At 43.9% G+C, this 70,974-nt stretch overlaps 6 protein-coding genes across 6 annotated transcripts in view; 2 read left to right on the top strand and 4 right to left on the bottom strand.

Annotated features, from left to right (window-relative positions):
• Nucleotides 1-436, bottom strand: part of LOC115818315 (G-protein coupled receptor family C group 6 member A-like) — an 11,155-nt gene extending 10,719 nt beyond the window's left edge. Inside the window, exon 1 of the mRNA XM_030781667.1 lies at nt 140-436. Within this exon, the coding sequence (XP_030637527.1) occupies nt 140-409 (270 nt within the window). The 5' untranslated portion in view covers nt 410-436. The remainder of the gene's footprint in view (nt 1-139) is intronic.
• An 8,792-nt stretch (nt 437-9,228) lies between these two features.
• Nucleotides 9,229-10,453, top strand: pou3f2a (POU class 3 homeobox 2a). The gene has a single exon (XM_030781668.1). It carries the CDS (start codon nt 9,320-9,322, stop codon nt 10,451-10,453), a length of 1,134 nt encoding a protein of 377 aa, XP_030637528.1. The 5' UTR covers nt 9,229-9,319.
• Nucleotides 10,454-17,803: 7,350 nt separating this feature from the next.
• On the bottom strand, nt 17,804-28,161 carry faxca (failed axon connections homolog, metaxin like GST domain containing a). The gene is made up of 6 exons (XM_030781672.1): nt 27,902-28,161; nt 23,609-23,744; nt 23,106-23,302; nt 21,091-21,308; nt 20,201-20,317; nt 17,804-18,099 (listed from the first exon to the last, which is right to left on the bottom strand). Exons 1-6 carry the CDS (start codon nt 28,159-28,161, stop codon nt 17,804-17,806), a joined length of 1,224 nt encoding a protein of 407 aa, XP_030637532.1.
• A 3,704-nt stretch (nt 28,162-31,865) lies between these two features.
• ccnc (cyclin C) lies at nt 31,866-53,258 on the bottom strand. The gene is made up of 12 exons (XM_030781816.1): nt 53,169-53,258; nt 52,121-52,227; nt 51,652-51,736; nt 51,265-51,334; nt 49,515-49,566; nt 49,310-49,365; nt 45,559-45,594; nt 45,340-45,431; nt 45,171-45,238; nt 41,031-41,110; nt 40,541-40,659; nt 31,866-32,165 (listed from the first exon to the last, which is right to left on the bottom strand). Exons 1-12 carry the CDS (start codon nt 53,198-53,200, stop codon nt 32,111-32,113), a joined length of 852 nt encoding a protein of 283 aa, XP_030637676.1. The 5' UTR covers nt 53,201-53,258; the 3' UTR covers nt 31,866-32,110.
• A 1,740-nt stretch (nt 53,259-54,998) lies between these two features.
• On the top strand, nt 54,999-58,957 carry ngs (notochord granular surface). The gene is made up of 11 exons (XM_030783322.1): nt 54,999-55,198; nt 55,473-55,635; nt 55,838-55,987; nt 56,279-56,398; nt 56,569-56,664; nt 56,796-56,930; nt 57,074-57,184; nt 57,277-57,387; nt 57,537-57,661; nt 58,007-58,294; nt 58,870-58,957. The coding sequence occupies exons 1-11, from the start codon at nt 54,999-55,001 to the stop codon at nt 58,955-58,957; spliced, it is 1,587 nt and encodes a 528-aa protein (XP_030639182.1).
• Nucleotides 58,958-59,582: 625 nt separating this feature from the next.
• pgm3 (phosphoglucomutase 3) overlaps nt 59,583-70,974 on the bottom strand; it is an 18,348-nt gene continuing 6,956 nt past the window's right edge. The window contains exons 11-13 of the mRNA XM_030781694.1: nt 70,254-70,376; nt 60,261-60,434; nt 59,583-60,057 (exon numbers count right to left, since the gene is read on the bottom strand). Coding sequence (XP_030637554.1) covers nt 59,965-60,057; nt 60,261-60,434; nt 70,254-70,376 — 390 coding nt within the window. The 3' untranslated portion in view covers nt 59,583-59,964. The remainder of the gene's footprint in view (nt 60,058-60,260; nt 60,435-70,253; nt 70,377-70,974) is intronic.

The raw sequence follows: 70,974 nt of genomic DNA on the forward strand, positions 1-70,974 counted from the left end.
TGTATTTGTCTATGTTACTATTGTTTTAAAGTAACATTTTGTAAAAGACGCTACAGAGTACATATTGGATTATCTAAATGAAGGACAACACAGTACATGACTAAGACTATAAATGAGATCAATGTGTTCAAAGCTCTACCTGTGGTATATACTCAGTCGTCAGCTGTCGAGCGACAGCGACAGAGATTTCTGAGTGGTAAGCTCCCACAACAGCCTTGACACCACTGTTATGGATCAGCGTGTTGGTACTGTCGTTCCCACACTCATAGGTACGGCAGCGCCCGCACAGATAGGTCTCCGACAACTGAACAGCATGGGTGACATCAGAGCAGGAATCCACAATCACATAGCCTAGAGTGAGGTTACCCAGCATGGACGAGTTGTTGATTTCTTCCACTGCTTCAGCCATCACTAAGGACTGTGTCAACCGGGCAACATTAAACCTGAAGACCAGAGGGAACGAGAGCCCTGTTATAGCCCCTTCACTGTATGACTAAAGTCTCCACATCTTAACATACACAACACTGTCAACTGCGAGATTAAACCTGAAGACCAGAGGGAACGAGAGCCCTGTTATAGCCCCTTCACCGTATGACTAAAGTCTCCACATCTTAACATACACAACACTGTCAACTGGGAGATTAAACCTGAAGACCAGAGGGAACGAGAGCCCTGTTATAGCCCCTTCACCGTATGACTAAAGTCACCATATCTTAACATACACAACACTGTCAACTGGGAGATTAAACCTGAAGACCAGAGGGAACGAGAGCCCTGTTATAGCCCCTTCACCGTATGACTAAAGTCTCCACATCTTAACATACACAACACTGTCGACTGGGAGATTAAACCTGAAGACCAGAGGGAACGAGAGCCCTGTTATAGCCCCTTCACCGTATGACTAAAGTCTCCACATCTTAACATACACAACACTGTCGACTGGGAGATTAAACCTGAAGACCAGAGGGAACGAGAGCCCTGTTATAGCCCCTTCACCGTATGACTAAAGTCACCATATCTTAACATACACAACACTGTCAACTGGGAGATTAAACCTGAAGACCAGAGGGAACGAGAGCCCTGTTATAGCCCCTTCACCGTATGACTAAAGTCTCCATATCTTAACATACACAACACTGTCGACTGGGAGAGGTGTCCTCACAGACAACTTAACTTACATTCATGACATGAACAAAATAACAGACATACCAATTCAACATTTTTAGTTTAGAACCTACATTTCAAACAGAGGACACTATAAAATATCCATGAAGCACTTTGAAAACCAGCAGCTCCTTCTAAGCTTATGCTAAAACAATATTTGCAATCAGTTGATACAGGGGCATTTTACATTCAAGATGTTCATTAAAGAAAATAAATTGAAATTAAAATGAAATCACTTCTTTAGGGCATTTGATTTTTTTTAGACACTCTCAGATTACTCTGTTTTTTATACTCACTTAATACACCGACGCTCTTCGGGTCCCACTGGATTGGGCAGCGTCTTGGTGCCCTCGTGGACAGGGAAAATTCCACCCACCATGATGTCTCCAGGTGCTGATGCACTCAGCCAGTTCCTCACACAGATACAGTTAATACCCCCTGCACACACCACCAGGAAAATCAGTACACCAAACCCTCTCATCTCTCTGTGTGTCTCTAATACACTCCTACCAGCTCTCTCTCTCTCTCTCTCTCTTTTACTTCTTCTCTCTCAGGTCCTCTCTAACTTTCGTTCACTGATTCTCTGCTCTCACTCTCTTTCTTTCACCGTTTCCATCCCTCCGCTGCCTTCACCGCGTGTTATCTGAGGCTGACTGCTAACATAATGGAGTAGAGTGTCGGTATAAGTATTCGTTTACTGACTTCCTGCTCTTTTGTGTACATCTGACTGAAATGTATGTTTCCACTGGAGGGGAATCCCATGGCTGTTTTCCTTTGTCAGGAAGCATTTTTGACGCCCCACTGCAATGTGTGGAATGCAGAGTGAAATAGAGAGAAGCCATCCCAGCATATCAAAACATGTCAAACGAGATCCACAGGGGGGAAAACACAGCCTGGATAACGCTGAAGGATGACACAAAGGATGAAAGAAGGAAAACTCCATTAAGAAAATATGTCCCTGTCTAGACACACTGATGTTTCACAACCTGTTAAACTACTTCATGTCATTTAGAATGGCAGTTTACCCACTCATTAATGAATAATCCATAAGATGATACAGTGATAAAGTTTGATTTTGGTTGTGGGGACAGATTTATCTGCTGTTTGCAGATGTAAAGGAAGCACTGCCCTCCCCCTGATCAGAACACAACCTGGTACATCTTGTCACTGTGTGTAAGTAACAGCTACACGTTGGACTGTCAGCAGAGGGTCACAAGCGGAGGAACTGCTTTGAAACTACACATGGGGCTTGTTCTGTGAGATGTCTGGGGATGACCTGAATGGACAGGCACAGTGCATCACCGACACTGCCTCTGTGTAGTTAACACGGTATCAGTGAAACCAGCGAAGAGTAATCCAGACAGCCAACAAACCCCAGCTGACCGAGGACCAGAGAACCTAACACCAGAAAGAGCCTTACAGTGATGGTGCCATGGGGAGTTTAAGACAGTACAAACTATGAAAGAAAATGAAAAAAAGACCAGACAGGTGAAGGAGAGGATGGCTCCCATGGCAGAAAATGAAAAAAAGACCAGCTGCAACGACAGACCTCTGACGGGTGAAGGTGAGGATGGGGGCCGTGGCATGAGGGAGGATATGGGGGGACAGGATGAGATCTGAGTGTGGAGTGGAGTGGGGCGGTTTGGAGTGGGGTGGAGTGGGGCGGTTTGGAGTGGGGTGGAGTGGAGTGGAGTGGGGTGGAGCGGGGCGGTTTGGAGTGGAGTGGAGTGGAGTGGAGTGGGGCGGTTTGGAGTGGGTGGAGTGGAGTGGAATGGAGTGGAGTGGGGCGGTTTGGAGTGGGGTGGAGCGGGGCGGTTTGGAGTGGAGTGGGGTGGAGTGGGCAGTTTGGAGTGGAGTGGAGTGGGGTGGAGTGGAGCGGGGCGGTTTGGAGTGGAGTGGAGTGGAGTGGGGCGGTTTGGAGTGGGTGGAGTGGAGTGGAATGGAGTGGAGTGGGGCGGTTTGGAGTGGGGTGGAGTGGGGTGGAGCGGGGCGGTTTGGAGTGGAGTGGAGTGGGGTGGAGTGTGCGGTTTGGAGTGGGTGGAGTGGAGTGGAATGGAGTGGAGTGGGTGGAGTGGAATGGAGTGGAGTGGGGCGGTTTGGAGTGGAGTGGAGTGGGGCGGTTTGGAGTGGAGTGGAGTGGAGTGGGGTGGAGTGGGGTGGAGTGTGCGGTTTGGAGTGGGTGGAGTGGAGTGGAATGGAGTGGAGTGGGTGGAGTGGAATGGAGTGGAGTGGGGCGGTTTGGAGTGGAGTGGGGCGGTTTGGAGTGGGGCGGTTTGGAGTGGAGTGGAGTGGAGTGGGGTGGAGTGGGGCGGTTTGGAGTGGAGTGGGGCGGTTTGGAGTGGAGTGGAGTGGGGTGGAGCGGGGCGGTTTGGAGTGGAGTGGAGTGGAGTGGGGCGGTTTGGAGTGGGGTGGAGTGGAGTGGGGCGGTTTGGAGTGGAGTGGAGTGGAGTGGAGTGGGGCGGTTTGGAATGGAGTGGAGTGGGGCGGTTTGGAGTGGGTGGAGTGGAGTGGAATGGAGTGGAGTGGGGCGGTTTGGAGTGGGGTGGAGCGGGGCGGTTTGGAGTGGAGTGGAGTGGGGTGGAGTGGGCAGTTTGGAGTGGAGTGGAGTGGGGTGGAGTGGGGTGGAGTGGAGCGGGGCGGTTTGGAGTGGAGTGGAGTGGAGTGGGGCGGTTTGGAGTGGGTGGAGTGGAGTGGAATGGAGTGGAGTGGGGCGGTTTGGAGTGGGGTGGAGTGGGGTGGAGCGGGGCGGTTTGGAGTGGAGTGGAGTGGGGTGGAGTGGGCGGTTTGGAGTGGGTGGAGTGGAGTGGAATGGAGTGGGTGGAGTGGAATGGAGTGGAGTGGGGCGGTTTGGAGTGGAGTGGAACGGAGTGGAGTGGGGCAGTTTGGAGTGGGGTGGAGTGGGGCGGTTTGGAGTGGAGTGGAGTGGGGTGGAGTGGGCGGTTTGGAGTGGAGTGGAGTGGGGTGGAGTGGAGTGGGGCGGTTTGGAGTGGAGTGGAGTGGAGTGGGGTGGAGTGGAGTGGGGCGGTTTGGAGTGGGGTGGAGTGGGGTGGTTTGGAGTGGAGTGGAGTGGAGTGGAGTGGGGTGGAGTGGGGCGGTTTGGAGTGGAGTGGAGTGGGGCGGTTTGGAGTGGAGTGGAGTGGAGTGGGGTGGAGCGGGGCGGTTTGGAGTGGAGTGGAGTGGGGCGGTTTGGAGTGGAGTGGAGTGGGGCGGTTTGGAGTGGAGTGGAGTGGAGTGGGGCGGTTTGGAGTGGAGTAGAGTGGAGTGGAGTGGGGCGGTTTGGAGTGGGTGGAGTGGAGTGGAATGGAGTGGAGTGGGGCGGTTTGGAGTGGGGTGGAGCGGAGCGGTTTGGAGTGGAGTGGAGTGGGGTGGAGTGGGCAGTTTGGAGTGGAGTGGAGTGGGGTGGAGTGGAGCGGGGCGGTTTGGAGTGGAGTGGAGTGGAGTGGGGCGGTTTGGAGTGGGTGGAGTGGAGTGGAATGGAGTGGAGTGGGGCAGTTTGGAGTGGGGTGGAGTGGGGTGGAGCGGGGCGGTTTGGAGTGGAGTGGAGTGGGGTGGAGTGGGCGGTTTGGAGTGGGTGGAGTGGAGTGGAATGGAGTGGAGTGGGTGGAGTGGAATGGAGTGGAGTGGGGCGGTTTGGAGTGGAGTGGAATGGAGTGGAGTGGGGCGGTTTGGAGTGGGGTGGAGTGGGGCGGTTTGGAGTGGGGTGGAGTGGGGTGGAGCGGGGTGGTTTGGAGTGGAGTGGAGTGGGGCGGTTTGGAGTGGAGTGGAGTGGGGTGGTTTGGAGTGGGGTGGAGTGGCGCGGTTTGGACTGGAGTGGGGCGGTTTGGAGTGGAGTGGGGTGGAGCGGGCGGTTTGGAGTGGAGTGGAGCGGGGCGGTTTGGAGTGGAGTGGGGTGGGGCGGTTTGGAGTGGAGTGGGGTGGAGTGGGCGGTTTGGAGTGGAGTGGAGTGGGGCGGTTTGGAGTGGAGTGGGGTGGAGTGGGCGGTTTGGAGTGGAGCGGGTGGTTTGGACTGGGGTGGAGTGGGGCGGTTTGGAGTGGAGTGGGGTGGAGCGGGGCGGTTTGGAGTGGAGTGGAGTGGGGCGGTTTGGAGTGGAGTGGGGTGGAGTGGGCGGTTTGGACTGGAGTGGAGCGGGCGGTTTGGAGTGGAGTGGAGCGGGTGGTTTGGACTGGGGTGGAGTGGGGTGGTTTGGAGTGGAGTGGAGTGGGGCGGTTTGGAGTGGAGTGGAGTGGAGTGGGGCGGTTTGGAGTGGGGCGGAGTGGGGCGGTTTGGAGTGGAGTGGGGTGGAGTGGGCGGTTTGGACTGGAGTGGAGCGGGCGGTTTGGAATGGAGTGGAGCGGGTGGTTTGGACTGGGGTGGAGTGGGGTGGTTTGGAGTGGAGTGGAGTGGGGCGGTTTGGAGTGGAGTGGAGTGGAGTGGGGCGGTTTGGAGTGGGGCGGAGTGGGGCGGTTTGGAGTGGGGTGGTTTGGAGTGGAGTGGAGTGGGGCGGTTTGGAGTGGGGTGGAGCGGGCCGGTTTGGACTGGGGTGGAGTTTGACTTGGCTAACTAGCGGTTAGTGTTTCTTTCTCTTCACTGTCTGTTATAAAGGCCTTTACCCCCATACATTAATGGTATGACCCATTTATCGTTTGGTACGAGTCATTTGCATACCCCTAATAGGTCATGGTGACGTCAGACGGTAATAGACTTGTTGTGTTAGGATGAGTTTGCAGTTTTCTAGTTGTCCCGTTGATGCCAGTGTTTCCCTATGGTGTGCGTACATTTGAAGCAAGTCATCCAACAGTGTAATAAGGTTACATATTATGTATGCTGTTCCAATGTACCCTTTGTATTGTTTGTTCGCTATGCAAACGTTTGAAGTTAAGTCTGTCGTTCTCTTGTGGTTGTTCTCACTAAGCACCCCATGCCCGAGCCGTATCGGCTAAATGATAAGAACGGCGATGTAAGCCGCTAGTGCATTTATTATGAATGTTGTAACACGCTGGCGAACCTCATTCTCTTCCATACTACGAATAATCTACTGTTAGTTCTCGGGCATGTGAGGTGGTTGGTCTGGACGACTAGATACTCATTTATACGTTTACCCACTGAGCATATCGAGTCATGTAAATAATAGTTTGAGCGTGTATTTGATGTGGTATTTACTTGCATTACTCGTTATTTGATTGCACTAGTAGAAATGTTCCGTGTATTACTTATTTATACGTAATGTTGGGATGCCACCTTGTGGTCACCTTGAGTATTACCCCATGTCAGTTCACTAATGTTTAGTCTGTTTGTGTGTTTGTGCCCTTCTATAGGAAACCACACCCTTTATCACTGTTTTTTACGTTGGAGTAGATACTCCATTATTTGAGAACTGTGTGGTGGTGAAACCCTCACAATAAAGGAATCAGCCCTGACTCGGATGCAGTGATTCTGACCGATCACCTGTAGTGGGCTAGTTCTTGCGAACCCGGCACACGAGTTTAATTGGAGTAGCTCCCGACAGCCATTCCTTCAGTTCACTGTCTTTTTTATCAGTTGCGAGAGGGGGCAAGAGGGATCTCCAAAAACCGTCGGAGAATCAGGGCTAAAATCTTGTAGTGTGAATTTAGCCTTAGTCTGAAAAAAACCCTACCGATCTCTAAATTAGCATACAGCAGAATGTCTGCGTCCACGGAAAAAAGCGAAAGCTCTCGCAAACCAAATGATCATTTTAGAAAAGGAAAGAATCAAAGGCGACTCTAGCGGGGGATGTGAATAACAGGCAGCAGAAGCTGAGTGAAGTGGAATGACCAAGTGAAATTACTTGATTGTAAAGCACAATTTCTTTGTAATAACATCTAAAGTGACCAACCCCTGCCGCTGAAAAGACGTTCCTGTCCCGCTGGTGCTTTGAAGGCTCTAGCGCCGGTGTCTGTGTAGCATGCACTATGTCCTGATAGCGCCACCTCAGACTCCCCGTCTCTGTCTCAGACCCCCCCCCCCCCCCCCCCCCACACCACACACACACACACACACACACACACACACACACACACACACACACACACACACCCCGCCCCGCCCCGCCCCCAACTGGTTCCGGCGTCGCTGTTTTTCCCTAATTGCCAGAAACTTTGAACTGATTCATTTACTGGAAGAAAGGAAACATTATAGGCTATTAGGCTGCGCATTAAAAAGAAATCCTGTTATTCACTGCGTTTCTCCATCATGCAGGTGTCTACCACTGGAGCCTCAACTGAATGAACTGTCGCTGGATTAGATGCGATAATATGGGTGGTGTCATAAAATGTTCTCTCGTTGGTTATTCTCAACACAGGCTATATTGTGATTACGGTTGTTCCCTTTTTTGTACTAAACTCGTTTCCACGTGGAGGTAGCCTGTGTTTTGAGAAGACGAGAAGAATCTCTCAACTCTCCCTAGCCCTTTGTCCCGCCTGTGCGTCTTGCTTTAAACGGCTCACAGACTAAAACTCCAGCGCAAATGAAATGTGTGGGTGACGGTGTTTCATTATCTCCTCTCCGTGGCAACGAACAAGCCCTGAGAAATATGCCCCTTCCAGGAACAATATCGCTGCAAACAGACCGATAACAGAAAGAAGCTATGTTTATCACACGAAATGCAATTTAAAGAGTTGACAAACTGAAATACCGAAAAAACTGAGGGCACGTAGTTGTCTATGTTAACGGTAAAGCACCGGCCTGCTTTTCAAACAGACAAAACATAAACAAAACGATTTCAAATTAAGCCCTTATTGAATAGTCTACTGAATATGAATTACTACTACCATTAGTTCTACTAGCCTACTATCAGGTCTACTACTACTACTACTAACAGTGTGATGACAGGAAGGTGTCATATTATAATGTATGTATTATACTCATACTGCATCATGTTTACATTACATTTCTTATTTATATTACCGCATTCACATCTACATGTACTTACTACCTCTCCAGACACCTTCTAAAAACTTTCTGTCATTTTCTAAAAAAAAAAAAAAAAGAGCCCTATTTCATGTCGGAAAACATTCCACTGCCATTTTCTCGACATCGTGTATGTGACGAATAAACACTTGAACTTTATTATTATTATTATTATTATTATTATTATTATTATTATTATATTGCCGTTGAAATTATATTGTGATATTACCTTTACTAATATCGTATAGTACTCGTCCAATACAGTGTTCACTGTTATATGATACTTCTTTTTTCTTTCCTGTTTAGTTTTTACTGGACAAAGCGTTTGTTACTTTACTGTGAGATTTGGAGTAGGTCAGGTCTATGGTGTTACTCAGAAATAACTTGGTTTTGTTGGTGCTGTAAAATAGCGTACTGTTTCTGAACTGCAACGTCTATCCTGGACAAAAAAAAGCTTAACTGTGGCAATGGATTGTCCACAGGAGCCTGGATGATAATGACAATGGTCCATCACTCACGACTACTACTACTACTACTACTACTAGGCTAACAACAACAACAACAGCGATAGTGAGAAGAAGAAGTATAGGACAGATGACGTGCAAAATAAATGTCAAATGTCTTGGCTGTAAATATTTGCCACTGGCAGCCAACAGTGTTCTCAGTGACTCACAATGATTTTACCAGCCCTACGTTTCCCTCTTATTTCATCCTGATACTACCGTAGAACTCATTGTGTTTCTATGGCACAGTCGCCTGTAATATTACAGAATTCAGATGAATCCAACAAATCTCGACATCGACCAAAAATAAATAAACAGATGTTCGGGGTTGCTTTAAACCAACCTTCTCTTCCAGTTTGCAAAAACGGGGCAGTATCAATGGCTACACGTTAAAAAAATTCGAAAGCAGTAATTGATGTCGTTACATCTCTTAAAGGTTGACAGACATAAGATGCAAATGGTCGTCTCATACATCTGGACTTTTCAGTGTGTGTTTTCAGCATCATCCAGAATTCTCCGCATTAAGAGTGATAGGTTTCGCATGGACATCAATCTGACCAATGAACGCTGTGATATCATGGGTTACCACATCTGTCAACAATTCCTGTCCAATGGAAAGCAGAGCAAGGCGGATCTTAATTACAGGGCTCTGCGTCCTCGCTGCTTTGCGCTGGGGAACCGCCTGTGGCACAAAAGTTAACGATCAGATGTGTGGCGCCTTCACGTGAACGACCACTTTCGAATTATGGCGACTACAGCGTCAAACCGCTACAATGCTCTCACGTCCACCACATCCGTTGTGCATTCAGAACCAGCAAACATACACCAGGCGACGGCCTTCAGGGAAGCCCAGAGTCTGCGGCAGAGTGAATACACTCCTCTAGAGGGTACTGGACACTCGCTTGGCCATGTGCATCAGTGGTTATCGGCGCACGGAGAGAGGACATCGTGGCCGCCCAGCCCCTCCGAGGAACAGGATGTTAAGCCCGCACTACAAGGTAGCACGGAGGAATTACAACAACACTCTCCTGGTCTGCAGCAGCAACAGCAGGACCAGTCGCAACCTCAACACCCTGTCCACCAGCCGCTTTCCCCAAACGAGGGAACACAACACGACGCAGAGGCTTGGGAGGTGACTGCCACATCTCATGTGCAGCGCATATACAATGTAGACGACCAGAGTCTGGTTTGTTCCCAGTCGGCACACGACAGCCTGAATGAGGAGGGAATACACCCTCACAATTTGATTGACGCAGATGAGGACCACCACAGTCCACATCTGAGCGATCTGAGTCCGCCGCCGAGCTTTCGGCATCACCGAGGACACCACGAGAATTCCAACGAGAATGTCCCGACTTCGGATGACTTGGAATACTTTGCCAAGCAATTCAAACAGCGCAGGATCAAGCTGGGATTTACACAGGCGGATGTTGGACTGGCACTGGGCACGCTTTACGGTAACGTGTTCTCCCAGACAACAATCTGCAGGTTTGAAGCACTTCAACTCAGCTTCAAAAACATGTGCAAACTCAAACCTCTTTTGAACAAGTGGCTGGAAGAGGCTGATTCCTCCTCCGAAAGTCCAACCAGCCTCGATAAGATTGCTGCCCAGGGGAGGAAGAGGAAAAAACGGACGTCCATCGAGGTGAGTGTCAAAGGGGCACTGGAGAGTCATTTTCTCAAGTGTCCGAAACCCTGTGCGTCTGAGATAACTTCACTGGCAGACAGCCTTCAACTGGAAAAAGAGGTTGTCCGTGTTTGGTTCTGTAACAGACGACAGAAGGAGAAACGAATCTCACCTCAGTGCGGACCGGTCCCTGATAAAAACGGCAGGTTCGGGGACCTTCCGACGCACAGCGATACTCAGACAGCTCAGTAGTGAATTAAGTGGCTGTGTCATGGCTAGTAGCCGGATTGCGCTCACCTGCCCCCTTGTCTCTATCCTGGGTCGGATAACGTTGGACCATCCGCTAGGAGGCCACTGCTGTGCTAATGCGAGGCTTTTGGGAAGATGCACAGCGGAAGGCATGGTTGGCAAACGATACAGACATGGAGATGAAATCAGAGTTGCCCGTATGGAGCGACAAGACCTCTGAATTTTTCAGGATCCTTTTGGGTGAATGTTGTTTTCTGCCTAAACATGATCTACTCTACAATGACAGAAGAGGTCAATGAAAGTCATTGAAAACTATAAACAGGCTGCGACGTCATATGGTATACGTGATATACAACGTCCCTGTCTCGTGCATCAAGATTTCATACTGTCTGAAAAATATCTAGTTAGGTGCAATGAATACTTCTTCTTATTGTTATTATGTTGTTGTTGTTGTTGTTGTTGTTATTACTACTACTACTACTACTACTATTATCAGTAGTAGTAATAGTAGTAGTATTGCACTGCTCTTAAAATATGTCATTATATGAAACTGTGATAGGCATTATGAATACATTATAGAGTAATGTATAGAATAATACCTTACACATGTCACAGACATGCTCTGAGGTAAATACATGAATGTAAACAGTGAAGTGACCATTTTCACCATGGTTTAGTCGCCGAAATAATGTATGGTTCAGAGACAAACCAAACAGCCTATATTCCACGACTATAAGGAGAAAGTCCAAATGTCTTAGTCACATTAGTGCAGGGATATGCTTCCGTTTAGGACATATTCAGGACAGGACCACAGGATCGTGTCTGCTCTCAAAGCACCTGAGCAAAACACCCACACTTCCACTCCCCAAGTCTCTCTCTCTCTCTCTCTCTCTCTCTCTCTCTCTGTGTGTGTGTGTTGGTGTGTGATTGGCATAGGTGTTGCAAATAAGTCATTCTAGCTGGTGTATGATGACAACTAAAACTAATAATAATAATAACAATAGTAATAATAATAATAATAATAATAATAATAATAATACTAAAGATGGTACTAAATTGATGTCTGCAACTTTCTATGGTCCAGAGGGTATCTAAAGCCTACCTCATTACAACACAGATGTCTGCATGTGCGTGTTTAGATTTATTTGTACCTTTTCATTTCTCTTTCAGGATACAACCCAGGGACTCATTAAGTTATGATTTATGTTCTTTTCATTCAAGTTTCAGTCTACCCATCATGCCTTCTCTCCTTTAAAATGAAAAAAAAAAAAACATACTTGCACCAGCTCCTGGATGTGAAGTGACTACAGCAGTGAATAGCCTGGACTTCTTTATGAATCACACACCTATTTGATACACCAAAAACAAGTCAGATATTCATGTAATGTATTTTCTTAATGTACAGTTGTGTCCGTTTAGAAAGCTATTTCTGTCCTGGATCAGACAAAAACACACTGTGAATATGGGTAGACTTGAGGTTTCATAAAATGTTGAAATTCGTAAATCGCACAAATTAAAAATGCTTTTGACATTAAAATTCATGTACATTAACGTAATCACTTGTGTTTTTCTCATTTGTGGACCAAAAGCGCTCCCAATGTTGTAATCTTGGTATTATTGGACAGGTCTGATTTAAAACACATGAATCTAATCTTCATCCGAACTTCACTGTTCTCCTTTTATGTCCAGCGTGGATACTGAAAGGTGGTCAAGGTGAATGCATAATCAAGGTGAATACAATTACTGTGTTATGTACTTTTTAAGTGATCCCACAGTGGAACTCATGTGTTTCGCTACTGTATTTTACAGAATATTCAAAACTGAACCCCATATCTCATGATAAACTGTCATCCTCCAGCTAAACATGCAGTACATTTAGATTAAGTGGAAACTCATTTTGACTGCTGTTTTCAGAACAGCCTCCATGAGGCAAAGATAAAAGCTTTTCTGTTGTCATTCTGACCGTCTGAAGGCCTGGGTAATTCTCTGCTGCATTGCATATTTTTGTATATTTATTGCATAAAGTACATTCAGTTTGAGTTCACTGAGGAGACCTTCACAATGAAATGTTTATTTGGTACTTAGTTCCTTATGTGGAGCCATTTGGTACTTAGTTCCTTATGTGGAGCCACTTCTGTCTGTTTAAGTCTGAGTGCTCTTAACATGTGCTGCTGTCTGTTTAAGTCTGAGTGCTCTTAGCAGAAACAGAAACTTTAGCTGCTGAGGTCAGATGCCACACAGATGAGAATGTGATGATTGTGCCTGACAAACAGGTCGATATCTTAACCCTCGCTCAAGATTATAAACCAAACTGTTCAATTACGAAGAACAGCTCAAAGGCCATCACAGGTCTCATTAATGAGACACACATCCTCATACAGTTCTGTTTTTATACCCCAGTCATAGAGCAGTTTGTGTGGCACATGGTCTTCCACACAGTGTTTGACTCGTCTGGTGCTGGTTTAGACGTATAACTCTGTGAGCTAACAGACATAGGCTATGCAGTAACACAATGGCATTGATATAGAAGCTTCACACTCTGATCTCTGCTCATTTGGGCTACCACAGTTTTTAAAAAAAGGCTGTTTTAATATAACGTTTAGATCCACAGGTCTGTGATGCGTGTTGTCTCTCTGTGATATTCTGTGATTTCTGTGAAATGTGTTGTCTCTCTGTGATATGTTCACAGTTTGAACACACATGGGCCTCTCGTTATGACCCAGCTGCCACTGGAAAAGAGAAACATTTGCTTTTGCTTCTGATTTCATTTTAAGCTTTAATGTGTATTTATCAGTCATGATTTACATGTGTATATATGCACATAACCCAACCCCAACCCATATCCACACACCAAACCCATAAAACCAAAAAGTCTCAAAAACTACAAACAATCCAACTATAAAATCATAGTATGAGTGAGATATTCCAGTATGAAATTAAAAAACAAACAAACAAAAAAACGATAATAGTCAATACATAAAATATAAGTTATTGTAATTACTCAAAGGCAAAGATGAATTATTCTGACAAATACTGGCCCTGGCGTCAGACAGAATCTGCAGGCTGCATTGTCCTGCCCTGGAGACTGTGAAGGGAGATGAGAACATTCACACCAGTGCTAACAGCAAGTCATAGAGAGAGAGAGAGAGAGAGAGAGACAGAGAGAGATAGAGAGAGAGAGAGAGAAGATGAGAGAATGCACAGATGTGTATGTGTGTGTGTGTTTGAGTGAGTTTTTAGATGTAGTCATACAATCAATAGGTGTGTGTGTGTGTGTGTAATCATGTGATCAATAAGTATGTCCATGTGTAACCATATTGTCAGTATGTTTGTGTGTATAATGGTATGATCAGTGTGTGTGTGTATGGTTGCATTACACACACTGAGCAGTGAGCAGTGAAATGCAGACTGTGTGTGTGCCCATCCATCCAGCGAACACACACACTCTATGAGTTAGGAGCAGCGGGCAGCCACGGCCTGGGGACCAGCTCCAGGGGGCTATGCCAGAAAGCAGGTTTAGTGAAAACTCAGAATTAGTTAACTCAGAGTAAGTAGTATACCTCCTGATAGAAGAGCCCTATAGCTTCATTGTCCTAGCAAAACAAAGCCATAGGGCTCTTCTGTTTACTACTTACTCTGAGTTTTCACTAAACCTGCTTTCTGGAATACACCCAGGTCTATTTGCCAGGGTCGCTGACAAGAGAACCAATCCTGTCTTTGTGGTGGGAGGGAGCGCATGCAAACTCCACACAGAAAGAACTTGGGACAACCGAAACTCGAACCCAGGGCCTTCTCGCTGAGTGTATAACTGTATTATTAGTGTGTGAGTGTATAACTGTATTATCAGTGTGTTAGTGTATAACTGTATTATCAGTGTGTGAGTGTATAACTGCATTATCAGTGTGTTAGTGTATAACTGTATTATCAGTGTTTTAGTGTATAACTGTATTATCAGTGTTTTAGTGTATAATTGTATTATCAGTGTGTGAGTTTATAACTGTATTATCAGTGTGTGAGTGTATAATTGTATTATCAGTGTGTTAGTGTATAACTGTATTACCAGTGTGTGAGTGTATAACTGTATTATTAGTGTGTGAGTGTATAACTGTATTATCAGTGTTTTAGTGTATAACTGTATTATCAGTGTGTGTGTGTATAATTGTATTATCAGTGTTTTAGTGTATAACTGTATTATTAGTGTGTTAGTGTATAACTGTATTATCAGTGTTTTAGTGTATAATTGTATTATCAGTGTGTGAGTTTATAACTGTATTATCAGTGTGTGAGTGTATAACTGTATTATCAGTGTGTTAGTGTATAACTGTATTACCAGTGTGTTAGTGTATAACTGCATTATCAGTGTGTGAGTGTATAACTGTATTATTAGTGTGTGAGTGTATAACTGTATTATTAGTGTGTGAGTGTATAACTGTATTATCAGTGTGTGAGTGTATAACTGCATTATCAGTGTGTGAGTGTATAACTGTATTATCAGTGTGTGAGTGTATAACTGCATTATCAGTGTGTGAGTGTATAACTGTATTATCAGTGTTTTAGTGTATAACTGTATTATCAGTGTGTGAGTGTATAACTGCATTATCAGTGTTTTAGTGTATAACTGTATTATCAGTGTGTGAGTGTATAACTGCATTATCAGTGTGTGAGTGTATAACTGTATTATCAGTGTGTGAGTGTATAACTGCATTATCAGTGTGTGAGTGTATAACTGTATTATCAGTGTTTTAGTGTATAACTGTATTATCAGTGTGTGAGTGTATAACTGCATTATCAGTGTGTGAGTGTATAACTGTATTATCAGTGTTTTAGTGTATAACTGTATTATCAGTGTGTGAGTGTATAATTGTATTATCAGTGTGTGAGTGTATAACTGTATTATCAGTGTGTGAGTTTATAACTGTATTATCAGTGTGTGAGTGTATAATTGTATTATCAGTGTGTTAGTGTATAACTGTATTATCAGTGTGTGAGTGTATAACTGTATTATCAGTGTTTTAGTGTATAACTGTATTATCAGTGTGTGAGTGTATAATTGTATTATCAGTGTGTGAGTGTATAACTGTATTATCAGTGTGTGAGTTTATAACTGTATTATCAGTGTGTGAGTGTATAACTGTATTATCAGTGTTTTAGTGTATAACTGTATTATCAGTGTGTGAGTGTATAATTGTATTATCAGTGTGTGAGTGTCTAACTGTATTATCAGTGTGTGAGTTTATAACTGTATTATCAGTGTGTGAGTGTATAATTGTATTATCAGTGTGTTAGTGTATAACTGTATTATCAGTGTGTGAGTGTATAACTGTATTATCAGTGTGTGAGTGTATAACTGTATTATCAGTGTGTGAGTGTATAACTGCATTATCAGTGTGTGAGTGTATAACTGTATTATCAGTGTGTGAGTGTATAACTGTATTATCAGTGTGTGAGTGTATAACTGTATTATTAGTGTGTGAGTGTATAACTGTATTATCAGTGTGTGAGTGTATAACTGTATTATCAGTGTGTGAGTGTATAACTGTATTATCAGTGTGTGAGTGTATAACTGTATTATCAGTGTTTTAGTGTATAACTGTATTATTAGTGTGTTAGTGTATAACTGTATTATCAGTGTGTGAGTGTATAACTGTATTATCAGTGTGTGAGTGTATAACTGTATTATTAGTGTGTTAGTGTATAACTGTATTATCAGTGTGTGAGTGTATAACTGTATTATCAGTGTGTGAGTGTATAACTGTATTATCAGTGTGTGAGTGTATAACTGTATTATCAGTGTTTTAGTGTATAACTGTATTATCAGTGTTTTAGTGTATAACTGTATTATCAGTGTTTTAGTGTATAACTGTATTATTAGTGTGTGAGTGTATAACTGTATTATCAGTGTGTGAGTGTATAACTGTATTATCAGTGTGTGAGTGTATAACTGTATTATCAGTGTGTTAGTGTATAACTGTATTATCAGTGTTTTAGTGTATAACTGTATTATCAGTGTGTTACTGTAAATTTGTCTCTGCATTTAACCCAGCCAACACACCAGTAGTGATCACACACAGACCCAGGAGCAGTGGGCAACATTCCTCTGCACCCGGTTAAGTGCCTTTGCTCCTTGCTCAAGGGGACACAGCCATGGATGTCAGGCCCGGGAATCGAACCAGCAACCCTCCAGTCACAAGCCCGGTTCTCTAACCTTTAGACCACTCCCTAATAGAACCTAATAGAACCTAATAGAACCCTCACACATTTCCTGTAGAGCAAGCAGCACTGTGTCATACTGTTACAGTTCCACACTGGCTACCCATCTCAGCATTGCCTGGAGTATTACAACCAAAACACTTGTAGTTTGAGACAAAAATGCAAACATGAAGGTCTGGAATCAGATATCTCTGTGATTTAGCTTTATATCTAAGGCTTGTTAAGACTGGAATCCACGCAGGTTGACATATATGTTCACTGAATACACAGTGGAGACCCAGACTGAGTTTACAATAAGTCAGGGACTGAAAAAGACCGCAGATGTTCAGCCATCCTGGCAGGAGCTGTCCCTGGCCCAGTGAGAGAAGACAATGGTGACGTATGGTGATGTTCTCAAGAGGAGAAAACTCTTTTGAAGGTTCAGTCATCTTGGTAAGAGCTGGGATTGAGGTAGGGAGCTCAGGGACAGAGAGCACAAACCCAGACATGCATTCAAGACAGTGCAGTCTGATATTCACAGACATCATGGACAAAAATCACAAAGAAACACACATCGTTTATTCACAAGTGGGAAGGACCCTCATTACTGACATTCCAGACATTTCCATATGGCTCTTAATCAATGCGCACTTAAACTGACACAATAAGTCTGTTTGAAGGAGACACCTGATGAAACAACAGACGTGGTTTGAGGTTGGGGGCGGTCTTTTAGGAAACACAATGCGATGACATCATTTAGAAGGAGGAGTTTCTCAGCAGAAGCGTCATTCACTCCTGCATTTTCTCCTTTCACATTCCACACTAACTTTCCAAGCATTTCTCTCCACCTCAGAATCGCTTTTTTTCTTTTTCGGTTTATAAGAACCATAGAGCGATTCCTTTTGCTATTCTCTTTTATTCTCGTTGTGACATGTCCTTGTCTGCATTCCTTTCATTTCCTCATCATTACAATGCTGTGACTGCAGACTTTAGCTCTTTCCTTTTTTCTCTGTTGGGAACTGACTCTTTTCTGGCCTGGACTGGACCCCCATTGCGATGTCCTGTTCAAATGTCCTGTCTCTTCACTGGTTAGGGTAAGAGGGAGGAACATTCCGGAGAATCACAGAGGGATTTGTGCCTTATGCAAAGCATTGTCGAGATGGCTTAAGACTTGATCTGTTCGGGCTCAGAGCTCTCTGTATCCATATCAGAATCAAACAGAGAACGGCCAGTGCAGTCGCTGTCTGGAGTCTCTGCGTTGGAATAGGATTCCAGAGGCGTGCTGGGCTCCTCCTGGAAGCTGTCGGTTCTGGAATAGAGGCCCAGGTCAAGCAGCTGCGAGGGGGAATCGTCGTCCTCCCTTGAGTCCTCGTAGTAAAAGTCGTCCAAGTCCACAAACCATTCGGGCCAGAACTTCCTCCTGATCCGCTCACAGTACATGGCCAAGTTGATGAGCTCACCTGTATGAAAGAAGTTCAGTTACATATCACAACCTGTTCATTTCACCCTTTACCAGCAGACGCCTCTCTCGCTAGGTACAGTGGCATGTTAACCATATGAAACCCAGGGTGGAGATAACGCTATGCTGTTTCCTGTCTGGAGAGGGAATCGGACATGTTGCAGGAGGTGAAGATCAGGTTGTTAACCTGACTCGCATCCGTTCGCAACTTAGAGCAGGGATCATGGAAAATCCCTGCCAACCACGAGCTTCAGTGTGTCCTCCCATCCACATCTGAACCCCCAATGCCGCTTTTAAGACACTGAGCAGGAAGTAGATCAGTAAAAATTAGGCTATTTGAGTATAGATGAAAGGTGGCACACATTTGTCAGGGTTAAGGGTCACATATCTGTGTTAGGGGTTAAAGGTCACGTATCTGTGTAGGGGCCAGGGATTAGAAACAAAAAAGAAAACTGGAAACAAAGCAAATGTTGGAATGAATGTAACTGATAACAGCAACAAAAACAGTTTTAGTTCTTCTGGAGTGAAAACGCTATTTTCAATTTTAGATGACCGATAAATGACATTATTTTTCATTCCTATAGACGAGTTTCTTGTTTACAAACATAACTGGGTGTGTGCCCATTCAGGGGGCAAAACTGCTTTGGTAGCTGGTCACAAGATTGTAGTCAACTGTTGTTAATCAACATAGACTTTACATTGTTTGTAAATTCTTGTTGACTCAATAATAAAACGCCATTTCAGAGTTGGATCTGTTTGCTTGTCTTTCATTATGTAAAAGGTTAGCTAACCATAGTTGACTGTCAGTCATGATCATATTCAAATCAATGTTTAGCTAAAAGGAGCTAGCCGAATCACAAAAACCCTTATGGCTTGCTGACATGTCCTATGAATTTTGCTGAACTTACCTGCTTTTGTTGATTGTTGAACCTGTCTATCCTCTCCTTATCTGACAATGTGAGGAGCATGGTGGTAACATTAGTGTCAATAAAGTGACTAAGTCAAAGTAAAAATGTTTACAATCTGCCACATTTGGATTTGACAGCGACTGTAAACATACAGTGCGAGACGTGTGAGGTGCATGACAGGTCCGGGTCAGTGAGGGAACGGTTGGCACCGATTACACCAGAAAGAAACTCGCACGGCACCGATTACACTGGAAAGAACCTCGCACTGCACTGATTACACTGGAAAGAAACTCATACTGCACTGATTACACTGGAAAGAAACTCATACTGCACCGATTACATCAATAAATTAGTTCTCAGTAATGGTGAGAAATTACCAGATCCCTACGCTATTCCTGGCCTCGAATGGATTTTTAGATATGTCCAAGTGGCCAGCAATCACATGGCCAGATATTTATATACATCTATCTCATAGAGAAGCCCAGCGCAGCCTGATTTAAAAATGTTGCTGTCAGAAAGGAAACTGTTGCAGGGAAACAAATAAAATTTAAAACTGTAATTGCTTCCATGTCATCTTATTTCATTTAAAAGTTGTCGGCTGACCCAGTAGGACCCGTTTCCACAAAGTTGGAAAACAATGCGTTGCCCTTACGCCCACCTTCACACTCATCCTATCAGTGTTGCTTAATGACGGCCGGAGCGCTGGCATGCTCAAATAGATTCTTTGCATGAATTCTTTTTTCACCTCATATGTTTGGAATGTGGAGAGGGTGTGGTTCCAGGGGAGGGACAGTCAGGCTACATGGCAGAGGTCAATCTGGTGCATGACTCATTCAGCCTTTTGTGCAAAGCAGCAAATATTCATTTTTTTGTTCTTTCTGATGCTTATTTATTTTACCCTATTGATATATAAATCATTTTGTAAAGGCATTGTCATTTTCAAAAAGAACGTTATTAACCGGTAAGAGGAGAAGCCTCGGAGCACTGGAACAGGATCCTAAAAAATGACGTTTCTGCTCAGAACGAACTGAGATGAAAACATTTTGTTTTTAATCCCCGTTAAGGGTCATATGTCTGTGTTAGGGGTTAAGGGTCATATGTCTGTGTTGGGGGATAAAGGTCAGATATCTGTGTTAGGGGTTGAGGGTCAGATGCCTGTCTGTATAAAGGTTATGAGTCACGTGACCTGCTGACCTTTGATGAGCTGCTCTGGGCGCGTGCCTGGCAGTGTCCACATGGCCTGGGCCAAATGACCAAAGACAACAGCGTCCACTGCAGAGAGCGCTGGCCCCATAATGTACCTCTTATCACCTTCAGTAAGAGCACAGAGAGAGAGATCCAATAACTGCCATTATTCACGAAAGCTGAAATCAGAGAAAACACATTAGCACACCTGCAGAACTACACACACACACAGAGTATTCACCAGTTCATTGTTTTTGCAGAATACTTAATACAAACATTCACTTTCACTTGTGATTTTCCTGTATAACATCCCTCCAATGCCAAATGCAAGTGACCAAACGTTCAGGACCAAATTCTTTTCTTGTCTCTTGTCTATGGAACAATAAGTCAAAACTGTTTGGCAACAACAAAGCTACACAAACAGATAGAGGAAATGAGGGAGTACAGAAGACGACTGAACACAGAGGAAAAATGCAGGAGGATTCTGGGATCCTCCATAAAGACGGTTGTATAGGGTTAAGTGTGTGTGTATAGTGTTGAGTCTGGGTGCGGTTGTGTAGTGTTGAGTGTGGTTGTGTAGCGTTGAGTGTGATTGTGTAGAGTTGAGTTGTGAAATGACTCTGTGAGGCTGTAGTATGCTCTTTCAGCCACAGGGGGTCAGCCTTATTTGGTGACATGTAGGAAGAGCTTCACCAGTCAAACATGCCCGCTCCTCCCACTGAATACACACAACAAAACTCCCAGTAATCATTCTCTCTTTCCATTACTACAGACTGAAAACAATACCACACACACACACACACACGCACACACAAATAAAACCAAACACACACACACACACACACACATGCACACACACACAAATAAAACCAAACACACACACACACATTTTCACACACCCAGCAGCGTGGCAAGTGTGCGCATGTCCCTCTCCATCAGGGCGTAGACTTCCTCACGGGAGAATCGTCCCAGTCCGTGGCCATACATCTCTCGTCTGACTATCCCACCTGTAACATGACTCCAGATCCACTTCAGCAGGTCGCTGAGCGGACCAGTCACCGCCAACATCTTCTGGGTCTGTTCCAAGTTATCCACCCACTGACAGTACACGATTGTCCTTTAACACACACATAAACACGCAATAACTGCACACAGAAACTGAGCTTCACTGCTACCCTCTTACACAGACATACATTGGATAGAAAATGAACACACAACCCCTCCAAAGTCAGTAAATTGTATGGATTGAAATGGGACTTGTTTTGCGCTAACACAAAGTATACAAAATAGCTTACCATATGAATGCAGTGAAATCATTTTAATTAAAACAAAAGAGAGCATTTAATGAACAGAGCTGAAATTTCCTCATTTTTTAAGTATATTACCCCCCCCCCCTCCCCCCCCAAGTCAATACTCGGTGGAAGCACCTCTGGCAGCAACTACAGCTGCCAGTCTTTTTGGGTAGCTCGGCACGCCTGGATTGGCACGGCTGGATTGGCACGCCTGGATTGGCACGGCTGGATTGGCACGGCTGGATTGGCACACTTGCATGTGGAGGTCTTCACTCACTCCTCCTCCTTGCAGAACTGTTTGTTTTTCAGCTGGATTTAAGTCAGGGCTTTGACTTGGCTCCTCCAGCACATCCACCTTGTTCTTTACAAGCCACTCCATGGTAGCTTTGGCCTTGTGCTTAGGGTCATCGTCTTACTGGAATATGAATTTCCGACCCATTTTCGGTCTTTTTGTAGACTTCTTCAGGTGCTTCTCCAGAATCTCCCTGTATTTGGCTCCATCCAAGCGTTTGGCATTTATGCCAAGTAGTTCTATTTTGGTTTAATATGACCACAAAACTTTCTGCCAGTTTGCTGCAGGATCCTTAAGGTGTTTTTTTTTTTTGCAAACTTCAAACGGACCTTTTTTAGACGTGGCGTCTTTCTTGGCACCTTTCCATACAGGCTGGACGTGTGCAATGTCTTTGATATCGTTGTATGATGAACATGTCGCCCTCTGTTGGCCATAAAACCCTGTAGATCTTACAAGGTTGCCACTGGATTCCAGGCAACCTCTCTGACCAGGTGTCTTCTCTCCTGGTCGTCTGGTTTAGATGGATGCTCTGATTCTGGTAGACTGTAGATGGTGCCACTTTCCATTCCTTAATGATGGTCTTAAACAGTGCTCCTGGGTATCTTCAAAGCCTTGGAAATCGTTTCATATCCCTCACCTGATGTGGACCTTTCCACAACTTCGTCACAGATTTGTTTTGGGAGATGTCTGGAGTCCACGCTGCTGTCTTTGTGTGAGACTGCTCTTCCAAACAGAGGCACCATGGTAAGCAGCTGTTTTTATTCACATCAAGTTAATTACTGTGATTCCACACAGGTGTAGGACAATGAACTATTGTGTGATCTTGAGGGCAATTTTATCATTTGTTTTTCACTTTGAAATGGTTAAGTACTGTGTGTAGAGTAGTAGGAAAAACACATAGATTTGTTGCATTTTAATTAGAGGCTATCGATCAGCTAAATCAGAAAATTGTTCAAGGGAGTGTAGTCATTTTCTATCCACTGTATACAAACATGTATAATATAATGTAAAAAGTCTCTCTTCCAATTTCTGTTTGACAAAGCAATACCCCACATCAAATATTCCATTCACAATACTCCACGGTCAGTACTCAACAAACAGCACATCACATCCAACATTCCACATACAGTAGCTGGCACACAACACTCCATAACCAGTCTCTTCATTAACTGGACACACTATGCCAGTACAGATATAGAGGAAATCCAGTTAGTACACTGGGCATTGTGTGAACAAATAGAAAAAACACAGCTAGTAACAGGAACAGACTCAATCCTAAAGTCTAAAAACGCTGTAATGGTCTCCCTCTCTGTCCTGTCCTCTGTCTCACCAGTAGAAATGCTCCTCCACCATCTTGGTTATGGCATGAGACACAGCCTTCTCCTGTGGACTGAGGTCCTTATTAAGATTCACTCCCAGCCTCTCCTCCAAGAAGTCCATGATGAACTCTGTTCCACACACCTGCTCCTGGTTATACTCAATCCACGGCATCTTCCCTTGGGCTGACAACTTACCATCAAAGTAGTTCTGACAAAGAGAGAAGTTTAAAATGAATGTGGAAAGACAGGTGATTCATTGAAGGAGAAAAGAAAGAAAAGAGGAAATGATTGGAGATGATAAAGAAGGGAATAAAAGGAAGGATGATATAGAAAAAAGACAACAGAGGAAAGGACAAACGTGTAATATTAGGAGTGTCTTTTCAGGAAGGTATGGAGGCTCTCCTGTCTCAGTTCAGTCCTATTCAAATCCATTCAAATATGCCTTGATGACATAACTGTGATAATAGTAAGAATGAAATCTCTGGCTATTTTTCTGGCTGTCATACTCACACACCTGGTAAGGTAGATCTACCATGCGTAGGTAGGTCTCCATTTTCAGGCAGAAAGGGGAGAGACTGGGCACTCCACTTTTGGGTCTGGAGAACTGATGAAGAATGATGGCGTCTTTCGAATCCAGCTCCTGCTCCTTTCTGCAGGTGAAAAATGAAGGCACAACTCACAATGCAGAGCAGTTACCAGAACTTACAATGCAGAGCAGTTACCAGAACTCACAATGCAGAGCAGTTACTAGAACTTACGATGCAGAGCAGTTACTAGAACTTACGATGCAGAGCAGTTACCAGAACTTACAATGCAAAGCAGTTACCAGAAAGCACAACAGTAACCAAACAGACTTCAATTAGCCTTTAAGCCTTCAAACATTCCTCAATTAAGGTCATACAGATTGTAAGCCAAAACAATGACTTTTTAAGATCTTCATACCGAACAGAATGATGACTATGTACTGTGGGGTGCTAGTGTCCTGTTAGTTGACTATGTGCTAATGTGTTAGTTTACTGTGTGCTGCTGGGCTGTTGGTGTGTATTAATTGAATGTGTATTGGTGTGTGTTGGTGTGTGTTAGTTGACTGTATGTTGGTGTGCGTTAGTTGACTGTGTGTTGGTGGTGTGTTAGTTGACTGTGTTGGTGGGTGTTGGTGTGTCTCGGTTATGTTGGCAGAGTGCTGGTGTGTGTTTTTTTGACAGAGTGTTGGTGTGTGTTAGTTGAGTGTGTGTTGACTGTGTGTTGGTGTGTCTTAGTTGACTGTGTGTTGGTGGTGTGTTCATTGACTGTGTGTTGGTGCGTGTTCATTGACTGTGTGTTGGTGGGGTGTTGCTGTCTTACTTGACTGTGTGTTGGTGGAGTGTTGGTGTATGTTAGTTGACTGTGTCTTGGTGTGGTACTGGGGTGTGTTAGGAGACTGTGTGTTGGCGTGTGTTAGTTGACTGAGTGTTGGTAGTGTGTTGGTGTGTGTTAGTTAAATGTGAATTGGTGCATGATAGTTGACTGTGTATTGGTGTGGTATTGCTGTGTGTTAATTGACTGTGTGGTGTTGGTGTATGTTGGGTGACTGAGTGTCGGTGTGTGTTACTTGACTGGGTGGTGGTGGAGTGTTGGTGTGTGTTAGTTGACTGGGTGTTGGTGTGTGTTAGTTGAACGTGCATTGGTGGAGTGTTGATGTGTGTTAGTTGACTGTGTGTTGGTGTGTGTTAGTTGACTGTGTGTTGGTGTGTGTTAGTTGACTGAGTGTTGGTGGGGTGTTGGTGTGTGTTAGTTGAATGCGCTTTGGTGGAGTGTTGGGGTGTGTTAGTTGACTGTGTGTTGGTGTGTGTTAGTTGACTGAGTGTTGGTGGGGTGTTGGTGTGTGTTAGTTGAATGCGTATTGGTGGAGTGTTGGTGTGTGTTAGTTGACTGTGTGGTTGTGGGGTGTTGGTGTGTGTTAGTTGAATGTGCGTTGGTGGAGTGTTGGTGTGTGTTAGATGCAGCTTCCATTGCTTATTTTTACTGTCCTTCCTGATATAATTACTAATCTTTTCCTCTTTTCCTTCTTCTCACCCTTTAAAATAACAATCCTGATTGACCTACAACAGTGTACTTCACTCCTCTTATGCCTTTTTCCCATATTCTCACTGCATAAAATCACTGACACACATTGACTATGCACTGACTTAAGATATTTTTCCAACTAGACTTTCTGTTATTACATGAAAATTCTTATATATTCTCATTTCATTTAATAATCTGATGGCTATACCCTAGTTATACTGGTGCCAGCCAGGGGAAGGTAGATCCCCACATTTCAGCCTTGGTTCCTCTACAGACTCCTCCTCATTTCAGTCAAAGTGTATTTTGCTTTGCCTCTGTTTTCTTAGCCTTTCTCGGTTTTGCTTTGCCTCCGTTTTCTTAGCCTTTCTCGGTTTTGCTTTGCCTCTGTTTTCTTAGCCTTTCTTGGTGAAGTCTTAGGCCCCATTTCCTATAAAGCTATTTTGTGACAATTTCCACAGTAAAAAGCACTACAGAGATTGGTGGAGGCTCAAATGTTTTTTAACAGACTCAGCCCCATGTAAAATTGTCCCCCCCCACTCCCTGAGTCTTCTCTCCTGTGAGATTTCTCTCATTCCAAACCCCACAAAACAGAGGGACGACCCAATTAACCACATCCTACAGAAAGGTGTACAGGTGTCAGAAACTTAAACCACACTCTGCAGAATCATGTACTGGAGTCAGAAACTGTCATGAGTATGGGCACATTATGTCTCCTTTATGTCATATTCATCAAGAAGGAAGAAGGCATGTTTGGCTACTCTGTTTTACAGTAACTTTCCAGTAAAGTCAAGAAAAAACTGTTATTACTCCCTAGTGACTGGATAACTGATCTGTTTAATTAACAGAAATCTATATTTATCTCTCATGTGTATGCAAACGTGTGAGCATTGACAAAAAAGCTTGGCCTGACCGTGATATCCAGAATGAACAGTAACCATACTCATCGGTACCACACTCATCAGTACCACACTCATGTTTTACTGATTACAAGCAGAGGAAGAACTTGAGAGCGCCTACCTGTCTGTGAGAAAAACACCCAGAAAACAAAACAGGAAAAGGGCACACAGCACCGCTGCTACAGCTATAGCATTGCTAACCTTAACACCCACCGGAACAAAAATTCGCATATGACATTAGATATGTCCAAGTGCTAAATTACCTCACTGGTTTAGATTATGGCACACTGTAGCATTCTTACCATTTAGTCAACTGTCACCAAAATATAATATTAGCTTTTAAAGTAGATAGTTACAGACAATAATTCTCTGTCACCATGTCAGCAAATGTGACTACTGACTGCACCTGGAGTTCATGTATAAAAACATTCAAATTACAGTTAGTATTGTGTTACAATGCCTCTTTCCTTGAAGACCATATCCCAGTATTGGACTAAGAAGTCAGTGTTTCTACTTTGATCAAGATTTTTACTTTTTAGCATAGGCTAGAGAACTGCAACTGGAAATCTTTGTAATAAAGCAGTTGGATTTTTATATTTCTGAATGTAAGCACTAGTTTACCCCAGTGATGGTAGGTCATCTGTTTGAAGAATATAAACCAACAGTTTAAGCCACTGTTAGTGGTTGTATCTCCTACGGTTTGTAACTGTTCTATCTTTTATATTGTAATACTGAATGGAAAAACAATTCTGTTTGCTTGAATAATGAAGGAGATACTTTTACTTTAACAGCTGTTAACTGTTAAAATACTTTTAGGCCATAGGCCATTGTTACACCTTTCCTATGTTGATGTTCATTCAAAGTTTTTAGTTTTTAATAAAGGAGCACGTGCCGTATGGGGGATTCCTGTGGCCATCGAAGCAGGTATTGAGAATAGTGGAATTTCCCTGGTATTAACATTGACTGACAAAATTCTGGTATCAGGACATTCTTACTCCATGGGCTGAACAAAATATATATTGGACATCACCAACACATAAAGCACATCACATAAGAGAAGAGGCAGGTGATCTTTAAGACCTGGTCATCTTAGTTTTCTAATTATTTAGAAAGCCGGCTAAAGGAGAGGGCCTTAGTCCAGCTGTGCCCCATGAGCTGTGAGAGCATACGTGTATGCGCGCGCGCCTCTCACGCGAACCTAAAGGTCATTCCAACACAACTGCAGCATTTTAAAGCACAGCCGGCTGAACAATACCAAGACATTTTAGGAAACTTGGCAATATCCGGATCCTTTCATGTCTCAGAAGCGAGAGCGTTTGATCCTTTAAGTATTATGGTGGGATGCCGCTTAATCATGACGTAACATAGGTTGGACTCACTATGCACAAAATGCTGTATTTACTGTATTCTACATCTATATTTGCTGAAAATGCAGTATGCTTGAAATGTTACATTTAGAGATGACGTATAAATGCAGACGCAGACATTTCTTAGCCGTCTTTCATCCCTGCAATAACCGAGTTCTGTGAACCATAAACGCTAGTGTTTAAGTAATCATACCACCAAAGGGATAGGGGTACCTCCTTCAAACGGGCAGTTACATCACGTTCCCTTCACTCAGAGCGCTTGTTCTCCAACTGACTCTGCTCGTGCATGCCTCACCCCGCCCAACCGTATTCGACTGAGTAATAGTCCTGATAGAAACAGCGGGACAATCTCTGCTTTTGGATTGTTTTTCACTCTAAATACGAATATGCTCATTCTAAACACGAATGCTACGAGTTAGAAACGAGAACTGGGATGCTTGTCACAGTGAAAACATTGGATCTGTGTGAATTTGCACCCTGTCCATGTTTGTGGCTCACCTGATGGCGAGCAGCTCGTGCAGTAAGTAAGCAGCGGCGGCAAGTAATGCGCCTCCGGTAAGATAGAGCGTTTTCCGCCACCACGAGTCCGACCCAAGTGCTGACATGATCCCGGCGTAGTCCTGCAGTGGGTAGGCGATGATGTACCCATAAAATGAGAGCTGTTCATCCAAGCCACATAACCCCAGGGAAAGGCTCTGATTCCGTCCAATATCAATCACACACGAACGGGACCATGCGAGCCCAATGCGCCAGTACATTCTCTCCCCGATGCTCCTCTTTTTGCCCCTCAGCGCTTGTTTGCTTTTTCAGAGGCTTCATCGGTGCTAGGCAGAGGTGATGGCTGATACAAGATGAAATGTGGAGGAAGCGGACATTTTGCCTGGTGGTTGTCCCCGCAACGGGGTCGACATTGGTCCGCAGCCTCTCACCGTCGCTGTTTGCTCTGCTGAGCGCATGTGTCGTCACAGCGGAGACCGCACCGATCAGTACCTCGCGCCCACCACGCGAGGGAAGTACTCGGAAACAATGTGCGACTGTAGGAGTAGTTCATTGGGCTTTAAGTATTAAACTTATTGTTATTCTTATTATTGTTATTGTTGTTATTGTTATTGTTATTCTTACTCTTATTGTTGATGTTGTTGTCAAATATACTGGGACTATGGGCACTATCCAATTACTCTACCTTATATCCACTTCAACAAATTAATATGTGACTGATTGCAAGAGCAAAAAAGTGGAAAGGTCCTTTAAATTTTATTTTAAAAGGGTTTTGAACTGGCATCATAGTGTCAGCTCAGTTAATGGCACTTTTATGGGTCATGCCACAACACATTCATAAAATATTTTCATATAATCGCTGTGGTATGCAGTGAGTGTTAATGTTAGTGATGGTGTGCATCCTAAGAAAAAACAGATTTGTTTACTGTAGATGATTCAGAAGATTAAGCTGAAATGGGCCCAGGTTTATCTGTCTGCTGCTGCATTAATACATTCCTTTACTCTCCATCCATCTCTGTAAACTACAGCCACCCTGTTACCATCTCCCCACTCTACCATAGTTACTGTGTTACCATCTCCCCACTCTAACATAGTTACTGTGTTACCATCTCTCCACTCTGCCATAGTTACTGTTACCATCTCTCCACTCTACCATAGTTACTGTGTTACCATCTCCCCACTCTACCATAGTTACTGTGTTACCATCTCTCCACTCTACCATAGTTACTGTTACCATCTCTCCACTCTACCATAGTTACTGTGTTACCATCTCCCCACTCTACCATAGTTACTGTGTTACCATCTCTCCACTCTACCATAGTTACTGTGTTACCATCTCCCCACTCTACCATAGTTACTGTGTTACCATCTCCCCACTCTACCATAGTTACTGTTACCATCTCTCCACTCTACCATAGTTACTGTGTTACCATCTCCCCACTCTACCATAGTTACTGTGTTACCATCTCCCCACTCTACCATAGTTACTGTGTTACCATCTCCCCACTCTACCATAGTTACTGTTACCATCTCCCCACTCTACCATAGTTACTGTGTTACCATCTCTCCACTCTACCATAGTTACTGTGTTACCATCTCTCCACTCTACCATAGTTACTGTGTTACCATCTCCCCACTCTACCATAGTTACTGTGTTACCATCTCCCCACTCTACCATAGTTACTGTGTTACCATCTCTCCACTCTACCATAGTTACTGTGTTACCATCTCCCCACTCTACCATAGTTACTGTGTTACCATCTCCCCACTCTACCATAGTTACTGTGTTACCATCTCTCCACTCTACCATAGTTACTGTGTTACCATCTCCCCACTCTACCATAGTTACTGTGTTACCATCTCTCCACTCTACCATAGTTACTGTGTTACCATCTCCCCACTCTACCATAGTTACTGTGTTACCATCTCTCCACTCTACCATAGTTACTGTGTTACCATCTCCCCACTCTACCATAGTTACTGTGTTACCATCTCTCCACTCTACCATAGTTACTGTGTTACCATCTCCCCACTCTACCATAGTTACTGTGTTACCATCTCCCCACTCTACCATAGTTACTGTGTTACCATCTCCCCACTCTACCATAGTTACTGTGTTACCATCTCCCCACTCTACCATAGTTACTGTGTTACCATCTCCCCACTCTACCATAGTTACTGTGTTACCATCTCCCCACTCTACCATAGTTACTGTGTTACCATCTCTCCACTCTACCATAGTTACTGTGTTACCATCTCCCCACTCTACCATAGTTACTGTGTTACCATCTCCCCACTCTAACATAGTTACTGTGTTACCATCTCTCCACTCTACCATAGTTACTGTGTTACCATCTCCCCACTCTACCATAGTTACTGTGTTACCATCTCCCCACTCTACCATAGTTACTGTGTTACCATCTCCCCACTCTACCATAGTTACTGTGTTACCATCTCTCCACTCTACCATAGTTACTGTGTTACCATCTCTCCACTCTACCATAGTTACTGTGTTACCATCTCCCCACTCTACCATAGTTACTGTGTTACCATCTCCCCACTCTACCATAGTTACTGTGTTACCATCTCTCCACTCTACCATAGTTACTGTGTTACCATCTCCCCACTCTACCATAGTTACTGTGTTACCATCTCCCCACTCTACCATAGTTACTGTGTTACCATCTCCCCACTCTACCATAGTTACTGTGTTACCATCTCCCCACTCTACCATAGTTACTGTTACCATCTCTCCACTCTACCATAGTTACTGTGTTACCATCTCTCCACTCTACCATAGTTACTGTGTTACCATCTCTCCACTCTGCCATAGTTACTGTGTTACCATCTCTCCACTCTAGAGCTGGTGTGTGAAGTTTGGAAGACAAATGCTTTGTCAGGTGCTCAGGAGAAGGTTTCATTTCACTGAAAACGTGCCAAATGACACTGACGGACAGAGAGACAAAGGACTAGCTTACCATCACGTTCATTTATTACCACAATCTTCAAAAGTCATTTCAAGTAGCACTTTTTAAATGTGTTGCTGATAATTGTTTAAAACAAAAGGAGAGAAAGCCTGAAAAAAATTGTCCTGGAGAAGCTGGAGCAAGTAAAAAAAAAAAAAAAAAAAAGATGATTATTTTAACATTTCTCTTCCACTCCAAGACAGCACTGCCGCAAACCACAACAAAAGAGAAAAAGCCCAAATAAAAGCCATGTCATGAGAGAGAGGAGGACCCTGTGGACTCACTACTGTGTATTACATATTCTCTCAATCTGTCAGTCAGCAACAGGTGCACAGACTGGGCCTCAGAACATTTCAACTGGATCTTACATGATGAAAAAACTCATGCAGGTTATACAACACATCTTCTATCAAAAAACAGCAGAGGAGAAAAAGATGATTATATGCACACACTTGGATATAAGGAAGTAAATGTATAACACAGATTATGATCTATAGTTAAGAAAATGTAACAAAAACAATTAAAAAATAACATTTCGATACGGAAATAGAGAAGGGACAGGAAGCGGGTGAGTCTTTGACTAATTAAGACATTCTTCACACCAATTTAGCTTTGAACAAATGGAGGCTCATTGTCCATCTAAAAGAAATCTGGTGGCACACAGTACACACTCCAATCAGGATGTGATTACACAGTACCAGGGTCCAATAAGATCACTGCCAAACACGAATGTGACCAATCAGCAAACAGACAGCCACCTGAAAGGACTGCTCTACCTCCCTGAGGAATCAACTCTCTGCCTTCTGGGCATGAAAAAGCTCTCTCTCTCACACACACACACACACACACACACACACACACACACAAATGATCAAGTTTTCTTTGTTCTCACTGAGCACCTATTTAAAGCAAACGCTCTGTGGGATATTTCAAGGAAGTCAGGATCATCACAAAAGACAAGAGTGCCCCCCCCCCCCCCCCCCCCGGAGTCACGGCTCTGTCCATAACACACACCCATATCATATCAGCCCTGTGGAGACATCTGATAGAAATCAAGAGCATTTTTCCATTGGCCACTGGCCGACGCCCCATCTGCTCTCGTCGGGGCATGTGGACATGGGGACGTCTATTCTGAGGACTGCCTCTCAGCTGGAAGGTCGTGTCGCGTTTCTGTTTGTCTTCTGCTGTCCAGTGATACAGTTTCCATGCTCTGTGATCCCAAATTCCTGCTCCAGAAGCAGGTCTAGGACTGACTGTAGGAGCTGTTCTGGTTTCCATTGGAGGTTTGATCACTCTCACTAGAGCAGAAAAAACAAATACACCATACAGATCAATATATGAAATACAGATCAATACACGAAATACAGATCATTACACGAAATACAGATCAATACACGAAATACAGATCAATACACGAAATACAGATCATTACACGAAATACAGATCAATACACGAAATACAGATCATTACACGAAATACAGATCATTACACGAAATACAGATCATTACACGAAATACAGATCAATACACGAAATACAGATCATTACACGAAATACAGATCAATACACGAAATACAGATCATTACACGAAATACAGATCATTACACGAAATGCCAGCAGAACCCAGCCGAGTCACGTACGGCAGAGCCGAGGGATTGGTGATGGCATGTTTTACTGATCAGTGACTGGTGGATAGGAAGTCTGCACATGTTACATCTGCTGTGAACACAAAACTGAACCTAATTCTGACATTGTTTAATCACCTGAGAATGCAGCATTAAAACCTGAGCAGGAATCACACACACATATTTCCCATGTGTCCTAGGTATGAGATTTCTCCTGCTTCCTACTGTCATGAAACACACTGTCTGCCCTGTTACATGTGTATTTGTTCCATCTGTCTCAGATCTCAGGATCATGGTGGCCTAAGCTTACAGCACTCTCTCACAACGACAGTATAGTGGCCATAAATGTTTTAGGCAAGTCTATGGAGCTTTAAGAAACGGTTTGGACTGGACAATCCCTGTTTTCTATGGTCTGAGCTCTGGGTACCGAGCAGTGAAGAAACCTGTTTCTCCCCACTCACCTCTCACTACCACAAGCCCATCAACCAGCTCTGACTCGCCAAGTCAAGCATAAACAGTCAGGAACTTCTGAGTGGGGTTGAGTCAAGTATAAACACTCAGTGACTGGTAGGTGGGGTTGAGTCGTGTATAAACAGTGGGTGACTGGTGGGTGGGGTTGAGTCATGTATAAACAGTGGGTGACTGGTAGGTGGGGTTGAGTCGTGTATAAACAGTGGGTGACTGGTAGGTGGGGTTGAGTCGTATATAAACAGTGGGTGATTGGTGGGTGGCGTTGAGTCATGTATAAACAGTGGGTGACTGGTGGGTGGGGTTGAGTCGTGTATAAACAGTGGGTGATTGGTGGGTGGGGTTGAGTCATGTATAGACAGTGGGTGATTGGTGGGTGGGGTTGAGTCATGTATAAACAGTGGGTGACTGGTGGGTGGGGTTGAGTAGTGTATAAACAGTGGGTGATTGGTGGGTGGTGTAAGATTATAGTGACATCTGAACAGACATGGTTCATGATAGGAGAACTGTTTAACCTGATGGTCTTATTACCATAGATACAAAGAAAGCTTCACACCTTTGGCGCCGCATTACTGTTGGAGCCAATAGCAATTGATTAAGGCAAAATACAACCGGTAATGGGCAAATGGCAGCCATCACAGACAAAAGGGGAATTTAGCATTGACACCTAGATTCTGATTTGCATCAAGCAACGTTGTAAACCTATTGTCTGTTTGCTTCATGGTATAAAAGGCCGATCACGGTAACAGTTCTCTGAGTTAAGCTTTGCAGGCAGACACGCTGCCGGATTCCACCACCACCAAATAAAGCTTTTCTCCAAGCGCACTTTTTCTCCGGTTCGTTTACTTATAAAATCACAAGAAAATCCAACAATTGGCGAGCCAGCCAGGAGGGTTTGGTACGAGAAAAACTCATCGACACAGATACAACGAAGAATAATTCAGCAAGAAGAATCGCGGACATTTTCCGGTTGAAATTTCAAGTCGGAGATCGTCAAGACAAGAGTCGGTGGGCCAGTTATCATCTCGAAGATCTTAACTTGGTAAGAAATGTACTACCCCTCCTGAAGAACCTATTTTAGCTATTTTATAAGTAAATAGACCAGTAAATATATACGCGCAAGTAACTAACAGTGAAATTTCGGTAAAACACTGTTTGTAAGGGCTCTATTAAGTTAGGCCGAGGTACCGAGGTCCAGGCTAGGGAAAGCCTGTATAGACAGCTCACGTCGTCTCCCCGTAAATACTTAGTTGTGACCTGGCTACTGTCACAGTTATATGTTTCGATTAGACTGACGGAGTGTGTACTATAGTGTTAGTCATCTCCAATCGAGCCGGTTATCAGACTTCTAATCGGAGGTCGATGGAGAGACTAAGTGACTAGGTTGCTGGACGCCTTCCTATGGTTAGGAAAGGGTGTCGTAAGCTCTGAAATAGAATTCAATACTGTATAATTATTTTTCGCTGTGAGAGAGTTAAAAATTGGTGCTTTTCTTGATTGTGAGAGAGTTAAGAAGTAGCGCATTATACTGGTATTGTAAGTTGTTAAGCGAGCTTCGGGTTCCGACTATAAGTCAGGAAATGTTCTAAGTAAAATTAGAAACGCTGCAACTAGTTGCTGGACACCTTTCTATGGTTAGGAAAGGGTGTTGGTGTGAGCGACACAGAATTCAATACTGTATAATTGTTCTCTTTGAGAGAGAGTTAAGAGTGCATTATAGTGGTATTGTAAGTTATTGTGGTTGTGTTGCGACGTGGAAGTCTGACGGTGAAAAACTCCGAGAACGGAGTTATTTTGTAACAGTAGCCTAAAAGCGAACTTGAATATTTTACTTTTCTCAAGGTTATACACTGAAAGAATTTGTATTTGTTTAAGTTGCTAAAATTAAGCAATCTAGCCTTCCAATTTGAGTTTGGAATGAAAGTAGTCTGTTTTTGTTTAGTTTTCGTTTTAAACTGTATACAGCCTTCCGACGGCGTTTCGGAAAGATTAATAATCTATTTTAAAGGCAAATTGTTAAATGATAAACCTTCCTACTAAGATCCGGAAAGAGTCGACTTTCTAACGGGCGAGAATTAACGAAAAGAGTCCACATCATAGGATTATTTGGTATTTTGAAAGAGTATCCGTTTTCACTTTGATCTCCAAATATTCCTGGTTGTAAGTCTATACTGAATTTTGAAAAATAGACTATATCTTTTTGACGAGTCTGTGCGTGTGAAGATAAAAACTCACTGTTTGTAGTCTGTTCTTGTTTAAAAAAAAAAAAAAAAAAAGGATTATAAATTTCAGTTTCCTGTCGGTAACTCTGTGTTCTTTGGCGCTTATAGTCATTTGCACCAAGATAGCTGTGTGTATTCACACTTGAACAGACATCCTCAACACCACCGCTAACACCCACTCTGTCTGCTCTTATACCCGCGGAAATCTATTGTTATGGCTGCTGAGTTGTCGTCGGCTGCGCAGATCCGTGTTCATGGGGCTGGGCCATTGAAACCTACGACAGAACGTCATGGAAAAGCTCCTCCAGACGTAACAATCGCTCAGATGATGGACAGCCTAAATTCATATATGGAAAAACGGCTTGGATTAAGGAAATGCGATGACGACATCCAACGGAAATACAACATTAAACTTTCCGAGGACAGACTCTGGACCTTACCTGACATGAAAAAGGCCTGGGGAAAGACACAGCGGATGTCTGCAAGCAGCAGACGAGACGGATGGTCTGTTATTTTGTGCAAGCAAATTAGACAACATCTGCATAACTGTGAAACCCAAAGACTGAAACGTGAAATCGTTGCAGAAAAAGCAAAGGTCAAATCATTATCTTCTCTATTACAAGAGGAGAAGAAAGAAAAAGAGAAACTTTTAGCTGAAAGTCAAAAATGGCTAAACTTAATCTCAATCCAACTACAACCAAAAGACTGTGATAAAGCAACAGCCTCTCCCAAGACACACGAAGGAGACACCAAGCAAGGGAAGCCAGAAGCGCTCTATCCATTCAAAGAGCTGAATGTCACTGAGGAACAACATCGCCATTTGCTGAGAGAACTGCCACATGATTATGACAGCAGCTCAGATGGCTCAGACAGCGAGGGATTGTCCGTTGTCGCACCTGCTCCTGCATCTGTGACAAAGGACAGCAGTTCACAGGCCAAATCTATCTCCACAACAAGGTCTAACAATTCATCAAAGGTTAGACTTGCTCCTGTTGTAATCAAACACCGGAGAACTGAAGTGGAAGTGCAAAGCGAAGAGGAGTTTGAGGAGGACGGCCAGAGACGGAGTCGCACTGTGACAAAGAAGGTCAAAAGATACATCCCATGTAAGACTTATCAACCAGCCACACCGGAACAAATTGATAAGTGGTCCAAGGATTTACCAGATGCATATAAACAACCACGCAAGTCATGGCAAGTTCTTGAACGCTTACGAAAAATTTACACTCTACACCCACTAGACGCTGCTATGATCCTGAATTTGAACTTAAGAGACAGCGATCAAAAGAAGCTCTCTGAAAGTGTAGAGACAATGGTGGGTGAGTCACAGGATAATATTGATACAGGATGGGAAGCTGTACGAACCTTTTTATATGAACTGAAACCGGCAGAAATCAACTGGGCAAAAATAACTGCATGCACGCAGAAAGTGGGGGAAAGTGTTGCAGAGTATGAAGAACGCTTCACACAGATTTGGCTGGAACATGCTGGCTTAAACGACAGTGATGATCTGAGCAAGGACACTGGCATGCCCTTGAAAACGGCATTCATGAATGGATTAAAACCAGAGATATCCAAAGCCCTTAAAGTCCGTTATGATGACTGGGATGGTGTTGGGACAGCTTTCAATCAAGTTGTAGACTGGTCAGCACGAATTGAGAGGACACAGGATGCAAAACTCAGAGCCTTGCAATCTAACACTCTAAGGTACAAAAAAACTGGACCTGAACACAAAGATTTGAAGGGCAGGAGACATGACCTGAACAAAACAAGAGGTGGACATTGTTATTACTGCCACAAGCAAGGACATTGGAGTAAAGAATGCAAAATAAGGCTCAGAGACCAAAACGAAAATGATAATGATTTAGACAGAAAGTTCCAACAGCTAACTGAGGAACAAAAACGAACTCTTCTGAATGCTGTTGAGCCGCAGGAAAACTAGAGCTCCCCTCTCTGCAGCACCTGCTAGCGGCAGTCCATCAAAAGGCCGACGGACTCTATGTGTGTGCAAAAATAAACAATCAAGATATTGATTTCTTACTGGATACTGGAGCCGAACTGACTGTTATACCCACAACATTTGCCAGCAAAATGACATTCTCCTTAAGCCAAGAAAACATAATGCCTGCAGAGGCTGATGGAGATCACCACAAGTGTGAAGAGATTGTCACCGCTCTGGACATTGATCAGCACATCAAAGAAACTCCACTGCACAACCCTGACTTGGTCCTCTTCACAGATGGGTCATCAACTGTAGAAAGAGGAATAAGGAGTGCCGGATGGGCTGTGACATCAGACACAGAAGTTTTGGCAAAAGGATCAATGTCCCCAGGTACATCAGCCCAACAAGCAGAACTCAAGGGCCTGATTGAAGCATGCAAACTAGCTAAAGACAAAACTGCAAATATCTATACAGACTCAAGATATGGGTTTGGAGTTGTTCATGATTTTGGACAACTGTGGAGACAAAGAGGGTTCATGACAGCAGCTGGTACACCGGTAAAGAATGGAGAACTGGTAAAGGAATTACTAGAAAGTCTTCGGCTACCAAAAGAAGTTACTGTCCTTAAGGTAAAAGCACACACAAGAGATGCAACAAATGAAGCCAAAGGGAATGCCCTAGCAGACGCTGCTGCTAAACAAGCCGCAAAGGAGGGGGGAGCACACACAGCGGCACTGAGACCACTGGAAAAAGATAGACAATCAATCTCTGACATCAAACAAATGCAAAGTGAAGCATCCAAAGATGAAATTTGGACATGGATGGAAAATGGAGCAAAACTGCAACATGATAACATTTGGCGATACGGTACACGAACCGTGGCCCCTGAATGCCTTCTCCCCTATTTGGCAACGCAAATTCACTTGCTGGGTCATGTAGGTGAGGATAAAATGATCCACAGATTCAGTCGAGTATGGTGGAACACCAACTTCCGAACACAAGCGCGACATGTGATAAGAAGCTGCATCACGTGTCAAAAGAACAATCCTGGAACCAGAATTAAGATCCCTGCTGGGAGAACACCAGCCTCACCTGGTCCATTCCGGCATCTTCAGGTGGACTACATAACTCTGCCTAAGTGTGGGAGGTTTCAGGATGTGGTTGTCATAGTAGATAAATTCTCCAGATGGGTGGAAGCATTCCCAACCAAACATGGAACGGTAGCCCACACTGCCAAAACATTGGTGAAGGACATCATTCCCCGGTGGGGCTTGCCAGAATGCATAGACTCAGACCAAGGAACACATTTCACATCCACAGTCTGTAAAGAAGTGTGTCGTATGGTAAACATAAAATGGTCACTACATTGTCCTTACAGACCACAAGCTTCAGGCCAAACAGAGAGGATGAATCGTGTCATCAAAGAACGTCTGTCCAAATTCCATCAGGAAGGAATTTGTTGGCCCGAGGCTCTACCCATTGTGCTCTGCAGCATCCGAGCAACGCACAACAAGGAAACTGGACTAAGCCCTTTTGAAATCATCACAGGCCGGCCCATGCCCCTACCCGGAACAATGGATCTGCACAAAGCTGACGTACATCTAACTTCTGACAGCCTGATGCAGTACTGTGAACAACTCAGTCTCGCAGTACAAGGCGCTGAGAAACAGGTTTTCAGTGCATGGCAACCGCCTCCAGAGGGGGGGCATAGTCTAGTGCCTGGTCAGTGGGTAATGATTCACAAACCTCAGAGGGTAGCATTAGAGGCCAAGTGGGAAGGTCCATATCAGGTTCTTTTAGTCACTAATGCAGCAGTTAAGGTGCAGGGAAAAGACAAGTGGTACCATGTGAGCCATTGTAAATTAGCAAATCCACCTAGAGATTAGGGACAGAATGGCGGTAGTATTTATCAGAGTCCAGAAATGGCGGGACTAGGGTTATCTAGGCTCTAGCTTGTCGCCTGAGGATGAAGAGAATCATATTACCACTGATAAATACTGTAGCTTCCAGCCAAAACTAAATAGGGATATTTTAGGCATTTATACAAATGACAATTCATTTTGATGTCGATGCATTTTGGCCAGGTGCGTTTCCGTTTCCTCTCCTGTGTGTCATTGCAGGTATTCTAGTGAAAAGGAGGATCCTAAACAACCCTCTAGAGAAGGATGGACTGGCTGACATCAGACGTCTACACTGGACTGTACCTGACACCTGACTGACATATGCGGAAGAATCACAGGACACGGGACACATCTGCATTGGTCAAACGCACAATATTGCACAGCCTGCTTCAGAAGATCTCATCCACCAATACAATCCAGCACCATAACTGTTGAATGCAATCATCCACCATGCCAACAATGTCATTTTTAATAATGCTGTACATCCTTTCAATATCAGTACATCATCATAAAAAGATATTCTATTTTATACTGTAAGCAGAGATGCCTGTATTCAGTATTAGGCTGTGTACATGATTACTGTCAACATATCTTGGTTTCTTTTTCTGTTCATGTATTTTCTTACAATTATTTCTTTTTGTGATCATGTTTTGTTATGATCAAAGGGGGGATTGTAAGATTATAGTGACATCTGAACAGACATGGTTCATGATAGGAGAACTGTTTAACCTGATGGTCTTATTACCATAGATACAAAGAAAGCTTCACACCTTTGGCGCCGCATTACTGTTGGAGCCAATAGCAATTGATTAAGGCAAAATACAACCGGTAATGGGCAAATGGCAGCCATCACAGACAAAAGGGGAATTTAGCATTGACACCTAGATTCTGATTTGCATCAAGCAACGTTGTAAACCTATTGTCTGTTTGCTTCATGGTATAAAAGGCCGATCACGGTAACAGTTCTCTGAGTTAAGCTTTGCAGGCAGACACGCTGCCGGATTCCACCACCACCAAATAAAGCTTTTCTCCAAGCGCACTTTTTCTCCGGTTCGTTTACTTATAAAATCACAAGAAAATCCAACAGTGGGGTTGAGTCATGTATAAACAGTGGGTGACTGGTGGGTGGGGTTGAGTAGTGTATAAACAGTGGGTGATTGGTGGGTGGGGTTGAGTCATGTATAGACAGTGGGTGATTGGTGGGTGGGGTTGAGTCATGTATAAACAGTGGGTGATTGGTGGGTGGGGTTGAGTCATGTATAAACAGTGGGTGATTGGTGGGTGGGGTTGAGTCATGTATAGACAGTGGGTGATTGGTGGGTGGGGTTGAGTCGTGTATAAACAGTGGGTGATTGGTGGGTGGGGTTGAGTCATGTATAGACAGTGGGTGACTGGTGGGTGGGGTTGAGTCGTGTATAAACAGTTGGTGATTGGTGGGTGGGGTTGAGTCGTGTATAAACAGTGGGTGATTGGTGGGTGGGGTTGAGTCGTGTATAAACAGTGAATGATTGGTTTACCTGTTGGGTGGAGGCTTGGGTTTGGGCACCTTGTTGAGCACAGCAGCCATCTCTTTCCTGTCATCAAAGTTCTTCCACTGGTCATACAGTTTCAGAATTACGCGAATGATCTCCAGGATCTATGAGGAGGGCAACATATTTATCTGACCACTTCCATGAGTTTAAAGCCAACCATGTTTTGACATGTTGGGTTAACCTAGCATATGGGACAAGCTGTTATGAAATTCATTCATTTCAAAGGACGCATAAGCATTTCAAAAACTCTTTTCACAGCAGAGTGAATGAGAGGGTAATGTGTGTATTAGAGCCGTCAGTCTGCTTTTGGGCCTGGTGGGTGCCTGAGACAGGACAGGCACTAAAAAAGTCACATACACACTTGTGTGGGTCTTACTAAAGCAAAAACCAGGCGGTAAAACATAAGCAGCAGGTGAAGAGGAGAAGGAAAGGGATGTGTAATGTTAGGTGTTGTGTTCACTAAACACACGCTGACCTTGTCCATGTCCACAGACAGCTCGGCAAACCACTGCCTGGCGTCCTTCTGCTGGACCACACAGGCTACATGTAGACAGGCTAAGCACAAAGCATTCACAGCTATTAGCATTAGCATTCATCAGACTATTACAACTGCATATTCATCAGTATTCCCTACACAAACACAGCTCCGCCCCAAAACAACAGACAGGACCGCCAGCTAGAACTCAGGACTAGTCCTTAGAGCCCATCTCAGGAACCCTCTGCTTATAGAGTAACACAATGTTCTAGATCAGCATTACAGAGTAGGCATAATGTTCTAGATCTGCATTATAGAGTAACACAATGTTCTAGAACTGAATCATACAACAGTACAATATTCTGGGACTGGATCGTACCGTAGGACATACTTCTAAATGGTTTGTTTTAAATGGATCAGAGAAAGATTAGGAGAAAAAGAAAGAGGGAGAGAGGGGTAAAGAAAGAGGGAGAGAGGGGTAAAGAGAGAGAGAGAGAGGGAGAGAGAGGGAGAGAGGGGTAAAGAGAGAGGGAGAGAGGGGTAAAGAGAGAGAGAGGGAGAGAGGGGTAAAGAGAGAGAGAGGGAGAGAGGGGTAAAGAGAGAGGGAGAGAGGGAGAGAAGGGTAAAGAGAGAGGGAGAGAGGGGTAAAGAGAGAGAGAGAGAGAGAGAGAGAGAGAGAGGGAGAGAGGGGTAAAGAGAGAGAGAAAGAGGGAGAGAGGGGTAAAGAGAGAGGGAGAGAGGGGTAAAGAGAGAGGGAGAGAGGGGTAAAGAGAGAGAGAAAGAGGGAGAGAGGGGTAAAGAGAGAGAGAAAGAGGGAGAGAGGGGTAAAGAGAGAGAGAGAGAGGGAGAGAGGGGTAAAGAGAGAGAGAAAGAGAGGGAGAGAGGGGTAAAGAGAGAGGGAGAGAGGGGTAAAGAGAGAGGGAGAGAGGGGTAAAGAGAGAGAGAAAGAGGGAGAGAGGGGTAAAGAGAGAGAGAAAGAGGGAGAGAGGGGTAAAGAGAGAAAGAGGGAGAGAGGGGTAAAGAGAGAGGGGTAAAGAAAGAGAAAGAGGGAGAGAGGGGTAAAGAGAGAGGGAGAGAAGGGTAAAGAGAGAGAGAAAGAGGGAGAGAGGGGTAAAGAGAGAGAGAGAAAAAGAGAGAGAGGGGTAAAGAGAGAGAGAAAAAGAGAGAGAGAGAAAAAGAGAGAGAGGGGTAAAGAGAGAGAGAAAGAGAGAGAGTGGGGTAAAGAGAGAGGGAGAGAGGGGTAAAGAGAGAGAGAGAAAAAGAGAGAGAGGGGTAAAGAGAGAGAGAGAGGGAGAGAGGGGTAAAGAAAGAGAGAGAGAGGGAGAGAGGGGTAGAGAGAGAGGGAGAGAGGGGTAAAGAGAGAGAGAAAAAGAGAGAGAGGGGTAAAGAGAGAGAAAAAAAGAGAGAGAGAGAAAAAGAGAGAGAGGGGTAAAGAGAGAGAGAGAGGGAGAGAGGGGTAAAGAAAGAGAGAGAGAGGGAGAGAGGGGTAAAGAGAGAGAGAAAAAGAGAGAGAGGGGTAAAGAGAGAGAGAAAGAGGGAGAGAGGGGTAAAGAGAGAGGGAGAGAGGGGTAAAGAAAGAGGGAGAGAGGGGTAAAGAGAGAGGGAGAGAGGGGTAAAGAGAGAGGGAGAGAGGGGTAAAGAGAGAGGGAGAGAGGGTAAAGAGAGAGAGAGAGGGAGAGAGGGGTAAAGAGAGAGGGAGAGAGGGGTAAAGAAAGAGGGAGAGAGGGGTGAAGAGAGAGAGAAAGAGGGAGAGAGGGGTAAAGAGAGAGGGAGAGAGGGGTAAAGAGAGAGAGAAAGAGAGAGAGAGGGGTAAAGAAAGAGGGAGAGAGGGGTAAAGAGAGAGAGAGAGAAAGAGGGAGAGAGGGGTAAAGAGAGAGAGAAAGAGGGAGAGAGGGGTAAAGAGAGAGAGAGAGAGAGGGAGAGAGGGGTAAAGAGAGAGAGAGAGAGAGGGAGAGAGGGGTAAAGAGAGAGAGAAAGAGAGGGAGAGAGGGGTAAAGAGAGAGGGAGAGAGGGGTAAAGAGAGAGGGAGAGAGGGGTAAAGAGAGAGAGAAAGAGGGAGAGAGGGGTAAAGAGAGAGAGAAAGAGGGAGAGAGGGGTGAAGAAAGAGAGAAAGAGGGAGAGAGGGGGAAAGAGAGAGAGAAAGAGGGAGAGAGGGGTGAAGAGAGAGAGAAAGAGGGAGAGAGGGGTAAAGAGAGAGAGAAAGAGGGAGAGAGGGGTAAAGAGAGAGAGAAAGAGGGAGAGAGGGGTAAAGAAAGAGAGAAAGAGGGAGAGAGGGGTAAAGAGAGAGAGAAAGAGGGAGAGAGGGGTAAAGAGAGAGGGGTAAAGAAAGAGAAAGAGGGAGAGAGGGGTAAAGAGAGAGGGAGAGAAGGGTAAAGAGAGAGAGAAAGAGGGAGAGAGGGGTAAAGAGAGAGAGAAAGAGGGAGAGAGGGGTAAAGAGAGAGAGAAAGAGGGAGAGAGGGGTAAAGAAAGAGAGAAAGAGGGAGAGAGGGGTAAAGAAAGAGAGAAAGAGGGAGAGAGGGGGAAAGAGAGAGAGAAAGAGGGAGAGAGGGGTGAAGAGAGAGAGAAAGAGGGAGAGAGGGGTAAAGAGAGAAAGAGGGAGAGAGGGGTAAAGAGAGAGAGGGGTAAAGAAAGAGAAAGAGGGAGAGAGGGGTAAAGAGAGAGGGAGAGAAGGGTAAAGAGAGAGAGAAAGAGGGAGAGAGGGGTAAAGAGAGAGAGAGAAAAAGAGAGAGAGGGGTAAAGAGAGAGAGAAAAAGAGAGAGAAAAAGAGAGAGAGGGGTAAAGAGAGAGAGAAAGAGAGAGAGTGGGGTAAAGAGAGAGGGAGAGAGGGGTAAAGAGAGAGAGAGAAAAAGAGAGAGGGGGTAAAGAGAGAGAGAGAGGGAGAGAGGGGTAAAGAAAGAGAGAGAGAGGGAGAGAGGGGTAGAGAGAGAGGGAGAGAGGGGTAAAGAGAGAGAGAGAGGGGTAAAGAGAGAGAGAAAAGAGAGAGAGGGGTAAAGAGAGAGAGAAAAAGAGAGAGAGAGAAAAAGAGAGAGAGGGGTAAAGAAAGAGGGAGAGAGGGGTAAAGAGAGAGAGAAAGAGGGAGAGAGGGGTAAAGAGAGAGGGAGAGAGGGGTAAAGAAAGAGGGAGAGAGGGGTAAAGAGAGAGGGAGAGAGGGGTAAAGAGAGAGAGAGAGGGAGAGAGGGGTAAAGAGAGAGGGAGAGAGGGGTAAAGAGAGAGAGAAAGAGAGAGAGAGGGGTAAAGAGAGAGGGAGAGAGGGGTAAAGAAAGAGGGAGAGAGGGGTGAAGAGAGAGAAAGAGGGAGAGAGGGGTAAAGAGAGAGGGAGAGAGGGGTAAAGAGAGAGGGAGAGAGGGGTAAAGAGAGAGAGAGAGAGGGAGAGAGGGGTAAAGAGAGAGAGAGAGAGGGGTAAAGAGAGAGGGAGAGAGGGGTAAAGAGAGAGAGAGAGAGGGAGAGAGGGGTAAAGAGAGAGAGAGAGAGTGAGAGATGGGTAAAGAGAGAGAGAGAGAGGGAGAGAGGGGTAAAGAGAGAGAGAGAGAGGGAGAGAGGGGTAAAGAGAGAGGGAGAGAGGGGTAAAGAGAGAGAGAGAGAGAGGGAGAGAGGGGTAAAGAGAGAGGGAGAGAGGGGTAAAGAAAGAGGGAGAGAGGGGTAAAGAAAGAGGGAGAGAGGGGTAAAGAGAGAGGGAGAGAGGGGTAAAGAGAGAGAGAGAGGGAGAGAGGGGTAAAGAGAGAGGGAGAGAGGGGTAAAGAGAGAGAGAAAGAGAGAGAGAGGGGTAAAGAGAGAGGGAGAGAGGGGTGAAGAGAGAGAAAGAGGGAGAGAGGGGTAAAGAGAGAGGGAGAGAGGGGTGAAGAGAGAGAAAGAGGGAGAGAGGGGTAAAGAGAGAGGGAGAGAGGGGTAAAGAGAGAGAAAGAGAGAGAGAGGGGTAAAGAAAGAGGGAGAGAGGGGTAAAGAGAGAGGGAGAGAGGGGTAAAGAGAGAGGGAGAGAGGGGTAAAGAGAGAGAGAGAGAGGGAGAGAGGGGTAAAGAGAGAGAGAGAGAGTGAGAGATGGGTAAAGAGAGAGAGAGAGAGGGAGAGAGGGGTAAAGAGAGAGGGAGAGAGGGGTAAAGAGAGAGAGAGGGAGAGAGGGGTAAAGAGAGAGAGAGGTATTACCGAGGGCGATCATGAACGGAGGGTAGAGCAGACACAGGTCTGTCCTGTAGGTGTCATTTACGATGCGCCTGAAGAAACACAATCACAGTTTGCAAGTACGGCACTGCTTTATGACACACAACCATCAGAAATGGGATAAAGCTGCACACACACACACACACACACGCACCATGCCAGCGGCAGAAGCATGTCCTCCTGTCCCATGTCCTGCACATACTGTAACAGTGGTCTGTATGGGTGATACACGATGAGGCAGCAATCCTGAAACATCAGTTCAGCAAAGCAGCCCGATCAAAAAACTATTCAACCTGTTGATTAGAGCGCTATTCAACCCGTCAATGAAAGTTGAGGACTATATCAGTATGGTCATAGAGCAGGTGACACCCACCATAAGCTCCAGGAGGTAAAATTCACACTCCAGTATCTGGGGGAGAAGAAAAGAGAGACACATATCAGAGACGGAGTGAAAACTGCCATTTCAGCTGTGGACAGGAAGACTCAACATAGGCGCTTTCGGACCAAACAGTTCTAGGGTCTCATTTGATAGGAATTAACCCCTGGGGTGCTTCCCCTTGAACCACATACGTTCTAGGGCTTTTTTCTGTTTGCATTCGCACCACCAGTAGGAACGCTGAAGTGACGTAAGCCGGCCGGCGGTATAGCAGCTAAGAGCTGTTGTTTACGACTAACCAGGATAGCTGCACATTTTTAAGTACAAATTTAATGACTTAAGACCTTTTAAATACCTCCAAAAGAAAGAAAAATACCATTACTGCAGCGAAAGAAATCGACAAACTAGACTACAGTATACACAATCAATGAGTTTTGTTGAAATTGAATGACAGAAATATTGAGTGCACATTAGATAACATAACTGCCCAGTTCAATAAAAAAAAAATAAAAATGTCCCCCTGCATTTACCACCGCAGTAGCAGTGAGTGACTCGACGGGCAGTACTTTTCGGGTGCTAGCATAGCGCTTGTGCCTGACGCTTGCTCGCAGCATCGTGGTTTTTTTTTTTTCCTTTTCCCCGCCGCAGCCCTCAAATCACAGCCACACAAGCACCTACCGAAGCGGAGTGTACGCTACCTCTTCAATGTACAAATATACATTGGACGTTGCAGAAATGGTCATTGTTGGGGGATATAAAATACCAGTAAAATAAAACATAAAAACCATGTCTCCCCTCCTACTATTCCAGACATTAAGATATTCTTAGACATGAGTATCAAAAACTAAATGTAATACATTCCAAGACTTTATATTTTGCATGGATCTTTAAAAACGGCGGTTGCAATCATCGTATACCTGCGTCTGGACCAATGGCTGTACACCTACGTCACAAGGTTCCTATTGCTCTGCGAAAGTACCTACCCTGAAGTAGGAGCTAAAAAAGCCCCTCAAAACGGCGTTCTAAGAACTATGATCGTTCTAAGTTCCTGCAGTGCGAACACGCCAAAAAGGGGGTACTTTCTCCAATAGTTCTAAGAACTCTGGAAAAGTTCCTCCGGTGTGAAAGCGCCTCATGTCACAACTGCTGTGAACACAAAACTGAACCTAATTCTGACATTGTTTAATCACCTGAGAATGCAGCATTAAAACCTGAGCAGGAATCACACACACATATTTCCCATGTGTCCTAGGTATGAGATTTCTCCTGCTTCCTACTGTCATGAAACACACTGTCTGCCCTGTTACATGTGTATTTGTTCCATCTGTCTCAGATCTCAGGGTCATGGTGGCCTAAGCTTACAGCACTCTCTCACAACGACAGTGTTCACACCATGTGAGCTCGGGCTGTCTCTCTCCAAGTCCCATTCCCCCGCACTGACTCCACAATCCCATTCCCCCGCACTGACTCCACAATCCCGTTCCCCCGCTCTGACTCCACAATCCCGTTCCCCCGCACTGACTCTCCAATCCCGTTCCCCCGCACTGACTCCACAATCCCATTCCCCCGCACTGACTCCACAATCCCGTTCCCCCGAACTGACTCCACAATCCCATTCCCCCGAACTGACTCCACAATCCCATTCCCCCGCACTGACTCCACAACCCCATTCCCCCGCACTGACTCCACAATCCCGTTCCCCCGCTCTGACTCCACAATCCCGTTCCCCCGCTCTGACTCCACAATCCCGTTCCCCCGCTCTGACTCTCCAATCCCGTTCCCCCGCTCTGACTCTCCAATCCCATTCCCCCGCTCTGACTCAACAATCCCATTCCCCCGCACTGACTCCACAATCCCGTTCCCCCGCACTGACTCTCCAATCCCGTTCCCCCGCACTGACTCTCCAATCCCGTTCCCCCGCACTCACTCTCCAAAATCCCGTTCCCCCGCACTGACTCTCCAATCCCGTTCCCCCGCACTGACTCTCCAATCCCATTCCCCCGCACTGACTCTCCAATCCCATTCCCCCGCACTGACTCTCCAATCCCATTCCCCCGCACTGACTCTCCAATCCCATTCCCCCGCACTGACTCTCCAATCCCATTCCCCCGCTCTGACTCTCCAATCCCATTCCCCCGCTCTGACTCAACAAACCCATTCCCCCGCACTGACTCTCCAATCCCATTCCCCCGCACTGACTCCACAATCCCGTTCCCCCGCACTGACTCTCCAATCCCATTCCCCCGCACTGACTCTCCAATGCCATTCCCCCGTTCTGACTCCCCAATCCCATTCCCCCGCACTGACTCCACAATCCCATTCCCCCGCACTGACTCTCCAATGCCATTCCCCCGCTCTGACTCCACAATCCCATTCCCCCGCACTGACTCCACAATCCCGTTCCCCCGCTCTGACTCTCCAATCCCGTTCCCCCGCACTGACTCTCCAATCCCGTTCCCCCGCACTGACTCTCCAATCCCATTCCCCCGCACTGACTCTCCAATGCCATTCCCCCGTTCTGACTCCCCAATCCCATTCCCCCGCACTGACTCCACAATCCCATTCCCCCGCACTGACTCTCCAATGCCATTCCCCCGCTCTGACTCCACAATCCCATTCCCCCGCACTGACTCCACAATCCCGTTCCCCCGCTCTGACTCTCCAATCCCGTTCCCCCGCACTGACTCTCCAATCCCGTTCCCCCGCACTGACTCTCCAATCCCGTTCCCCCGCACTGACTCTCCAATCCCATTCCCCCGCACTGACTCTCTAATTCACTGCAGTCTGAACAAAAGTTCTGCCATATACCCTTATGCAGGATTAATTTCACTGTGGTTCACAAAACAGATCCTTAAATTGCACACAATCTCTTCAGGCCAAAAAGTCCCCAGAGCTGCCAAACAAGATACATAAGCATTGATAACCACTCAAGAAAAAAGCAGGCATGTTTTCTATAGCCGAATATAAAGACAATTCCAAATCAAACAGTGGCTCTCTGTACTGGCCAGTGCTGGCAGTCAGGAAAACCGTGTGGTAAAACACCAGCGTCAGTAACGTAACGTAATCCGATGATGAGCAGGAGATGAGTCAAGCTTAAGCTGAACCTGCCCCATACATGGGCACAGGCCACCTGACCCATCATCTGAGTGTCTAAGCAAAGACAGTGTCATGAAAAATGATGCCAGTGACTTGCTAACTGATGCGCAGTGTTGCTAATCATCTGGTCTGTCCATCGGTGAAGCACAGCGGCTCTGTGACAAACGCTTCCCCTCAGAAGCCCGTCATCTCCACAAACACAGAGCAATGTCAATGAGGCTGCAGAGCAGCAGGAAGCTCTTCACACAGACACGACAGATGTGCGGCAGCATCAACACAGACGTCTCCCTCACTGGCAAACTCATTTACTGCACCATCGGCACTTTCACACACTGCTATGAAGAGGCCTGTGTTGAATGTGGCACCTGTTTGGACATGAGCAGCTCGGTCAGTCTTTCGATGCCTAAAGGAGCAGGAGTCAGGGAGGTTTAAAACAGGGCATCACCTCCAGACACACAGTCTTAATCTCTGGTTTTAAAATCTCTCCTATGCTCTTATCTTTACAAACATGCCTTATCTTCTAAAAATGTCTTTTTACTCCCAAACATTTTAACCAATTGTCTGTTAAAATGGTTAGTGCTCCAAAATAAATGTATATATAGACCATTGTTAATCTGAGGAGTCAGGGCTGGTTACAGGCTTCAGCACTTACGTGGTTCATTCTGTAGGGAAACTCCTTTGGGAATGCATAGGAGAATCTCGTTTTCACTGTGACACCAGCAAATAAAGGAAAGAAAAGAAAAGAAAAAAGGTCAGTCATACTGTATATACTGGATCTGAATCAGAACCTTGTCAGTCTCTAACAGTGAACCTGACAGAGACTCAGACACCAGTGACCAGTGATTCACTTCACTTACACACAGATGTCGCCGCAGAGATCAGACGAGTGTTTGAAACCACACCAAATTCCTAAGGAGACAAGATCACAGTGTCACAAACAGAGTCTTTTCACACAGAATTCCTGTCAGACAGAGCTTTAAACAGGGCCAGGGTGAGGACAGAGGAAAGAGGGTCTAAATCAGCGGTTCTGTGGGGGGGCACAAACCCTTGGGGGAGTCGTCAAAAAAAATGGGAGGGGTTGCGAGATGATTTTCTGTCTGAATATAATATACAAGTGTGTCAAAAAATGAAAGCTTTTAAAATGTAAATGATGGGTTTTTAAATTATTCAGTAGCCTTGAGAGTGTTTCCATACTGTTGCAAGGAAGGGACTGGATGCTCGGTCTGGGGAAACTCCCATTTTTCCCTCTCTATTAAAGAAAACAAAAACAAGCTGAACGCTTGAGCTGCTGGCCAGATAAAACGAAATGACGGACCGGTGGCTCCAGAAAAAGCCAGTGAAAAGTTCAGAAGAGCCATCTACATGTGGGTCTACTGTTCCTACACCAGCATCCTCAGGTGGAACAGGCCTACGTAAAAGCACTGACAATAAGAGAGAGCCTTCCACTAAGCGCCGGCACCATCAGAAAGAATATATAAGATACGGTCCCACCTGCCAAGTCAAAAATAAAATGGACCACCCACAGTGTGTACTTTGCGGTGATCTGGCAAATGAGAGTTTAAAACCAGTGAAAATGAAGAGGCGTCTTGAAACCAGGCCGCAAGTTCTTACACCCGTACAGTTCAGTGTCCTTTCAACAAAAGGCCGTAATACATGGGCAAGCTCCCCACCAAAGCCCTGGCAGCCTCATACGAGTGGCACACCTGACTGCACAAGCACACACACACACTTGGTGGAACTCTAATCCTTCCTGCGATGACAAGCGCAATGCACGCTGAGAAGACAACAAGTGCAATTCAGCAAATCCCCATCTCCAATGACAACATCCCCAAACCCTTATACCTGTTACATCTTAGCTTCTGCTTTCCGTTTTATGCTGTGGTTAACACTTAAGCCATGACAGTATACTGACACTTAAGGGAGGTTAGCCATGACAGTATACTGACACTTAAGGGAGGTTAGCCATGACAGTATACTGACACTTAAGGGAGGTTAGCCATGACAGTATACTGACACTTAAGGGAGGTTAGCCATGACAGTATACTGACACTTAAGGGAGGTTAGCCATGACAGTATACTGACACTTAAGGGAGGTTAGCCATGACAGTATACTGACACTTAAGGGAGGTTAGCCATGACAGTATACCGACACTTAAGGGAGGTTAGCCATGACAGTATACTGACACTTAAGGGAGGTTAGCCATGACAGTATACTGACACTTAAGGGAGGTTAGCCATGACAGTATACTGACACTTAAGGGAGGTTAGCCATGACAGTATACTGACACTTAAGGGAGGTTAGCCATGACAGTATACTGACACTTAAGGGAGGTTAGCCATGACAGTATACTGACACTTAAGGGAGGTTAGCCATGACAGTATACTGACACTTAAGGGAGGTTAGCCATGACAGTATACTGACACTTAAGGGAGGTTAGCCATGACAGTATACTGTCGAATCAGTGGGATGGGGAAGGGGGGGGGGGGGGTCACTGGACAAAAAGTTTAAGAACTGCTGGTGCAAAATCACGAACACAAAGGTCTCATAAAACCAGACAACACACTTCACAGGAGACCAGGGCTGCCGTGCTGGACAAGTCTGTTTACCTCCACTTTTGAGGCCAGGAACACACAGGTGGGGGCCATCAGCACTGGGTCTATGCTCTTCAGAGAGTACCTGCAAAGAGAACTGACTGAGCTTCATCTCTCAACACTATTCATCAACAGACATGCTCACAGATGGTACTGTCTGCATGAGAAAGGTCCTGTTCTCACAGTGAGATCATTATGCATTTACATATCTGGGAAAAGGAGACACACAACCTGCCAATCAAAAGACTGGCCTGAATAACTGCAGCCCAACAACCAAGCGACGTCAAGCATGTTGTTCCTTCTCTGGTCAATCGGTTTTCATGCACAACTGTCCCAAAGCATGAACACAGAGGAAGAACCATAAAGATTCAACATAAAGGCTTCCCACACAGGGTCACTCACCTGGCATAAAATCTCTTAAAGTAAACTGTCGCTGTGGCTATGACCTGCTGCCTGAGTTTCAAATGTTCACCGAGGGCCTGGATGACTGTGACAAACAGAAGAAACAATGGTTACTAAAACTGGGCCAAGGCAAATTCCGAGATTATAGTTTTAAACCAACTTGCCAATGTGGCTAACATTTTGGGAAGAGAGCTGAATCATGCTAAACAGAAGGGAGTATCTCCTCTCAGTTTTCTGACAGGGGCAAAAAATAGTTATAAAATAGATATACACATTTCAAACTATAGAAATTTTTTTGAACATGATATACTTTTCTTTGATGTACACTGAGGTGTGCTATAATACTACTGTAATTTATCATTTCTAGTAATATGACTACTGTTGTAACTAATGAACTCTTTCAATCCACCATGGTGTCATCCCAGGAACATGCAGGGATTTTCTGCATTAGGAATGTATATATCTGTACCATTGGCAAAAAAGATTTGTAGCTTCCAGTATTCCTCCTCTGTCAGGAACTTCAGGTCCTTCTGTCGCTCCTTTATCAGGTCTTGTTTGTCCAGAACCCACTGAAGGCTGTGGAACAACAGCAGCAACATGACAACAGACAAGGGCAGATTTGACTGAACGAGCCATGTCACAATTTCATTAACCACCGGAAACTCGGGCCGAACAGCGGTCGTGTTACCAGTCACGACACACTCATGACAACAGAACAAAAATAAAATAATAAAATATAGTATTTAAGTTCTAAGACGCCAGACAAAAAATTGCAGGAGAAAAATGTAAATAAATAAATAAAAATCATTGAAAAATTGGGAAATGTGCTTTTCTCTAGAAGGCCGCGCTGACTTTAAAATGTGTAATACCAGCTAACCTGACAGCAACCTTCATACCCAAATCAATATTTCGATTTATGTAAATGATACATGAAACAGCTACGCTCTGTTAAACAGTAACAGATACAAATCATTTTACAAATTCTACTCTAGAAAACATCACTTGTTCTTGTAAAAATCATTGTTTAAAAAAAACACGGTGATTAAAACAAACCCGTAGGTGAAAATACGTTATACACACCTCAGCGCTTCAGCTGTGCTAATCATTATATGTACAGTAGGTAAATGCATTGGACTCGTTACAGCTACATTACTATCACATTCTGTAAAGTTCATAAAGAGCACTAACAACACAGACAGGTGGTAAACCGGCGGTTTGTTGGCTAGCCACAGAGGCGACGAAAGAATTACACCTTACGAGTTTATCACAAAGCTAACTTTGCATAGTCGACAACATTTAGACGCCAAACATATCATAGGAGACTATTATAATGAGCAAGTGTGTATTTAATTATATCACTGGTTGCTTCAGACTGAATACTTTTGAATTTGGTTTTTAGCTGGATAACACTGTGCGACAGCTATGTAGCTCGATAGCTATCTATCACAGGGCCCAAAATAAAACAATTCATTCTTTCAGAACAGTCGCGATACACCAATTTTGGACGAAATACTTACTAATGCGAACTCTGCCAGAAGTTCCCAGCCATCGCATGTGAGTCGAAGTAGAAATTAAAACAGTAAAGTCTGTTACTCCTCCTCTGCGAATAGAATAACAAAAAACAAAGTGGTCACCGGCTACAGCTGGGACAGGGGAACATCTCAACTACTGTTAATCCTTTGTGCAACCTGTAACCATGCCCGGTACCTTATCGCGGCTAAATGAAATTGGTTCCGGGGCAGTGCAGAAAAAGAGAAGTGTTCACACCTGCGCCCATTATAAAGATTCCGTGAACATACATGTGGGCCCAGATCAACCACTTATACGCAGTTCTGTAAAAACGACAAAGTGAATGAAATTAGATTTTAACGCATAATGAGGATTTGCAGTCATTTCACTGTTCATTTCACTGTTTTTCAATTAAAAAAACTTACATACATACATACATGCATACATATGTACATATGTGTGTGTGTGTGTGTGTGTGCGTCTGTGTGTCTCTGTGTATGTAATTTTTTTTAAATATATGAAAAATTCCTCTTATAATTAAAATAGTCTATAAATTTGTTTTCTCACTTTTTCTGTTTGGTAGATGCACACTTTAAAATGTCCGATATCTAAATAAAAAGACAAAGTGGAAACTATTCCGCTCAAACTAAAAGCAATGAAGGTAAACTGATATAAAGCCAGAAACTCACAGTATGCCGGGAATTTCGCTAGTCTTCCACAAATATAGTCTACGTCTACTGATTTAGTCTGTGGTAAAAGGGGACCCGACAGCTAAATATTTTTTGTATTAATTTTGAGGAATAAAAGGAGATTTAGGAATAAAAGGAGTGTTTTCTAACATGAATGTCTTAGCCTGTTTACCCAAGATGACAAAATTAACCAAACTAAGCGGCCATACAGCACATATATTCTGTTGATTATTAGAATATCACACATCTGACTATGGACACGTAGATATCAGCCAAAAATAATGGACAAACAATTATATGCACAACTGACACGTAACTGATATGGTGGATATGTTTGACTCATTTATGTTTAAATAAGGATTATCATTTCAGACCAAGAGACAGATAGATAGATAGATAGATAGATAGATAGATAGATGTAAGCAAGGCGAACATATACGTGTAGGTAAGCGAGGTAAAGTATAGATTTTTTTAGCGGCCTTTTAAAACTACAGAAAGATTTACCCTCTAGTGCTTTAAAGGCGATTTGTTCTTACAGCTCTCTGATATTGTTCCATCACGAGCCTGCTGCCTTTTAAAATATTTGTTTAAGACTATTATGGAATGTGTAGACAAAGGAGATGAGGCATTCAGGAAATAATTAGCCTACTCTATCAGTTTTCCTCAGTGGGCGAGGTGGCCCGGAGAACAATGCTTACTGTTGCGCACGATGACAGTGAATCACCGTAGTCTGCAACTCATTCATGAACAGGCGACATTTTTATTCCTTAATCAATGGTCTGATGTCATCTTGCAAATTTCTGCCATAAGACATTTACAAAACTTCGGTGTGATACCATGAAACATGTAAACAGCTAGGACTTCAGCAATGTGCAGGTCAGAGATGACAATGCCACCATAACGTTACGTTTAGGACCGTGTAATTAACGGGGTTCACCCCTCTATTTTTGTCGCGTAAAGGCTCTTCACACGAATGCTACAGATTCTTGAGGAATGGGTTATAGTTTGTGTTATGGTGAGGCATGAGTGGGGCTGGTCAAGACAGCCAGTATAAAACACCCAGCAAAAGTGTGTTGGGATGTGTGTTCCTTGCTGCCTCACTGAACATTGCTGCTGAGTGTTTAGACCGTTTAGAGTTTAGCAGTCACCATGAGTCGAAGCCCAGAAAGGATGTCTTCTTACCGTCGTCACTTCGAGGGGACACTGGCCTCCACCTCAACACTTCAAGTTCGAGTGTCAAGCCCGTCACCCACACGCCGAGAGACCCGTCACCGCTCAGCAAGCTACAACCGCAGCGCAAGCATGGGGCGGAGAGCGCTCTCCGGCTCCAGAAAATCACGCATGACAAGGTAAGAAAAGTCATGCCGTAACACGTCTTCCCTGCTGTCGTCCAAAAGTTTTTTCTGCATTTACAAAAACACTGAAACAGTTTTCTTGCCCTAACAGCTCATTTCACCATGAAAAGGAACTGAAAATTAAGTTCTACATTTACAGTGCTTATCACACCAGTACTATTCTCTCCCAACACAGTTTACAGGAAAACAGTATTTGAAATGTTGTCATGAGTTGTTTAACTAAGTAATGTCTGTCTGATTGTATCCATTGTCCGTTGTTTGCACACAGCAGTGTGAGTATGAGTGCTCTGTGTTTGGGCGTGGGGCTGGGGTCAGGCGCCCTCGATCTCGAAGCAGCAGCAGCTGAGAACCAGGCCTTTCTCAGCACACGCACCAACGAGAGGCAAGAGATGATCACCCTGAATGACCGACTGGCTGTGTATATCGAGAGGGTAAGACTGATTCTCCAAGCTTTGCCTTTGTCCTGCCCATTCAATCACTTCCTGTCTTTCCCAGTTAAGACCACAAAGATTCCCTCTGGACTCATTTAGATCCCTCTGCTTGCTGAAACGGAGTCTGCGCATCACTGTGAGATAACAGATCAAAATACAGTTTGTAAACTGCTGCTGTCTGGTCCCTGCCCTTCCATTCCAGGTTCGCTCTCTTGAACAGCAGAATAAATTGCTGGAAGTGGAGATTGAACACCTGCAGGGTCGTTCTTTCAAACCATCAGGCCTGCGGAGGCTGTATGAGGAGCAGCTGAGAGATCTGAAGAGGATCGCTGACCAGATGAAGGTCCAGAGGGTGAGATCAAACTACAGGACAAAACAGACATCACTCTGTCATTTTAACAGGGTCCTCAGCATGTTTATACAAAATAATACCCGGTAAACAAATAAAAAGCTACTTCACCACAAACATACTGATAAATGAATACCCTAAAATATGGCCTATTTCAAAAGAAAGAAAAAACATTAGTTCCAAGAACGCTATCATCCTCCAATACAGTATCCTTTAAGTACACAGTCACTCTTAGGCTAACTGAAGGTTTTCCCACTGGTTGACACATTATACTCCACTGTCCTGAATACGCAGGACCTGGCCATAGCTGCCAAGGAGGCCATGGCTGGCCAGTTGGAGATGCTGAAGGCCAAATTTGAAGAGGCTCTTGAGGCGAGGAAGAAAGCAGAGCTGGATGTTGAAGGTTTCCGACCGGTGAGCCCCGGCCAGTCATTTGTGATTAGTTGCACTGAGCGCAGTAGGATATCAAAGTGTAATCAAACACAGTCCAAAAGGAAGTGGTGCACTGTGGATTCAGAGTGTCACTGGAGGTACGTTTCTATAGGTATAGTCCTGTTTTATAATCCCAGAATTCTCCCTCTTAGGATGTAGATGGTGCAACAGCGGCTCGTATCTCACTGGAGAAACAACTTGACAACCTGGAGGTGGAATTGGACTTTTTACAAAGGGTTCACAAAGAGGTACAGCCCCTTAAAACAGAGCACTACAGGCACCCACAGTAGACAATCTACTGCAGGTAGACTCTCATAAAGATAAACTTGTTGTCAGATCAGTGAGTTGGTTGTTTCAGTCTTTGTTTCTCCCTGACCAGGAAATGGAGGAGCTTATGGCTCAGATTTACAGCTCTGTGGCGAAAGTGGATGTGTCCTTCACGCTGCCGGACATGGCGTCTTCTCTTCAGCAGATACAGGCCCAGTATGACAGCATCGCTGCAAGGAACCTACAGGTCACATTTCTCAGCCAAATTCAGCACAAACTCGCTGTACTCTCACAGACAAAGTCAGAAATACTTTTTTTCATATTTAGGACACAGCACATCTGACTGACTTCACATGGTTTCTTGGGTCTGTGTGATTTTCTGTACATTAGGAAATGGACGCGTGGTACAAGACGAAGTTTCAGGATCTGAACAAAGCATCGACCAAACATGTCGAATCAGTCCGGAGTGTAAGAGAAGAAATGGCTGCTTTGAAGAGAGATGTGAGTGTGATCTCTCCATTTTTCATCTGGTCTGTTCTTCCAGTAATGCAGTTGGCGTTTTCATGGATGTTATTGTGTGCGTGTGGCCACAGATTCAAAGTAAAGAACGCGAGCTGGAGTCTCTGAAGACCAAGAACGAAGCTTTGATGGTGCAAATCAGGGAAGCCCAAGAAAAACATAAGAAAGAGGAGGAGGACTTACTGGTGAGGGCAAATCACTTAATGCACCATCACCATGACAACCTTTAGTAAGATGCTGTAAGTCTTATTACACTCTGAGACAGGCCTGAGTGCGTATTTTGTGCATGAACAACTTAAAGTTCCTCTACTCAAGCTGTCCTGGGGTTTGACAGGCTCATATTGAGGCACTAAAGCTGGAGCAGAAAGTCACTAAGGAGAAGATTGCTCACCTCCTCAGGGAGTACCAGGATCTGCTGAACATTAAGATGGCTCTGGAAATCGAAATCACCACATACAGGTATCAGAAAGGTGCTCTGAAAATGACTGAAAACACCCAGCTGGCATAGGTTGATCACGCCTGTTTTTACATAATATTACTTTGACATTGCCATGGCAATTCCCAGTTCAGGAATAGGCTGGGAGGGGCTTAACAGTAAGTGGAAACTCTCCGCACTGTGCTTAATTATCTAATTCAGGAAATCACATTGAAATTTGCTCTAGATAAGAGTGTCAGGTGAGTTCAGAATAAATGTCATTTAAAGGAGGTGTTGAGATTCTCATGTGTCAGGTGAGTCCAGAATAAATGTCATTTAAAGGAGGTGTTGAGATTCTCATTCTCCTGTTCCCTTTGTTTGCTTGGCAGGAAATTAATTGAAGGTGAGGACAGTCGCCTCAGTACCAAGGTCCATGGCTTGTCTCTGATGAGCAGTGCTGTGAGTGTTGCGGCCAGTGCAGGTCTGGGTGGTGCAGCTGGAGCTGCTTGGTCCAGTACTGCTGGGCAAGTCTCTGGTTCCACGACAGTGATGGCCATCTCCTCGAACGGAACCTCAACCACAGCGTCATCCTCTCAGAATCACGTGGAGAAACATGTGGAGGAATTCTCTGAGGAGCAGGCTGTGGAGATGACTGAGAGGAAGACTGTCCTTATCAGGTAGATGTCTCTGATTTCAGCACTGAACTCACGCTTTTGACACTGAATTATACAACATAGTCTCTGCTGCACTGACATACTTTAGTCATACTTTAGTCACCGAAGAAGCGCACAAAGGACGATGAAGTAAAATCCAGTTGTCTAATCAATCACATACACTCCAAAATAACATTACAGATTGTTACTCTTAAGTTAATGATTGAACTCACCAAATTTCACTTTCCTGATCTCCATCACAACAATCAAAATACATTTTTATCTGGTCATAGTCTGGTCATGTTTTATTTAAGGAGTAATATACATGAAAAACATCAGATTGATTTTGGTTGTTGTGACATAGATGGGTTAAATGCTAAGACATCATTCATTTTTTAAATGTATTAAAAAAATACAGTGTTTTGCTCTTTCATTTAAAAATAACAGTTTTAATCATGATACATCTCTGATTTGTGATACTGTAATATATCTGGCAAAGAGTAGTATAGCAGCACTAAAAAAAGGAAGAGTATGTGTATTTGGATCATGGTGAAATGCATTTTGTACAGACGTCAACTGCCATTTCTCTTTGGTTTCAGAACGGTTAAGACAGAGGAGGACACTATTCAGAGCGACACACAGGAGCGCATCATCACCATCTCTGGAGCAGCTGACGAGATGGAGTAAGATCAGAGCCCATCCCAACCATCCACTACCTCATACTTGTCTGAACCAGCTCGTCAGACGGGGACCGAATGGGCATCTGTCTGAGGAGGCCTCTGTATAAGACCTGCCATGCTGTTCTCACATTCGCAGCAGCAGTTGGTGATAACAGTATGAGGTAATAGGATGTAGACAGAAGCTGGGAAGTATGAAAGCTTTTGCTCCAAACCCACATACACCCACCTAAACGAATTCCCTAATGTTCTGATGATCGTGTGTGCTACATTTGATTTTGGAATAAAAACTCCGCAGGGAAGGAGGGGCCAATCGATCCAGACCATCGATTTCATCGTTGGCCATTTATGTCTAATATTCACAGCTGTTAACGCCGACTAGACAGTCTGCTCCCTTGGTCCTGCTGCTCTGTCTTAGCAATATTCTAACTCCCAAAGTGTGTTTAAATGCATTGCTTAATCTCCAGTGAGTCTCTTGGTTACCTTCAAATGCAAACAACAGAATAAAAAATCAAATAAAGCACTTCTGTCTCTTGCGTCCCACCTCAGAGTTTCAGTGGTTCAGACTGGAAGAGCTTGGATCTGACATTAAGTCCTAAACAAAACAACTGACACGCAATGGGCTCTCACTTTTATTGTTCAATTCTGCCAAAAGAACAAAAAAAACCAAACAAATAGTGCAAACAGTGCAGAGTCATCATGACCCAGGCTGATTTATGATTTTATTTACCGTTTCTTCATGATTCTTAAAAAAGAGAAAATAAGCTAGTTATTTTGTTCTCCCATTAAACATGTGTAAACAAGTTTTCCCGTACAAAGAACACGTTCTTCAAAAAAATCATCTTCAAGTAACCTAATCAAACACATAACAGAAATAGCAGCAGAAAATAAAAGAAAAAATGGAAAGTGTATCCACTTGATTATGAAGTCTGTCACAAAATTACAAAGACTGTTAAACCAGCAGTTAAACAATCTATCAGTCTAATAATTCCCTCCACATCTGCAATAAACTGTGACTCAGAGTTTTAAGGGTTTTGGTTCTTCTCCAACACCTCCGGCTAGGTTGTAGACTGCAAGGCTGACTTCATGTGCTAAAGCATCAGCACTCTCCTGAAAGAGAGGGACAGATACTCTGTTAAAGCTCTGACCATGCTTTCATCCAAAGGGAAACACACACCCTCCGGCGGTGACATCAGTGTACTGTAAGCATCTGTGCATGTGTGTGAGTTCAGGCCTGTGCATGTTTTTGCTCTGTGTGTTTTTGTATCTGTTTGTGTGTATATTAGTCTGGGAACATTTCTGGGTGCAGGTACCTGTGTGTCTGCCTCAGCGTAAATACGGACCACGTCTTCGGTACCAGAGGGACGAACGAAGGAGCGGGCTTGTTGGTACTTCGCGACCAGTTTGTCTATGGCTTCCTGTAGCCCAGCTGGGCTGACAACCCTGCGCTCTGCATCTGTGGTACTAATCACTCTCCTGTCTGCCACCTACAGGACAAAAGAGAATATTACACACACTGTCTCATTAACAACAGCCTTACAACTCACTTCCTCATTTCACTTTGGCCTCATATCAGTAACATACTCTGTGATTGGTCCACATGCTGGAAATTTACAACAATGAGGAGATGTTTTTTTTTTTTTTCCAAAAGCAACTAAATTACATTGAAGATCCAAATGAAAACCATAAAAGAAAAGAAACCCCTCCACTAGTGTGCAGTATTTACACACATTGTTAACACAGTAGCATCATGAGCTAGAGAGAGAGCGTGGAGGGAGCTAGCGTCAGCTAACTGACCCTCATGAAACAGAGAAGAGAAGAGTCAGAGAAGAGTCAGAGAAGAGAGTTTTGCTACAGCACTGGTTTCAGCGACGGGGAAGAGACGTCGGGGGTTTCAGACGTCGCACGGAACGTTCAGTAAGCTATCCACCTGCATCCTCTGGTCTCCACCTGCATCCTCTGGTCTCCGCCTCGCGTGACGGAGTAGTAGCAACATTCTCCGTTTCATATTCTAACATCCCCAAGTAAACAACAGCACAGAGACCTTCTTACTGCTTGCTTTATGTCAAGAGAAAATCACTGAAAGACAAGGTGTTGCCAACTTTAGATGAGTTTGTAATGAATGGTTATTGCACTGCTGATATTTCAGTAGTGCGTCTTTAAATTCTGATTTTGGGCATAACTGACATTCTGATACATTTGACTGTAATACATTATAGATGTAATAAATCTTTATATGAAGTTACTCACTACTTGAGTAGTCATTTTATGATTTACTTTTTTACTCATACTCAAGTCGTTATTTTGATGAGTACTTTTACTTCTGCTTGAGCCATTATTATTATAAAGTAATGAGTACAGTTTTTTCTTACTCATGGATAATGTTACAGTAATATATTGGTATAATGTGTAACATTACTGTAGGAGCCATTTTTTGATCATTTATTATAATTTCTTTTTTTGTATTTCTGTTTTGTAGGCATGTGCCCTCTACAGGTCAAAAGGTCTTTAAATAGGAAAGAGGGGGCAGAGGGTGTGGCTGACTAGGAGCACACAGCCTTTGACCTTGTAGTTGCTGGCTTCTTTTTCCTGTGCCCTAGTATTTTCTGTTTTTCTTATATCTAATTTAATTTAATTTTATTCTCTTGGCTAAGTGACCTGTAACATTTCAGGTCTGTAAACCAGACCTTATTTTTGGTAACTCCAAGCAAACAAGCGTCAAGAGATTCCCTAGTCAACACCAGTCGTGGCTCACAAATGGAAACAAAGTCAGGATAAATGGGCACTTCATTAGTTAAAAGCTCGTGTCTGAATCTTGAAAACCTTGTGGATTACTTGGATTATTAGAGTTCTGAAACCACATGAGGAAGAGGCGTCAGGAAAAAGACAAAGGAAAGCTGATGCCATAACACATTCACAGAAATGCCGCAGTTTGCAATAGACCTCTGCCACTTTAAAGGTTGTAAAAATATTGGAAACACAGGATAAATGAGACAGAGATTGGACGAATTCGATAGATATAAATTTCAGTTAAATTATGGACTGGATCTGAGTTGAGTTTGTTCGGACATCAAGTTATTAACTGTAACTTTCAGAAGCCCCACTTGCTAATTTTTTGCGTATTTGGACTTAAAATGATACTTCTTCATCTGTAACTCCAAGAAGTAAAACAATATTTTTTGAAAATGGACAAATGTTCTTGAAGATTTTTCCTTTTGATAATTAACAAGATGGCTGATGATAGTAAAAAAGGTGATGACACAGATGCAAACTGAACTGGAGGAAAGAGTTCCTGTCATAGAGAGATGTGAGTTGGTTTTGTGTAATGGTAGAAACATCAAACTTGGACAGCTTACATGCAGAATGGACAAAAAAGCGATCAAGAATTGTGGTACACACCTAAGAGAGTCACTATTGAAACATTTGTGGATGAGGTGGATCAATGGTTATCTGCACACAAAGATGTTGACACTGAAGATCACAAAGCCCATGATGTTGGGGTAGACCCAAACGACAGTGTTTCTATGACGATTCCTAAGAGATGATATCAGATCACAGGTTTCACTGACCTACTCAGCTTTAGGATGTGCAGAAGCGGACAAGGCTGCGCTAGGAGTTAAAGTAGCAGCACTAAGAGGCGAAACATGCCTTAGAGGATGAGGAGGAAGAATTGGCAAAAAGGCAGGAAAAAATTAAGGAGACAAAAGAAAATGTTAAGCCTTACAAGCGAATTAGATGCAACTAAGGCAAAACTTGCTGGATTAAGAGAAGTAGAAGTTAAGAGTAAAGTCTCATCTGGTGATGGAATGAATAAGTATTTGGAAGAAACATCACAGGTGGAGCTCATCGGAAAGGAACCCGATGAACTAAAGGTGGAAAGTGTGCATGCACATGCAAAAGGAATCCAAGATATTAGTGTTCGTCCTAAAACTCACACCCTCCCTCCTCAACCTGTGCAACTTCATACCCTGTGCGGCCTCATTTCCTCTCTGCCATGTGGCCCCGTACCTGGTCGGGTCAGCCCCCACACATTACACTCTCTGCTCAACCTACACAGCTGCATACCTTCCCTCACCCTACGCAACCCGCTGACAGCCAGCCTCTGGAGTCTTCACTTATCACCTACTCTGACAGCACTCCTTTAAGGCCCTCACAGGACAATGCTCATTTCTATAGTATTCTACAGAAGCAAAATGACATTACAGCTTCTCTGATAAAAGAACGGGACAAGCCGCCCTAACCATGGAAGGAGATGAAGGTGTTTCATAATGATCCAGTTGAGTGCAGGTCATTTATCAGCTCATTTGAACATCATAGAGAGCAAAATTGAACATGCAAAGGATAAACTGTATTAGCAGTATATATCAGGTCAGTCTAAAGAGCTGGTTAGAACATGTCTCTTCTTGGAACAAGAAAGAGGCTTTATGAAAGCCAAGGAATTGCTCCAAGAGCATTTTGGAAATGAAAATAGAATCTGCAGTGCATGCATTGGTAAGGCTTTGTCATGGTCCCCCATCAGAGCAGAGGATTCCCAAACCCTGGAATCATACGCTCTGGACCTCAGAGGTTATTTCAATGCCATGGAGGAAATTGCTTACACGGATGAGCTGCATCTGGCTTCCATTCTAAAATCATTAGTCAGGAAGTTGCCTTTTAAATTAAGGGAGAGATGAAGAGTAGAAGTGTGTAAACTTCAGGAAATGACCAACAGTAGAGCCAAATTCAAAAACTTAGTTGAGTTTCTTGAAAGACAAGTTAAAATCCTGACAGACCCTGTTTTTGGCAACATACAAGATCCTTCACCTAGAGCTCGAAGCATAAGGCCTACACACACAAGATCTGTGAAATTCACTGATAAAGATTTTACAACCAATGCAGCCATCATTGATGTTAACCCTACATCTCCCAAGCAGCGGAACAGCGCCTCAATAATCCATAACACACCATTTTGCCTGTTTTGCTCTGGAGAGCATCCATTAAGGTTCAAGTTTCAAGTTTATTTAGAGCCCAATATCACTGTTTACAGTCTCAAAGGGCTTTACGGGCCACAACAGTCAAAATCAAAACAGGATGGCACAACCTGACTTAATCCTCATGGCGGGCAAGAAAAAACTCCCCAAAAACCCAAAAGGGAAATGGGAAAATGGGAGAAATCTTGAGAAGGACCAGAGATAGAGGAGACCCCTCCTTGGCCAGACAGGTGTGCAATAGGTGCCGACCACGTGGGCAGTTACAATTGCAAGTAAATTGGAGCATGAACAAAGGGGATGGCGATGCTGACAGGGGGATGAAAGATGATAACACCAGGATGGATCGGTCCACAGGGCAGGAGGAGTCAGGATCACTGGTATCTCAGGAGTAGCATGTGTGGCGAGTAGCAAGTGTGGCTCGACAGAGAGAGAGAGAGAGAGAGAGACATTGTTAGATGTTCATTTCCAAATAATGGTTAAGGGAAAATATACATCATGTGCCAAGTGCAGGCGGAGACTCCAGCAAGACTAGCTAGTACAGCATAGTTAAAAGGGAGAGCTAGAAGGTAATACGGACATGATGGCACTCTGAGACACAAGGCGGCCACCCACTCCACCGTCAACAAACCTGAGTGAACATGTGAACATGTTAGAGTGGGGGGGCGACAGCATCCAAATATCCCAGTTCACCAAACATTCTATGCCTGAGAACCCTCCAGATCTGCTCCTTTGCCTAGTAAAGAGCTGTTAGCAAAAGGCTTGGCTAAACAGATAAGTTTTCAGCCTTGACTTAAACATAGAGACTGTGTCTGAGTCTCGAACGTTAATTGGGAGGCTATTCCATAACTGTGGGGCTCTGTAAGAGAAGGCTCTGCCCCCTGCTGTAGCCATCATAACTCGAGGTACCAACAAATAGCCTGCACCTTTTGATCTAAGTAGGTGTGGTGGATCATAAGAGACCAGGAGTTCGCGCAGGTACTGTGGCGCAAGACCATTTAATGCTCTATATGTTAATAGTAAGATTTTATAATCAATACGAGATTTGACTGGGAGCCAGTGCAGTGTGGATAAGATAGGGGTGATGTGATCATATCTTCTGGTTCTAGTAAGAACTCTGGCTGCTGCACACTAAACTAACTGTAGCTTATTTATACACCTATTAGAACATCCAGACAGTAAGGCATGACAATAGTCTAACCTAGAGGTAATGAAAGCATGAACCAATTTTTCAGCATCTTGAAATGACAATGCATTTTTTATCCTGTTAATATTTCTAAGATGAAAGAAGGCTATCCTGGTAATGTTATCTACATGAGCTTCAAATGAAAGACTGGAGTCAATAATTACACCAAGGTCTTGTACTGCTGCACATGATGAAAGAGAAAGGCCATCCAGAGTTACTATGTGATCGGAAAGCTTACTCCTAGCTGCATGTGATCCTACTACAAGTACTTCTGTCTTTTCAGAGTTAAGTGAGAGGACGTTAGTAAGCATCCAGTGCCTAATATCCTTTAGACATTCCTCAATTTAGTTAAGCTGGTGTCTCTCGTCTGGCTTCGCTGAGACATATAACTGTGTGTCATCAGCATAGCAGTGGAAGCCAATACCGTGTTTACGAATAATATTACCTAGAGGTAGCATATCTAAAGAAAAAAGCAGTGGGCCTAAAATAGAACCTTACGGGACTCCAATCTTTACCTCAGTATGTGCAGAGAAGTCACCATTTACATCAACAAACTGATAACGATCAGTCAAGTAGGACCTAAGCCATAAGAGGGCTGTTCCCTTAACTCCAACAACATTTTCTAGCCTATCAAGGAGAATAGTATGATCAACGGTGTCAAAGGCTGCACTGAGGTCAAGCAACACAAGCAAGGAGACACAACCCTGATCAGAGGCCAGTAATAGGTCATTTGCAGTTTTAACCAGTGCTGTCTCTGTGCTGTGATGAGGCCTAAATCCTGACTGATACATTTCATTCATGTTATTCCTATGTAGGTATGAGCATAACTGCTGTGCTACAGCCTTTTCTAGGATCTTGGAGATAAAGGGGAGGTTAGATATTGGCCTGCAGTTGGACAACTAACAGGGGTCAAGGTCAGGTTTTTTAATTAGGGGTTTGATAACTGCTAGTTTAAAAGATTTAGGTACATAGCCAGTGCTAAGGGAGGAATTGATTATTTTTAAAAGAGGTTCTATGACTACTGGTAGTATCTGCTTAAGGAAACGTGTAGGTAAGGGATCTAGTACACAAGTTGGTGATTTTGATGAAAAAATTAGTGAGGTTAATTCAGTCGCTTGAAGGGGAGTAAAACATTCTAATCGCTGATCTGATATAGTTATATTGTTATCTACAGTGTTAGTTATCAAATTATCTGGTTTTACATTTATAGTCTGAATTGTTTGCCTGATATTTTCAATTTTGCTATTGAAAAAATTCATGAAGTCATCGCCACTGTATATTGATGGTGTGCCTGTTTCCGAGGTGCTCTTATTCCCGGTGAGTTTTGATACAATATTAAATAAAAATCTAGGATTATTTTTGTTGTCTTCTATTAGGGTGGAGAGATACATTGATCTAGCGACACTAAGAGCTTTTCTATAGCTCAGGAGGCTCTCCTTCCATGCTAACTGGAATACTACCAATTTAGTTTGGCGCCATTTACGTTCTAATTTTCGAGTGGTAAGTTTTAAGGTGCGTGTGTCCATTAGACAGTTCTTAGTTTAAAAAGAAACAACACACTGAAAAGATCTCATTTTTGAAGGAAAGAGGCATTGTTTTGCATGTCTCAATTCAGGCCACATGAGCAAAGACTGCACCCAGTGACATTCATGTACTGTTTGCAGGATGCTGCATCCTACAGCACTGTACTTAGGAAAAGCTGAACATGACAAAGGAAGAGAAAACCAGGAAGCAGCTAACGAAACAAAAACGGAAAACAGCACATCGCCAGTTTCTCTCAGGGCGTGTGGTAATATTGGGGCCAGTGGGGACAGTTGTGTCATGTCCATCATACCTATGAAGATAAAATCAAACAAAGGAAACACAATAATTCAGCAATAGAGTTGCAGCAATAAGGGACGCAATTGAACTGCCTCAGTGGAACCATATTGATTCCAAATCCAACCCTGCTGACGAATTGACGAGGGCTCAAACCGTAGACAAGTTCATAAATAACAAAAGATGGCTCCATGGTCCAGAGATTCTATGGGCAGAGAGACAGAAATGGCCAGCTGACCTTAAAGCAACCTCTCCACTTTCACAGGATGACCCTGAGGTAAAAAGAACAGTAAATACAATCTGCACCAAGGAAGAAACAGCAACACAGAGACTGATGACACATTCCTCTAACTGGACAACACTGAAGGCTGCAGTTTCCTGGTATTTAAAAGTGAAGGACACATTGCAAAGGCTGATGCACAAAAGAAAACTGAGAGAAGATAAAGTGATAACAAGAGGAATGACAAAAAACATAACCAATCACACACTAGGTGGTCAGACAGTAAGTCTTAAAGAAAGCTGAAGTTGCCATAATTCATTATACCAAATCTCAGTTTTTCCCAAAGGAATTAAAAATGCTTACAACAAAAACGTCTGAAGTTAAGAAGGAAAGTGGACATTACAAACTTGACCCAGTGCTGAAAGATGGCCTGATAAGGGAAGGGGGTCGGCTGAATAGGACAGTTATAGGGGAAGAAAGAAAATTTCCTGTCATAATTCCAAAGAGCTCACATATATCCACACTCATTCAAGGAGCCATATGCTGTCCGAACTTCGCAGAGGGTACTGGATCATTAGTGTGAATTTGGCTGAAAAGAGGATGTCTGGTTTGCCTCAGGAGAGACTTCAACCTTTCTTGCCCCCCCCCCATACCAACACTGGAGTAGACTGTTTTGGACCAACTGAAATCAAACAAGGAAAGATATTTTTGAAAAGGTATGGTGTACTATTCACCTGTTTGACAAGCAGAGCAATACACACTGAAATAGGCAGCTCTCTAGACACCAGCTTATGCATCAATGCCTTGAGACAGTTTATTTGCAGAAGAGGGCGAGTGAAGTATATCAGATCAGAAAATGGAACCAATTTTGATGGAGCAAAAAGACGAGGTAGGGAAGCATTCTCTACAATAAACCAGGATAAAACTCAAAGAACATTCATGGAACGAGGCATACAGTGGACCTTTCACCCACCAGGCGCATCCCATCATGGAGGCATATGGGAAAGGCTCATAAGGTCCATAAGGCAAGTGCTCTGTTCTATTCTGAAACAACAAATCTTGGACAAGGAGGGACTCCACACAGTTTTATGTGAAGTGGATGCTGTTTTAAACAGTCGTCCTCTAACAACAGTTTCAGATGACCCAAAAGATTTGCATCCACTAACACCTAATAATCTTTTGCTCCCCAACACTAAACCCATTCTCCCACCTGATGTCTTTGACTAAAGTGATCTGTACGCCAGACGCCGCTGGAGGCAAGTACAATACTTGGCCAACCTCTTTTGGAAACGCTGGACACTAGAATACCTGCCAGTTCTCCAAGAGCGCCAAAAGCGGAACAAATTAAAAAGGAACTTTCAGTGCGGTGACATTGTTTTGGTGGTGGGTCCAGCTTCACCAAGAGGATCATGGGTTTTGGGGAACGTACCTGAAGTCTACTCTGACTGTAAAGGACTAGTACGTACCGTAAAGATTAAAACCCACAAATAGTGTGATAGAAAGGCCAATTACCAAAAAGTGTCTGACGCTGGAAGGTGAAGAATAAGAGGCCCTCAACATCCAAGATGACACAAAAGTGTTTGGTATTGTACAACATTGTGATTATTGTGTATATATATTAAGATTATATATATTAAGCTCTTACTTTATTAATTTTGTAACAGTTTTGTTCACAAAGCACAATTAGGGGCTGGTTGTGTAGAAGCCATTTTTTGATTTTGATCAAGTCATGGGTAATGTTACAGTAATATATCAGTATAATGTGTAACAGTACTGTCATGGATAATGTTACAGTAATATATCAGTATAATGAGTAACATTACTGGCATGGGTAATGTTACCGTAATATATCAGTATAATATGAAATATTACTGTCATGGGTAATGTCACAGTAATATATCATTATAATGTGTAACAGTACTGTCATGGGTAATGTTACAGTAATATATCAGTATAATATGAAATATTACTGTCATGGGTAATGTTACAGTAATATATCAGTACAATGAGTAGCATTACTGTCATGGGTAATGTTACAGTAATATATCAGTACAATGAGTAACATTACTGTCATGGATAATGTCACAGTAATATATCAGTATAATGTGTAACAGTACTGTCATGGGTAATGTTACAGTAATATATCAGTATAATGAGTAACATTACTGTCATGGGTAATGTTACAGTAATATATCAGTATAATGTGTAACATTACTGTCATGGGTAATGTTACAGTAATATATCAGTATAATGTGTAACAGTACTGTCATGGGTAATGTTACAGTAATATATCAGTATAATGTGTAACAGTACTGTGATGGGTAATGTTACAGTAATATATCAGTATAATGTGTAACATTACTGTCATGGGTAATGTTACAGTAATATATCAGTATAATGTGTAACAGTACTGTGATGGGTAATGTTACAGTAATATATCAGTATAATGTGTAACAGTACTGTCATGGGTAATGTTACAGTAATATATCAGTATAATGTGTAACAGTACTGAACACACAGTGAGCACAGACAGATATTCTGAGCCACTGAGCACTTTGGTGGAGCGTTGAACACTGAAAAATTCAAATGTACAGAAGTTGGTGAAGAGAGTGGCGTAACTGGACGACAACTACACGTATCTGAGTGTCTGTAAAACTATAACCAGTGGCCACATTTAGACAACACAAAGTTCAGTCTGCCCCTCATAAAATGAGAACATTCCACTGTTCCACTATTCACTATTCAACTCCTAATTCTTTCTTTTGTTTATCTGTCACTTCTCCTATGACCATTTGAACATTTTGGCTCAGCAAATGAATTGCTAATGTTAGACGTTAATAAACAAGTTTGTGAGATCAAATATGAGCTGGAAGAAGCTTATCTGAGTTAATGTTTATACTTATATATTGTAAAGAAGCTTATCTGAGCTAATGTTTACATTGATATATTCTAACCCTGGCCGCACAAAAAGCCTTATTAGGGACGATGAAGAAGTGTACTGAATTAAACTGAGAGAAATGAAGTGCAGTTACAGCCAGGATGAAACAAAATCAAACAGGTAGTAATCACTTACTCTCACACACACACACACACACACACACACAGTCACAAAAACCTTGACTTTGAGTTGTCTGTTGGGCAGGTCTGTGTACATGGCATCCCAGTCCTGGACACCCATCCCCCTGACAGCCAGCACTGCTTCTATCAACAGCATGTCTGACAGAGCATCACCCACAGTCTGTGGAGATAGAGAGAGAGAGAGAGAGAGAGAGAGAGACAGAGAGACAAAGAGGGAGAGACAGAGAGAGAGAGCGAGACAGAGAGAGAGAGAGAGAGACAGAGAGACAAAGAGGGAGAGACAGAGAGAGAGAGACAGAGAGACAAAGAGGGAGAGAGAGAGAGAGAGAGAGAGAGAGAGAGAGAGAGAGACAGAGACAGAGACAGAGAGAGAGAGAGAGAGAGAGAGAGAGATCATGGGGGATTCTGAAGCCAGCTGATATGATGAACAGTTATAGCTTGTATGGAGGTCCATGCTGTTTCCTCAGACTCGCCCACAGCAGGCAGCACATCTATGTGACTGAGTCCCTGTGTGGACATACAGTGGCTACACTGGGATTGAAACATTCTCTCAAGCTTTGTTAATTTTTTATATGACATCTGTTCTGTCCTGAATTTTCTAACAAGTTGTAGGCCATTGTTTTTTCTTCACCAGAAATAACGTCTTTCCTCTGCTAAACAAATATTATCATATATTCACTGGACAAGTGCAGCTGCGCGTCCCACATCTGTTAGATGAAAAGGCTGATGAGGCGGAGCTTGTTACTGATGACTGAGGT

Source organism: Chanos chanos, chromosome 8 (assembly GCF_902362185.1).
Source record: "Chanos chanos chromosome 8, fChaCha1.1, whole genome shotgun sequence".
Classification (NCBI taxonomy): domain Eukaryota; kingdom Metazoa; phylum Chordata; class Actinopteri; order Gonorynchiformes; family Chanidae; genus Chanos; species Chanos chanos.

Bases quoted from the DNA above. Each gene is read 5' to 3' on its own strand.
- pou3f2a (XM_030781668.1), top strand. From the start codon at position 9,320: ATGGCGACTACAGCGTCAAACCGCTACAATGCTCTCACGTCCACCACA.
- faxca (XM_030781672.1), bottom strand. From the start codon at position 28,161: ATGTACTGGCGCATTGGGCTCGCATGGTCCCGTTCGTGTGTGATTGAT. The intron at 23,745-27,901 runs GTGAGCCACAAA...TTTCACCTGCAG, and splicing joins CACGAGCTGCTCGCCATCAG to AAAGGAGCAGGAGCTGGATT. The intron at 20,318-21,090 runs GTGTGTGAAAAT...CTCTTACTGAAG, and splicing joins CACACTTGCCACGCTGCTGG to GTGATAAGAGGTACATTATG.
- ccnc (XM_030781816.1), bottom strand. From the start codon at position 53,200: ATGGCTGGGAACTTCTGGCAGAGTTCGCATTA. The intron at 51,335-51,651 runs GTGAGTGACCCT...TTCTCTTTGCAG, and splicing joins TTTAAGAGATTTTATGCCAG to GTACTCTCTGAAGAGCATAG. The intron at 40,660-41,030 runs GTCAGCGTGTGT...CCCTCCTCATAG, and splicing joins TGTCTGTGGACATGGACAAG to ATCCTGGAGATCATTCGCGT.
- ngs (XM_030783322.1), top strand. From the start codon at position 54,999: ATGAGTCGAAGCCCAGAAAGGATGTCTTCTTACCGTCGTCACTTCGAG. The intron at 56,399-56,568 runs GTGAGCCCCGGC...TCTCCCTCTTAG, and splicing joins ATGTTGAAGGTTTCCGACCG to GATGTAGATGGTGCAACAGC. The intron at 56,931-57,073 runs GTCACATTTCTC...TCTGTACATTAG, and splicing joins TCGCTGCAAGGAACCTACAG to GAAATGGACGCGTGGTACAA.